Below are 72,089 nucleotides of genomic sequence, written 5' to 3'. Positions count from 1 at the left end.
TCCATTTTCATTTTGTAGTCATGCAGCGGTTGCTGTGATGTATTGGCAGTTTTGATATATTACTTGACCTATTCGTGGTCATGTTTTCTTTGTTGATTTTTTAGGTCATTGAGTTTTTGCTGTTTGCTTTACCATTTGTTTCAAGACTCATCATATGCGGAATATCATTTATTTATCTGGTAACAAGAAGTCTATTGTTACTGGTAATTAGGTGAAAAACAATTCTGTGCTGGTATGTTGACTAGAGATGAATATACTTTGTTATAATATTGGAGATGCTGAACGTAATCCCATATACTTTGTGGCTGACAAATTGCATGAACCCTGACGGGGTATTCCTGTCTATAGTTACGTTTTACATTATCCTAATAATTCACTGGTGAAAATGGACCCTTGAAGAACATACAGCAAAGCCTTATAAAACAAGAAAAAGACGCCTTTGACAATTCAAATCTGGGTTGGAATTGTTTTTCTTAAGTTAGAACTTGCATGTATTCTAGTTCAGACGTTTGTTGTAGAATGCAAGATATATGGTTGATCAGTATTCGAATTTTTGTACAAAGGAGTCGTTTACAGATACTGCAAAACATGTTTTTCATTCTCCGTGATTTTAATCGTAGAATATATATGTTCTTTAAATGTAGAGTTAATTTGCGAAAAAATCGCCAACACCTGAAGGAATGATGAAAATAGCAGCTACGATCTATGCAGGTAGCAAAGGTACTGCAAGTCCACATGCTCCCTAATATGGTGATCTACTTTCAGTTGCTGTTGATCCACAGCTCGTTCTTATACTAAAGTGTTCTCTATAGTGACATCGTTTATGAAACACTCTAGATGTAAGTTTCAATGAGCAAAACAATGAATGATTTTGTCAGGTCGTGCATATCTGGCTACATAAAAGAAGACACACAGGAGATTCTGTTATTTACACTCGCTCTTGAAAAAATGTAATTGAGAGATCGTTTTGAGGGTGGCTCAGTGATAGAGTGGGGTGCGATCAGTGTTACTGGCAGAACACCTTCACCTGTAATTTACGGTTGTCGTGTTATTTCCGCTCAGACATGGACGTCTGGGATATCCTTGGACAGAGCGTACGTCCCAGTCAAGAGACAACCACCACTCTCATCGAACTTGGGGCTGCACTGCAGGAAGAATGGGTTTGCATGGGACTCGTGATTATAAGTATGGTTCGTCGAATCTAGAATAGAGAGGGATTAATCTGATATAATGGACAGTTAGGCACTCTGGCCAATCATTTGACATTTTTTGTCATCTGATGCTCAACGACGCACGCAAATCACGGACAGATGTCCCTGTTACACTGTTAAACTCTGAAATATCATTATAGATGGAAAATAATTGTGACACCTTTTCTTTGATATCCCCTTCACTGTCAAATACGCTTTATCTCCATCAGCTGCATGAATTCAAGCTGCATTTGCTTTGAAAAAAAACCCCGTCCGTCCCACAACTTCTAAGCTATTAATGCGGGTCGTGCACTTTTTAGTTTAGTTAAATGAGACTGGTCACCTGCAGCTGCCATCTGTCTGACTCCACAGGATACTGGTTTCTGTCAGGGCCTAAACTACCATAAAACGGAAAAACAATTGCTTACACATGAAAGAACATTTTTACAGCTAAATAGCTCAGGCTCGCCGACTTGGTTGACACATGTCATCGTATCCCAATTGCGCAGATCGATTCTCATGCTGTTTCACAGACCACAGCCATATAGCTGAAATATTGCCGAGTGCGGTGTAAAACTAAACTAAACTCTCACTCATTTATTGTCTGACTTGAACATAATGATAGATTGATAGATGGCATATTAAGTTGTGAAAGTGATGTTCCTGTTTTGACATCATGTCGTCAGCGAAGATTTGAAAGCTATTTTAGATCCCTATCACATACCCATGTTGGGGCATGCTCCCAACCTCACCGCACAGATTTGCTTACACTTAAAAAAAGCCAGGTTGCGCCCCTGTCTATCATGTACGGATTAAGTTTAACCTTGGCCTAACCAGCATGATACTGGATGGAAGATTGCATTCCGCCATCATCCCGGAATTAGTGTGGTAAAGCCATGTGTGGCATATTGTGAAAGAACGTAATGCCCTTGGAAATTTGATTCCCAGCAAAGGAATTTGTTTCACGCTGGATGTGAGGATCGCCTTCAGAGTGAATATACAAGTGAATTATATTAGTCTATGATCTGCAGTTTCCGGATCGTTCGTGACTGATGGATACGTCAAAGTGATATCAGGCTGGTTGTGAAAAGCTAAAAAAGGTGTCATTAGCATGTAACGGATGCTCCACTGGTACACGCTATCCAGGTTATGCTATGCATGTTGGGCAAGAAAAACAAATCGTGTGTGAGCTACATTTTCTGACTGATATCATATTTACTTAAGACGAGAGACTAAATGTTAAAAACCAGTTAACAGAACGACGCCAATGTCACACAAAACTGAGGTAACTTGAGGTAATAATAATTAAATGGGCAGCCCGTTACAACTTCTTGATCTCCACGAAATGCCGAAGGGTGCTAAAAGTTCATCTTTTAAAAAAGGCTTTGTATAATTTTCAGTTATGCTGGACTTGGACATTCCATTTCTTCAATGACAAGAAATGATACATGTGTTGTTCGAAATCGCAGTATCTTTACTGCTAATTAAGATGAAGAAGATTGAGTTTGGTTTTTGCCAGCATTTGATATGATGATATAGTCTGAATGCCGCAAAGGACTCTCTACATAGAGATCTGTTTCTATTATGGAAATGTATCTGTCTCATTTCTTTACGATTCTCTGACTACTATTTCTGTTATTACAGTCTGTGTAACAAATATTGTTGTATGAGGAACATCCTAAGCGATGCAGGTAATAGATGTTTATTACTTTGATGAAACAAGCATGGCTGCTGCATAATGTGGGCGTAATCAGGGCGAATATAGATTCGAGGGAGTGAGTGAGCTAAGATTTACAGTCACATCGGCAATATTTCAGCCATATCGTGACTAAAACAATTTTTAAATTCACTTATATACATGCAAATTCTAAAACCTGTCACCGAAGGACAGTAAAACCAAGTAGAATATCACGGTATCAAGAACTAAAACTCGCATCTCTCTCAAATTTCAAATTAGGACAATACAGTATAAAAATGGGCTATAGATCGCCCACATCTGAAGGTAGATCACAGTGCCTTTGCTACCTGCATAGACCCTAGTTGAATTTACACCATCCCTTCAGATGTTAGCGATTGTAGACAAATCTAGCCACAAGTTAAAATAACATATATCCTACGATTAAATAATGTGGTAGGTTTCAATTTACCTTGAATGTATGGGACTTACGCATCCTCTCAAGAGGACAACAATTTTACAGTACTTTAACCCCATTTGAGGGAATAGAGATTCGAACCAGCGATTTCCGGCACAATGTAGCATGGATATGTGGCCCACCGTACCAGAGAATATGTGTTACTTTCATCTTCATGCTAGGTGTCCCTCTTAAGAAATTTCACTTACTAAATACATATTTGTATACAAATTGTGTCTCGAAACAATTCGGAAAGAATGTGATAGTTACATTTCAAAGAATGATATATATCATACATATCATACGAAAGGGCTAATAACTTATTAAGTTTCAATATATAATATAAATCTGTTGTTTGTTTTTTTCAACAGAAATAACATCTGATCCTGTAGTTTCTCATTTTTTTCGTCTTCAGGTTTATGAATAGAAACGCCTTAATACTGTGAAAACAGTCACCATTACGGCTTAGAATCATCGAAGTATCCCAGTAGATTGATAAACGTAAAAACAACTTTGCGCTAAAGAACACAATTGTAAAACAGCATTGAAAAAGACTTCAGTTGTCGATGACTTACAAAATTAAGGAAGACATTTAGAAATGTATAAAGGTACTTGTGCAATAGCCTGTCTTACATGGAATCTCACAAGCTTTGTGAAAAACAACATTGTTTTTACGATCAACAATCAGAAATGCTTAAATCGGTATTATTGATAAACACCCTATATTACTTTATGTAGGTCTTTTGCCTACGTATAAATGTATCGGTATTTGTATAATATGAAATAGACATTTAGAAATGCCTAAACATATTCCGACGTTAATATACTGAAAGACAAAAGAAATTCAGTCTAAGATATTTAGTATGAAATAAACATTGCGAATAAATTTCCCGGGCTTAAACGTTTAATTTCTTGCATTGTTCCATTAATATTGCCTCATTTAAGGTTAAAAGTCACTATGGGGGCAGTGGGGTATCCTTGTGGTTAAAGAATTGTCTCGTCACGCCGTAGACCCGTGTTCGATTCCCCACATGAATACAATGTGTGATGCCCATTTCTGGTGTCCCCGCCGTGATATTGCTGGAATATTGCTACAAGACACCATGGTACCGAGAAATCAAAGTTTCACAGTGAAATGAACATGCACGTGCATTTCCTGACTGAAATGGCTATAAAATGGTGCAGATTGTTGGTATCTGTCACTATTCGATAGTTGACTTCAAGATGCCAAGATTAAATGCATGTCAAAGGGACCAAGCTATTGGTGTACTGAATGCAGGCCAAAGCGCGGATGACGTTGCCCGTATTTTAACGTCCATGTTACGACCATTTATCGCCTTAAAAGTCGTCATGCAACCATGTAGACCACTGCAGACCGTCCAAGAAGTGGTAGGCCAAAAGTGACCACGGCCAGACAAGACTGGTTCATCTGTCGTCAGCTTCAGGCAGAACCATTCCTCAGTGCCAATGAGTGGCCGTACCCCATTAGTACGACCGTCGACGACTGAAGGCCAACAACCTGAAATGTCGCCGCCCAGCTCGTCGTCCTATACTGACCCCACGGCACCGTCAGGTTCGTCTTCAATGGGCAACACGACATCTGAACTGGCGTCACAGACAGTGGAACCGTGTAATCTTCTCGGACGAGGGTCGATTCTGTCTATCCCATGCTGACGGACGTGTCAGGATATGGCAAAGAGGAGGTTAACGTTATGTTGATCAGTGCGTGATGGAAAGGAACGCATGGGGCGGCCCGAGTGTAATAGTAAAGGCAGGTATTGGCTACAACCAGAGACTAGGGCCAGTTGTGTTTCAGAATATTGTTCCTGGGAGGGGGAATGGTGTGAATGATCAGCGGTACATTGATGAGGCTCTCCAACCCCATGTTGTGCCATTATTTGCCAGACATCAGAACCACATTTACCAGAAGGATAATGCGAGACCGCATGTTGCAAGGGTAACACAACAACATCTGTAACATCACAACACTGTTGTTCTGCCCTGGCCATCCACGAGTCCCGACTTAAACCAAGTTGAACATTTGTGGGACGAAACTCAAAGACGACTGAACCAAGTTCATCCAAGGCCAACAAATGCTGTTGAACTTCGAGCAGCATGCAGTGCTACAGGCAGTTACCAACAGCGCACTGAACTTAACCAACAATTTGGTGCATTCCACGCACAGGCGTTGTGCCGCAGTGGTAAATGCAAATGGCGGTCATACACGGTACTGACTTTTGTGACCTTGATGCCTGATCATCCAAGTCTCCGTGAATGATAATTACAGCACTATCCCAAACATTTGTGAACCAAATGATCTTTGCAACTGTTAACATGTATGCATGAATCAGTTCTTTTGCCTTTCAGTATATGATAGTCTCTTTTTTCAGGAAACCGCAGTTTGTCAATCAAACCATTTGTTAATGTGTGTAGGGATGACACAGTACTACGAGTGACATTGTTTGATCACATGAGATTGATTGTGATTCTGGTTTTGAAAGCAGTTCGTCCTAATTATGTTTGGACGTTTGTCACCACCGTGCAGAAGGTCGGTGCCCTTACCAAAATAACAAAACTCGATATATTATACCTTCAGCACTTCTGGCATAGAAGCTGAAACATACTGATACAACTGGAATACGGTTAAGAGCATCCTAAACTAAACACATTCACTTATTCTTGTTTTCAAACCTGACATACTGACAAGTTGGAATACCATAGCCTGAAGTTTTCAGCATCTTCATCTCTTATCTGGGACACAGATCAATATTGACAACTTAATGTTGCAATTTGAATTTCAATAAATCCAATTGAGGACAAATTAATTAGTTTTTAGTTTAACACTGCATTCAGTATTCGTCATATACATGACGGCGATCGATTTCGTACGCAGCCATGATGAAGAGCTTAAAACTCATCAGGACACAATTTCGTGACTCTAATCGGATGATTAAAGGTCACATTAACATACAAATATCATTTTCCTCTTCAACGGTTTTCCAGGTGGTGGGATTACCTAGTCGTTAGATCATTTACTCGAAACACAGGTTCGATTTGTCATGTGATGCTTATTTCTGTGGCCTCCGCCATGATATTTCTGGAATATTGCTGAAAGCAGCTCAAACAAAACTCACTTACTCAACGGATTTCGCTTGTGGTTAAAAACGACAATGTCTCTAGATAGCATTCTCCTTAACAAAGGTTTCGTTCACTAACCAATATGTACAGTGTAGATTATTCTCTCGCAAGGGAGGTCCAGTGTCACTCATCTTGGGTCTTTTAAGAAAGCCCGGGCTCGTGTAATTCTTCCTTTTTTCAAGGAAAAGGAATGATGATAATGTTGAATATTTCAACTGTTTTATCTTAGTGTTATGCCATCGGCTGCTGGGATCAATGACGTTGGTGCCACTCAGGGGACTGAAGTATATTAGAATCATTGCCCTACCTGTTAGTGGCATGCGAGCCCATCTGTATCCAAGTGTAAACATCTACTAATGCTTAATTCCTAGATAGTATTTTTTTAATATTGGTAGGCACACACACCCTTGAGACCAAAGTGATGGCGTAAATCCTGATGGAAGCACTTCAAAAACACAAAAGTCCCCATACATGAAACCGATTAGTCTAGCTATGCTTGTTAGTGGACTATAGGCTGTTTTTCATTTGAACAAAAAAAATCACAAAAACTTATTTGTTTTAATATTGTATTTCAACTAAACTGTGAAACCAGCTTACTGCCCTTTGTCGACAGGTATTTATTTATAACTAACGTGTTCTCATCATGATATAGCGGATATTACCGATGCCATGTAGATTTTTAATTCACTCTGTCGCTTTTGATAACATGGAAATGGACATGCATGCTCTGGGTTAAACCAATGGGTAAACATGCGGGAAACAGAACATCTTCAAGAGCATAGAAGTACCCATGCATGAGTGGTCTAGCTTTCCACGTTAGTAGTATATAGCCTGGTTTTAATTTATCACAAACAAAAGCGAAAACTGACATATTTTATTAGTTTTGTTTGTCTTAGAGCAAAGCTGTGAAACCATCATACTGTTCTACTGCCCTTTGTTGACAGGTATTGGAAAATAACTAACTTGTTCTCATTGCGATATGGCTGAAATAATGACGATGTACAATTTTAACTAACTTGTTCTCATAGTGGCATAGCTGAACTGTGGTCGATGCCATGTAGAATGTTTATTCACTCTGTCACTTTAGATAAATGGGTAACTTACAATTATTTCTGAAAAGCGAAAAGGGACATACATGCTCTAGGGTTAACTGGAGAGGAAACATGCAGAAAACAGAAGCTCCTCAAGAGCATAGAAGTTCCCATTCATGATTCGAGTGATCTCACTTTGTACATTGTGGTATATAGCCTGGTTTTAATTAGTTCGAAATAATGATAACAACTGACTTTTAGTTTTGTTGTGGTTTGTGTTTTGATAACAGACCTGTGAAACCATCGTATTGTTTCACTGTCCTTTGTTGGCATGCATTAACAATACCTAACTTGTTTTCATCGCGATATACCTGAACTATTGCCGATGTACAATCTTTACTCTCTCATTTTAATAGAAACAGTCGCTTACGATTATTTCTGAAAACAAAGGAAATGGACGTGCGTGCTCTAGGAATTTCAGTTTGTCAAGCCAGAAACACAACGACAAATAAAAAAACACAGACCCAACATGACTTTGGTGCAAAGAGGTCATTATTTACAAACATTTGTACATCAGCATATGGCAACTGGTTGCATTAATGGCTGTATCATAAGTTATTTTAAGCTAATAAATAGAAAACGAGCAACAAAATACCAAACAATCTCGATCATCCGCCGATACAGATTCCACTGGGCGTTAAAGGCCGTGACTATTGTTGTTTCACCTACGTAAGTGGTGTGCTGAGCATCCGATGAATAATGATGTTAAAAACCATTATAATGATGTCAAATACAACTACAAAACAATGTGGTGATGGAGATATAGGCGATTATACCTGCAGCGTTTTAGAACGTCTTATGGCAGAATTGTAACATATGTTTGCTATGATTGAGTCTGGGCTCTGATTGTATTGTTCATGAGAAGGTAAAATTAGTCCAAATTGTGTCAGTGTAGGTGTTGCGGATATTTGGCAGCACGAGAATATATCGAAATATATGGCATTTCTAAAACAAATGAAACGACTAAAAGCGAATTTGTGCAAAATAGCAATGGGCCTCATCTAACTATTCATTCTATATCTGGTAAAAACAACAACAAATAGTCCTAATATTGAATGTTTAAAGCGGAATCAACTGCCCAGATGCAACTGTGGGAATACAAAGGTAGGAACACAACACTTTGTCGCCTGATCTGTAGAGAATAGGGCCTTTATCACAAATTAAAAATAACAATAAATTAAAAGAATAGTACAGTTAACATAACTTGATAATTGTTGGTTGCATACTCCTGAGTATTTCGAAGGGTATACTGTGACTAAATTATGTGACAGCTCCATACAGAGTTTGAAAATAATGATCTTGGGTTGTTCAAATAAAACCAAAACTGTGGCTAGGAGTGATTGAGTGAGTGAGTTAAGATTTAAAGTCACATCGGCAATATTTCAGCCATATCGTGACTAAAACTAGTTCAAAATTTATAATACATACATATCATATATAAAACCCTGTCAACGAAGGACAGTAAAACCACTAGATTATCACAGATTGAGTTAAAACTAGCTAGCATATATCTTTAAAAGTAGAAAATTATTTCTGGACAATACAAAGTAAAATTGGGCTATAGATCGCCAACAACTGCAGGTAGATCACCATACTAGGGACTCTGTGGCTAGGGGATCCACTGTTCATGGGATAGAAGCCCCCACAAATGCCAGATAAAACTCTTAGATCAGTTGCGTAGATCGATGCTCATGCTATTTTTTTACAAACCATAGCTGGAGTAATGCTGAGTGCATTAAACAACCAGCCAACCAAACAGCCACTTTTGAGGAATACGTCCAAAAGGTCTTCTCTTTGATTTTTCCTCACATTAAGCCAACGTGTTATATTTGAATAACTGCTCAAAGAGGGGCATAACCTCTTCATTCACGCGGAAATGTTATCAATGCTACTGAATCAGTCTAGCGTTTAAACACTACCTTGACTTGATTCTGTGAGGGTGATTGATTGTATACGCTCACAGACACACAAGCTGCTGTCCCTGTTGCTCACGTTAAACGATATTGTCCTCTATGAATGTCCTATTTAGCGTTGAATGCCCCTTATGTTACAGCTTTCTTCCCAAATACATATTGTACTTTTTGTAAACGTGCGCTACTGTAGAAACATATGTGTTTTGAAAGAAGAAATGTTTGTGCTTTACGATGTATCATTTACTTATATAATTCTTTTGTCATTCGTTACTTGACAAATAACAGCTAAGCGTTCGTTATTCTCCGAAAAAGATGTGAAAACAGCTGCGCTCTGGAATCTGGAATACGTAGGATTAGAAAACGTCATCTAGTCATTTACACCTAACTGCATTTACTTTCGAATCAATATTTTAAGAGACAGAGGCGTTATTGTAGAAAGGACAGCTTTTCAATTGCACTTTATGAATGGTCTATAACGGATGTCAGTGTTAAATGTTTTACAAGACATGCTGGTGCCAGGTGTTTGCTATACTCGGAGAAGAAAATGCGGAAAGTTCTGTCCCGGCGTCTGCAATCTTTGCCTCTGGCCTGAAGATGACAGGTAACTGCTGTCAAACCCTGTGAATATCTGGTTCACGTTGCATCGAAAAAAGATATTCTAATATTTTCAATATTGCATGGAGAATTTTCGACCTGACTTCTAGTCCTAAAGTAAGATTGAAGAAGCGACGTAATTCAGTTTCAGACTTGATAACAGAGTAACAGTCTTATCAAATTATCTGCTTCAAAAAACAGTTTCTTTACAGTCCGACTAAGCGATTGATCTAAAGGCGATAGGGACATCCTAGAGAGAGATGATGAAGTTACCTTGGTTAGTGTCTTGTCTTGATGTAAGTCTTTGATGTAGACTTTAGGCTTAAAGCTCAAGGTAAAATAAACAACTAAGACTGTCCATTACTAGACATAGGAAAACGTTTGTACCAAAACTAGGCACATTTATGTTTAATTATAAAAAAACTCTATTGAAGTAGACAAGAGAAACTACATGTCAACTAAGGAGTTCCAGATGGTCTCAACGGGCTCGTGTTTTTAGTTGTTCTTTTAGTCTATCTAGAACATTCATTGTCTTCGGCAGGGCTGTTCTCTGTGTTTTGTGAACAGTGCATTGACCCTATTTGTTAAATGAATCAGAATGTGTACATTTGCTTCATGTGTTAGTGTATATTTGGGTTTTGGGACATATTTTGTATGTATAGCGTTTACGTAAATTACCTAAATATGTATTTTTGTATGCGTTCATGCATTCATGAACAGATAGCATACCAGGTTCAAAAACGTTTATGTACCTGAGTTGATGGTTGTTTCAGGTTGTATGGTTGCTACAGGTACTCGTATCCATATCAAATATATAGATCGTTGCCTGAACATTCTGCGCAATGTCATAATCTTCGTCATTTGATAAATCTAGTCAGTTCATGGACATTAAAAGAGGCGGTTTACAAATATTAAAGACGTGTACTTGACCCGTAAGCAGCATTGCAAATACCCATCCGCAACATTCATGTAAGAAAATTAAACATGTGCAACATACGTGTTCTACATGCAAGCCATAAAAGTCAATAATGCTGACTTTAATTACATTCTTTCAACGATTAACCACCACCAAGGTCTAAGACTTTGTCTTGCGTCCTTTAGAACTTCTCCTGTTGACAGTCTCTGACAGGCCGATGAGCCATCTCTTACACAACGCCGTATAAAATTACCCTTGCAGTATGTAACAAAATTGTATTCGAATGAGTCAAATCCTGCATTTAAGTGTGTTTTAAATCCTCTTTATGAGGATCTGTACAACAAAAAAGCCTTCTCTTGTTCCGCCTCTTGGTTTGAGAATTAACCATTCATTTCTGCTGCCGGCATTGAGCTGGAAAATATATCTCCTTCCCGTCTTCTTGTTCTTCTCCTTGGCAACTGGTGAGGCCTGAAGTTGATCTAACTCTGACAAAGTTTAACAAATCTGTAACTAATGAATTACAATATAAACAAGAATATAATCAATTATAAAATAAATAAAATACATACAAATCCTTATTTACAGATGGATCCAAGGATGGTGGCATGTGCCACTGTCATTGGATCCAGAACAATATCTTCTCGACTACCAAATAACAGCTCTATTTTCACAGCAGAAGCTAACGCCATATTAACAGCTCTTCAATATATTAATAAACACCGTAAATATAAACAATACATAATCTTTTACGATCCTCTTTCGTGCCTTCAGGCTATTAAAAATCCTTCTTGTAAACATCCACTTTTATTAGAAATTATTGAATTGTATAATGAGCTTGCTACTGGCCAATGCGACATCGTCTTTTGTTGGTTACCCAACCACGTTGGCATTTCTGGGAATACAATGGCAGATCTTGCTGCTAAAGCAGCACTCAACAAATCTGTGACACCACTTCTTATTCCATACTCTGATTACAAAGCTGCTATTCTTATATCCGTGATCTGATGCAAAAGAAGTGGGACAGCAAAATAGGTATCAATAAATTATATGCAATAAATACTATCGCGATCGGTTACACCTACTTGAGTTGTCAGTCCAGATTGGAAGAGGTCATCATACGACGATGTCGTATTGGCCACACAAGATACACTTATGAGTACCTATTAAAAGGAGAGGATCCTCCGTTTTGTATCCCTTGTGATGAAATAATCACGGTCAAGCATATCTATTTCAAATCACAAATTATGAAGGATCTTTTTAGTAATATAAGTTCTCAGTTAATTATATCATTTTTAAAAGAATTAGACTTGTTAACTGATTTGTAAATACATATATATTTTATTATTGGTACTTTAGATTAGTAACTGAGATTGTTAGTGGCTGTACCCTCAAAGGGGGTTGAAGTAGCGTAAAATTATTGTCCTCCTGAGAGGGTACATAAGTCCCGAAACATTCAAAGGAATTTAAATTTACCACCTGTTTGAAATGTAGTATTTTTGTCAATTTAATTTTGGCTAAATTTGACTTCAATCGCCAGCGGCTGAAGGGATGATATAAATCCAACTAGGGTCCATGCAGGTAGCAAAAGTACCGTGACTAAAACAAATTATAGATTTATAATGATTAAAAACAAATTATAAACACCCGTCAACGAAGGACAGTAAAACAACTAAAGTATCACAGATATATATTTAAAACTAGTGATTCAATCTAAAACAGTTTAACTGTAGAGGACGATACAATATAAAAACAGGCTAATGATCGCCAACACCTGAAAGTAGAACACCATACCAGGGACCATTGGATTTTCCGCACGATCGCTTCCGATAGACACGCGCGGGGAACGCCATTATTCATAACAGTGAGTAAATAGTCGCTGAAAATATTATCCTTTGTCCATATTCCAGGATGTCATCTTGCGGAAATATAAGCTAACAGTAACAATGTCATCCCTTTCTACTAGGTTCACGTACCAAGTTTTTAAACGTAGTATTTTCGTTCTTTTAAATTTCGACTAAATTATCCTACAATCACCAGCGGCTGAAGGGATGGTGTAAATCCAGCTTGGCTCCATGCAGGTAGCGAAAGTAATGTAAGTCCCCATGGTCCCTGGTTTGGTGATCTTCCTTCAGTTGTTGGCGATCTATAGCCAGTTTTTATATTGTATTGTCCAAAAAGTGCTATTAGTTTTAATTGAATTTTCCACACTAGTTTTAGTTGTAATTGTGATATTCTAGTTGTTTTACTGTCCTTCGTCGACAGGTTTTAATAGTATACATCTATAGCATTTCGGTGTTACATGTGTTCTCGTCACGATATGGCTGAAATATTGCCGATGTGACGTTAAATAATGACTCACTCACTCATTCATTCAACGATTAACTGATTTGAAAGCGACAAAAGATAGGAATGGAATCTATTTCAATCTGAATTGGAATGAAATTTTCTGTACGCCCATTAAACTTTGAACAGCTAGTAAACGAACAGCTTGTAAGTCATTTCTGAAAAGATTGAATTTATGTCCAGAAGTGAATATGCTTCTTCTTTAACTAGGCTTAATCAGGGAAAATAGAGAAATACATAATTTATGTAAATCCGATTTGTTATTTACATTGCAAAGGGATTGACGCTCAAAACAGTGTTGTCAGAATTTGTTTACTTATAGTCCGTTGAGTCAAAATCTCCCCAATGAATTGCACTCTAACTCAAAACAAATAATCGTAAATGACACAAACCAGCTCCAAAGTAAATAGGAAAAACACACCAACTCTGCATAATTTTGTTATAATTTTTGTCAACAAAATATAAAAGTTGTTTAACAAACCAATCATTGTTTTCATTCGATATTCGATATTATTCAAACGAAATTGGAAAGCAGCAATGTCTTTAAATTGTGAGAGCTTTGGAAATATATATGGTGAGGTAAAGGTGTATATGTGTGTAAACAAGAGCTTGTATTGATGTCACATGATGGTCAGACATATTGCACACACATGATACATGTAGTATTTCTATTGCATGGAACGTTAGTCCTATATTCTATTATTTACGGTCGCTCTTGAAAAACAATGTTATTGAACGATCGATTTGAGGGTGGCTAAGTAATAGTGTGTGGGGTGGGATCACTGTTACTGGCAGAACACCTTTACATTTATTCCACGGACGTGTCTACTCCACTGACAATGTCCCGGAGGCACATGTAGTGTCATTTGCGCTCCGACATCGACGTCGTTATGAGCACACAGAGCTCGTATTGTTTCTGAGGTGAGGTGAGGTGAAATTGGGTTTAACGTCGTGCTTGAGAATATTTCGCTCATATGACGACGTGCATGCGTGTGTATGTGTATGTGCGGCTGCTTGTACTAGCCCAGACTGAGGCTCGTTTTATAGTGCTAGCTCACTGAGATACCATGCCGCAGTGAAGCATGAATCCCCACTCAGACACATTATACTGACTCCGATCCGACCAGTCCTTGTTGTACCCATTAATTCCGAGCACCAGGCAGGGACCAACAAGTACCATATTTTAAAGTCTTTTGGTATGACGCGTTTGGGGATCGAACTCGCGACCTTCCGCTCTCCGGGCAGACGCTCTAACCACTACACCACGGAGGCGGTCGTATTGTTTCTGAAGCCCTACAACAGAACATGACCACCTTACCCTAACCAGCACATATGGCTCCTGGGATATCCTTGGACAGCGCGTTCGTCACCGTCCAGAGGCACCCCCAACTCTCAACGAACTTGACGCTAGCCTGTAGGAATAATGGGATGGAATGAACCAAGTTTGCATTGGACGCTTGATTAGAAGTATGGTTCGTCGAATCCAGAAATCCAACTTCTAAGCTGCATTTGCTTTGATAAAAAACCCGTCCGCCCCACAACGTCTAAGCTATTAATATGGGTCATGCCCTTATTAGTTTAATTAAAGAAGAACGGTCACCTGTAGTTGCCATTAGCCTGACTCCACAGGATACAGGTTTCTGCCAGGGCCGAAACTACCATAGTAACGGAAAAGCAATTGCTTGCACATAAAACAACACATTTTTGACAGCTGAAAAAGTATAATGTTGCAAGGAAGGAAGTCTCGACTAACGAAATATGCAGTAAGTTGATAATCCAAGCTCTATACAGTATTTATTGTCTGACTTGAACATTATGATATATTGGTGTATGGTATATTAAGTTGTGAAAATGATGGTCCTCTTTTGACATCATGTCGTGAGCAAAGTTAAGTATCTAAAGGCCATTTAAGATAACTATCACCTCCACATGTGAGGACATGCTCCCAACCCACCGCATAGATTTGCTTACACTTAAAAATAGCCAACTTGCGCCCTTGTCTATCATGTATGGATTAAGTTTAACCTTGGCCTGCCCAGCATGATACTGGATGGAAGGTTGCTTTTCGCCATCATCCCGGCTTAGCGTGGTAAAGCCATGTGTGGTATATTGTGAAAGAACGTAATGCCCTTGGAAATTTGATTCCCAGCAGGTGACTTTGTTATGCGCTGGATATGAGGATCACCTTTCGAGTGAATAAGATAAACAAGTGTAATATATTAGTCTATGATCTGCAGTTTCCGGATCGGTCGTGACTGACGAGGACGTCAAAGTGATATCAGGCTGGTTGTAAAAAGCTGAACAAGGTGTCATTAGCATGCAACGGATGCTCCATTGGTGCACGCTATACAGGTTGTCCAAGAGATGTTGGGCAAGAAAAACAGGTCGTGTGTGAACTACATCTTCTGACTGATATTACATTTACATAAAAGGAAAGAGTTAATGTTAAAAGACAGTTAACAGAGTGGCGGCAATTTTGTCACAGAAAACATAGATAACTCAACAACCCACGTCATCGCGTACGATGATGAATAATTAAACTGATAGCTCGTTACTACCGCTTGATCACCACGCAACGAATGACAAATTCTGCCCAAGTTTCATCTCTGTAACAGCCCCTATATTTCCTTCCTTCAGGAATCTAGATTCTATTCCTTCTATGACAAGGACCGTAAGACATGCAGTTGCACAAGGCAGTATCATTATTTCTAATGAAGAAAAATAGGTTTGATATTTACAAGCATTCAATATTTGATAGTGATTATTAAAGCGCACATAGGACTCTCCTTTTGATAGAGATCTGTTTTGATTATGGAAATGTTTTTGTGTCAATTTTTGAATGATATATTAATGTTAAGTATCATATAAGTATTGACGTTTTAAAAGAAATAGAATTATTAGATGAATGGTGATAAATGGTTTGCAAAAAGATAAATATTTTATTGTTGGTTGCGTGATTGAGCAGCTGAGATTGTGAGTGGCTGTATACTCACAAGGGATTGAAGTATTGTAAAACTATTGTCCTCCTGAGAGGGTACGTAAGGCCCAAAGCAGTCAGTGTAAATTAATCTTACCGAATATTGTAAACATAGTATCTTTGTAATTTTAAATTATGGCTAAATCTAACTAGAATCACCAACGGCTGAAGGTATTATGTAAATAATTATCATGCATCATTTAAGGATCACGGTACATTACACTGTTATTGTTAACATGTTCCGTTTACCAACATATGGTCGAAATGAATCAAAGTAAATAGAATATTATTGTGTCTGAGTTAAGAAAACGAGGAACCGTCCCCTTGAAATGTAATATTGCCAAAGGAAAAAAAAAAGACTAGGAAAGATATGACAAGGAAGAACACGACCAGGCAGTGTGAGCAGAATGGTTTTTCAGCATCATCAAGTAGACATTCTTTCATCGACATAGGACAGCATGGTGCATAAAACACATGACCATTCATTACTTTTGCTAGGAGCTACAAAACGTCAATCACGAAGAATAACCAGTCTCAATATCTGCGATTCCACAGGGGATTACAGGCAAAGAGCCAATAAAATGAATGAAAGCATGCTGTTTAAAAAGTTCCAAACACTAAAATATTCCGCTGAATGTTCTACCACCAGAGTTCAAACATAAAATGTCAGCAGTGATATAGCTGTTGATTCAGATGAAAGTATTGGAATATTGGAAGACCAGGAGCAATTTAAATGGTTAAATATATTTTCACAATTATGTAATCTTTCCGTGGTTATTGTTCACATAAAGAGTTCAAATTGGTATCAATCATAGAAGTTGCTCAGGATGTTTCACAATACGAGTATATATCAAAATATAAGGGTTTTCTTATGGATATGAAATTCCACGAAACGAGTGTATTCATGGAAGATGGTATTCTGTCCCACTTTATTATACGATGTATATTTGATCACAAAGGACTGACTGACTGAGTTTAGTTTAACGCCGCTTTTAGCAATATTCCAGCAATATCACGGCGGGGGACACCAGAAATGGGCTTAACACATTGTGCCCATGTGGGGAATCGAACCCGGGTCTTCGGCGTGACGAGCCAACGCTTTAACCACTAGGCTACCCCACCGCCCCTGATCACAAAGGAAATAGAATAGCCCTGATGTGTATTTATGACGTGCAGACTATTGAAGCAAGACACATCTTTCTTATATACAGATAATCGATAATTAATATTTATAAACACAAATATAACTTGAGTTTGAGTGTTGCCGTTCTTGTTGGGAAACATACAAAAGGCTTGTGAATATTGAAAATTGTCTCCTGGTGAGAACAAAAGTTTGTGGAAACAATTTTTATGCGTTAAATCAGTTGTTTTTATCTGTACTTGTTTGTATTCTGTTTGTACTTCTACGTATTCCAAATGTTTAATGTCTTCATTAAGTTATTTTTCCCATTTTATTGGTTCGCTGAATTCATTTCTCGCAGTTCATGTGTAATTTTAGGTAATTATAAACATACCGTACGTTATCACCTGGGCTGCCATGTGATTAATAGTCTGAAATTATTGTTAATGGGATACAAAACATAAAAATGGGTTTGTGTTGAAAGATTCTAAGACACACAAATGCCGGATTTTTAAACCGTGGCCTCTCAGCACCATATTCTTATTAGTTCGCTTCACTTTAGAGGAATATGTCCAAAACCATCTTTACTGTGTCGTTTTCTCACAAAGAGGGGTAAAAAGCAGTCACTCTCCTTTATTCATGTTGGAATGTTATCAGTTCTAAAGAATCAGTCTGTCGTTTCAACAACGCGTTGACGTGATTCCCTTTCTATTGATTGCATGCACCCCCACATGTATTCCTCTAGGTTTGCATTTCTGCCACATGCATTAATCAATATGGTCCTTCGTCAATTTTTGTTCCCTTCTTGAACACATATTCTACTTCCTGTAAATGCTGAACGTGGAGGATCTGGGTTAGCGTTGGTCTTCAGCAACCCATGCTTGTGGAAAGAAGCGACTAATTGAAAGAGGCGCTGGCTCATTCCCACTTACCCCACTTGCTGGGGAGATTAAAAGATATTAACAGTTACTTGTATATTATATAATTGATGTAATATGTGATATGATGTAGATAACTTGTATATCATGTAATTGATGTAATATGTGATATGAAGTTGATTACTTGTATATTATATAATTGATGTAATATGTGATATGATGTTGATATAAATGTCTATATATAATATAGACAAACACTGAGTCAAAAGTAGTAAATCCCATTTGGTCCCGGATACTATTTTACAGGGAACAAAATAAGGGATTAGAGGGGATTATCACACCCCAGTGATTTCTTCTACTGAAACAATAGGAGTTGGGTAAGTGGGAAGACCTCGTCTCGCTGACTTGGTTAACACATGCCATCCTATCCAAATTGCGTATATCGACGGTCATGTATTTGATCACTAGGGCTAAACAAAAAATACCAGACAATCCTAAAAATACTCCTGCACAAACATTCAACAACGTGTTGATAAATGTGATAGTTTACGACAAATCTTTGTTGCAAAGTAATTTTGGCATATGTAAAGTATACATCTATACATCGTATATGTTTATTGGGTAATTTGAATATTTAACACAAGCCTCTAAAGCTCGTGTCTCCATAACGTCTGCAAGGTAGATAAGAGGTCTTGTGATTAGGAAACAGTGAAGGATTTTAATGTTAGCGTTTAACATGCACATATCTTATTTTGGTCACAAATGTCACAACACCTGGTTCACTCCAAAACTTCTTAAACCACATCACAATGTATAAACGTACATGCCAGTTCAGATACTTATACAAAATTATGCAACATTATATATTCAAGCTTCACAGATTCAAACGGGATTGTGACACGGAATTTTTCATAAGCTAATACGTACACGTAAACAGTGTCCACTGACCTCTATCGTTGTTTACAAGTCATGCATAAGCATATAGGCACGGGAATAACGGTTCACTGTTATTAGTAGGGCTGTGTATTGCCCCAAGTTTCGTATTGCGATATATTGCGATACACTTTTCTGTATTGCGATACGTATTGCAATGTATTGTGAAAAAACAGTTATTGAGATCTGTCCACTTGGTAATATTCTTTTACCTTCAAATTGAATCACAGTATATGTGAGTAACCATTGTGCATTGTATAGCTTCTTTCAAATTGAGAAAAGGAAAATCCAGAACATTCTTCTGTTATATATTTATTTTAAAACAACAGGGATCGACACTCACTAAAGATTTTAACTGGCCCTCCGGGCTAGTGGATTTTGTATTTCACTAGTCCTTTCCAAAACATTACTAGCCCTACGCTTTACTATAAAAACCCCTTTCAACAAGTGTTTCTTTTAATTGTAACTGCTGTCCAAAGGAAAGTTAACGCATATAAATGTATGATTTCTCATTTCATATATATGACAAATTCAACTAAAACTAGCTTAAACCATGTCCTCCATCGACCCACCCATACTATGTATATACTTTAAATTCTTTAAACAGCAAAGGATGTTGAATTTCAAATAATTTAAAGAGTTAAAGAATTTACTGTACACATCTGTATTACTCAAGAAAAACTTAATTGAAGTCACGATCATGTGACATGATCTTAAAGTGCCCATTCTAATCAAAACGATGATTTCTGCACCTTTGTCTTTGAATAAAAGTATATATCAACATTACCTATTTCATGAATGACGTTTGGTACACATTGGCATAAAGAAATGATTTAACAAAACACTCACGATGGGCAAAAATCACTCTGTATCAGGTAAAGTACACTTTCTTTAGACTGAATAGAATAATGAAATAAATGAAACATTAGAAACATCACCTTATAATAAGATAGAAGCCTACGTTTATCAAGGAAAATATCAGCTGGTGAAACATTATTGCTATGTCATACAGCATTTAATTTTTTTAGGTCTAATCCAATTATTCAAATAATACAACTTCAACTTAAATACATTTATTTCCAATAGTAATACATATTTACACACTTAAAATGTCCATATCAACCACGAAGGAGACGTAAACTCCCGCTATTTTAATCCATTTGTAAGATGCCATAATATCCTCTTACCTATTTCTTTTATATTTTCATTTTTACGTAATCAGAATATTATTGTATAAAGATGAATTAAATAATATGTATGGTCGCCTATTTCCCGATAACCGTGGCTTTTCCACCCGGTAACATGACACAACATTGGGAAATGCCTCCGTTTTCGAAGCTCCGTATGAACAGCACTCTAGAAGATTCATTTGATGGCGGGTATTGTTCCAAAGCTCCAAACATCAATAATATCACAGTAACCTTGCCAGGAGTATTTTCGCAGTTGTAAGAAGCGGTTTTGGGGGATAAAGATTGGTTTCTAATTACGCTTTTCCCCCACAGTCTGCTATAAGGTTCGTGATTGGTAAAAATCATGCTCGTAAGCCAATCATATTACAGCAATGGATACCGTCCTCATAAACGAAAACTTTTAGACAAAAGTTTTGGGTACAATATAGCTATTCTGAACGTGTTAAGCAACAAATCGCCATATATACGTACATTATGGAACTTATTGGACGTATCGTGCTAGGTGGCGACCTGTGACAGATATTCTTTATGCAAATATTTTCTCATTAAACATCGTGTCCGAGCATGAAGATCGAGGTGACGAAAGCCGAGATATCGCTTTACTTAATTACATAACATGATCGAACGAAAGGATGGAAATAGTAACTTAGATGTACGTTTGACAACTTTTCTGAAAATTGTTGATTTTAATCATTAGTTTATTCAATTTTAATGATTTCCTCGAAACGTCCATACTTTGCTCTTTGACAATTTTTAAGTGGCCCCGTTGCCAATATTTTGGAAAGACTATATTACCTGAATATACATATATATATATTTCCTCATCGTTAAAATTTAGTGGGTGTACAGGCGGAAGTCTTATGTGCGGTGTTGAATGGGTTAAAATTGAACAAATAAATCTTTGGCGGTATACTGGTACGTCATAAACGTATCGCGATACGTAATTGTTACAATTTCGTATTGTGGTATACCGGTAATACCGTGCAGCCCTAGTTATTAGCTCAAACATAAAACAATAATTGTCTTGTAGGGTTTAAGTCTATATGTAAAACATTTATTTTGAAAATTCTGAAGCAAGGGCCTGATGGTTGAGACAGTGAGAACGGCCTGGTGACACCAGTAATGGGCTTCACGTGTTTTACACGTGTATGGAATCGAGCCTGCACCTTTGGTGTGACGAGACAAAACTTTAGCCAGCAGACCAGACAACCATTTCTTCAATAGGAATTCATGATGTTTGTGCGACAGACATACACGTGTATTTGTCGTGTATGGTTGGAACACTATGTTTTACATATTCCAGAAGTGAGGTCATGCATACGGCATAATTATCTGAAATGTACAATGAATGAATGATGAATGAAGGATAATTGATTTGTATAGAGCCTGGTTTCCAGATTGGACATGACTGCTCAACGGCGCTTGTTGAAGTGAGTGGAAAAAAGATATTCAAAAAAGATTCAGATTAGTTAGAAAAGAGTCTTTTGTTTCACAATTTCTGATTTCCAGTGGTACGGCATTCCACAGTTTTGGAGCTGCAAAAAAAGACCCACTTCGCCCATCTTTGTTTTAGTTTTAGGAACATGAAGTAATTTATCATCGGCTGATCTTAAAGCTCTTGTGGGCTGGTAGTGATGTAACATGTCCTTAATATAGGCTGGGGAGTTTTCATCATTTAGTGCTGAGTATGCGATAGAAAGAGTCTTGAAAGTGATGCGGTGCTCTACGGGTAGCCAGTGGAGTGATTTCAGGACAGGGGTGATGTGGTCAGTTCTCTTGGTACCAGTCAGCATCCTCGCAGCACTGTTCTGCACTTGTTGCAGTAGTTTGATGTTAGTGGCAGTAGTCCCATTGAGGAGGGCATTTCCATAGTCAAGACGTGATGTAACACAGGCTTGGATAACTGTCTTCAGACTGTCATTGTCAAGGTATTTCTTGATCTTGCTAATCTTCAATAGCTGGAAGAAGGCAGATCTGCATGTTGACTTGACATGGTTTTTCATCGTCATGTTTCTGTCAAACTTGACTCACAGATTTCGCACGTCATTGCTTGATATGACTGCCACTAATCTTAAGAGTTACATCTGGGATTTTGTACTGTAATTTTCATGAATTATGTTTTGGAACTGTTGAATCTGAGTGCATTTGCTGTCATCCACTGTTGAATATCTCTGATACAATGTTCAAGCTGTAACTTGGAAGCAACTACTTGGGTAGGTTTTGTTCCTATATACAACTGGTTGTCGTCTGCGTATCCATGGAAGTTGACATTGTGCTGTCGGATGATATTTCCTATAGGCAGTATGTAAATGTTAAAAAGGAGACGACCAAGGACAGAGCCTTGTGGGACACCACAGTGCAGCTCACATTCTTGTGATCTGGATCCATCAATTTTAATTTGAAGGTATCTGTCAGTTAGGTACAATCTGAACCACTGAAGTGCAGAGCCGCCAATACCAACTGTTTGTTCCAATCTCTGAAGCAATATATCATGGTCAACAGTATCGAAAGCTGCAGAGAGGTCTAGCAGAACTAGGAGAACTGTTTCCTGATTGTCCAGTGAATGCATGATGTCATTTTGGACAGACAGTAGTGCAGTCTCGGTACTGTGTTTCCTCTTATAGGCAGACTGAAATTCTTCTCTAAGGCTGTTATGATGAAGATGCTCCCTGAGACGTAGGGATACAATTCTTTCCAAACCTTTAGCCAGAAATGGGAGATTGGATACCGGGCGAAAATTGTTCAGCAGTGTTTCATCTAATGTCACTTTTTGTATGAGAGGAGTAACAAGTGCTCATTTGAAGGATGAAGGAACGGTTCCTGAGTCGAGAGAACAGTTTACGATGTCGGCAATAGGACCAACCAAGGGATCCCTACAGTTCTTCAGCACAGATGTTGGTAACACGTCCAAGGCGCAGGTTTTACTTGCTGCCTTCACAACGAGACTGTCAATCTCTGTGGCTGTTTCAGGTCTGAAGACTTTTAGTGTTTGACCTGGGAACTGTGGATCATACTGTAGAGGCGTTACGCTTGGTTCACCGGCAGATAGAGCAGAACGTATGTCTTCAACTTTCTTCAGAAAGAAGGCAGCAAAGTCGTTTGCTTTTTCTTCATTGACACTCGATGACTGGATGGTAACTTTTCCTCTTGGCTTTATCAAAGATTGAGTTACAGCAAATAGTCTTTTTGTAATAAAGTAATAAAGGTTTTGTAGTACTCCGCTTTCGCGATGTGAATAAGCTGTGTGACCTTATTTCTCTCCATTTATTACACTCTGTCTATTTCCAATTTGCGCCTTCTCCAGAGTTTTTCAGCTCGTCTTCTGGCATGTTTAGCTTTATGAACGTCCGTTGTTATCCATTTGGTGTTAGGTCTGAACTTTCTTTTTCAGTTGTGGTGCTTGTTTGTCCAGCACTGATGTCAGACAGTCATTTAGCGGTTAACTTTACAGTCAACACGTTCATGCTCAGCTAACTTTGCAGTTAAGTCCAAACAAGTAAACATCCTCAGTGAACACTGTTGTTGATATTTCTTTGATTTTCCTGTAGGCGATTTCTTTACTCGTGCTTTTGGGTTTTGTACAAGACAGACTACAGAAGATAGAACTGTGATCTGATATTTGGTGATCAATAACAGATATAGACGAAATTATGACATCCAACGACTTTGTGATCACAAGATCGAGAATATTCCCACTCTTGTGTGTAGAGGAAGTAACATGTTGCTCAAGGCCAACAGAACACAGTACATCCAAAAACTGCGCTGCACTCCTGTTGTTCACATCACTGACATGAATGTTGAAATCACCAGTAAGTATTAGATGGTCATTGGAACTGACCAGAAGTTCTAGCAGTTTTGAAAACTCGTCGTAAAAGAGTGTAAATGAGCAAATACTCTGTTTGCTTTGTGGGGGTCTGTAAATAGCCGCCAGACATAGTGGCCCTTTCTGTGTTTTAATGATCACCCCAAGTGCTTGAAAAGAGCATAATCATACGTTCCACACACATATATCCGTCAGTAATTTGCTTGTGTTGATATCTTTATTGTCGCTGAAACAGTTGTTTGGAAAAAATATTTAATACTGTTAAAAGTATGGACTGGTATGATTTAAAGGCATTCAAGTTTAAAGTAAGGTTGTAGCATCAACAGCCCTCATGATGAACGAGATATATATTGCTACATACGAATAGGTCCGCGTGACATTTGTGCATTGATTCAAACTGTTAAACACATTCCCGACTTCACCCTTGCCCTGAGGCCCCTGGTCAGAAGTAAGCTGATCTAGTGGAACCGTTGACTTTCTTGATGCTTGTCATTGTGTCCCATTAGCGTAGATGGAAGTTCATGTAGTAAGTAGCAAAGGTACTGTAAGTCCCTGTGCTCCCTGGTATGTAGTATGGTTTTCTATCTGCAGTTGCTGGCGATCTATAGTCCGTTTTATATTGTATTGTCTTAAAATAAATGTTGGGTTACCTGCTCGTTTGACATCTATATCTGTAATACTGTAGGTATTTTGTATTTAGTGTCCTTTGTCGACATGCTTTTAATTTTAACTTTTAATTAGTTATTATGAAGTTGCTCCAGTGATGGCTAAAGAGATGCCGACGTGACTGCATCTTTTTACCTCACTCACTCACTCACTCACCGAATTACCTCATTACACATTACCTCAGAAATATATTGCTATAAATACGGTAGGGATCCATCCACCGACTACTCACTGCTCACAATGATTCATGAATGCAGACTTGATCCCGTCACTATATGACTGGAATAATGCCGATGTGACGTAAAGCCCAACTCAACAACAACACACTGATACATAAATCAATATAGAATCAACAAGGCGATGATATTCGTTCATTTCATATTGTTTGCTTCCTTTGCACTCATTTGATGCAGTTTTCGTCACGATATGGCTGAAATATTGCCTATGTGACTTTCAATCTTAACTCAATCTCTCACTCATTTGATGCATATCATCATATTCCATTTATGTAGACCGATATTGATGATCCCATCCTCGACTCTTTGGTCCGGGCTGTTATTTCCAGACCATCGTCACACATCTTGAATATTGTTGGTTGTAGCTCCAACAATATGACAAAACGCACCCAGACGTAAAACGGACAGTTTTACTTCCCATTAACGTTATATATGTAAGGAGTCGGTATTGCAGAAATTAAATTAACTAAATATACAAACAAACAACCTTAAGAGCACAACCTCATCTGATACGTTGATCACAAAGCATGATGATATGAGATTGCGTGACGAGATAAATGAAGCTTTCAGATAGTTCCACTTTAATATAATGATAAATGAGGGCATTGACCTGCAGTTCATCCATCTCCACTGCTCGCCGCAGGTTTTGCACAAAAGAGTTTTATGAAGTTATCTCATCTTTCATATTTGATTTAATTTGAAACTACGGAATACCATAAATTGTGAAATTGAAGACAATTGTGAATGAATTAGTTGGTACCAGATGCAGTATTCATACACAATCAGTTATATTTCTTTTAAATCCATATAATAATTCCAGTTACATTTGTGGTCATGCAGCGGTTATTGTGGTGTACAGGCAGTTTTGATATATTATCAATCCTATTCGTGACCATGTTTTCTTTTTTGCTTTTTGGCGTTGATTCCGTTAAATGTAATGAGTCATCTAGTTTTAAATGTATAGTTTACTATTTGTTTTAAGACTCATCCGATGCGGAATTATATTAATTTATCTTGTAACAAAATATCCGTGGTTATTGGAAATCAGGTGAAAAACTCGTGTGCTTTCCAATTTTAGATGGTTCGACTGGAACGAGCAATTCAGTTGTACCTAACTTACTTCCGTTACACGTTGTGTCTGTACAGTGCTCCTGACAAGTTGCTTGATGCCTGAGGGTTATCCTTATATAAAGTTATATTTTGCGTTAGGCTGATGATTCATGGATGAATGGATGTGTACTCGTGAAGAACTCATAGAGAAAACTGTACATAAAGAAATAAATGATTATATCCGTTATGATTCGAGTTAATATTTAACGTCACATCGGCAATATTTCAGCCATATCGTGACGAGAACATTCGATATTAGAATGAAATATATGTATATTATAAAAAACCTGCCGACGAAGGGCAGTAAAACAACTAGAATATCACAGATATCAACATAAAACTAGCGAACAAAGCTAAAATATTCCAATTAAAGAAGACAATACAATGTAAAAATGGGCTATAGATCGCCAACAACTGAAGGTAGATCACCATACTAGGAACCATGGGGACTTACATTACTTTTGCTACCTGCATGGACCCTAGTTGGATTTACACCATCCCTTCAGCCATTGGCGACAGAAGAAAATCTAGCCATAAATTAAAAGCACACATATTCTACGATTAAAAACCTGGTACACTTAAATTGACTTTGAAAGTTTTGGGACTTACGTACCCCTCAGGAGGACAATAATTTTACGCTACGTCAACCCCTTTGAGGGTACAGCCACTAACAATCTCAGTTACTAATATAAACTACCAACAATAAAATATTTAACTATTTACAAATCAGTCAACAAATCTATTTTTTTTTTAAAATGCAATAACTAAATGAGAACTGACATTATTAAAAGATCCTTCAGAGTTTTGGATTTGAAATAGATATCCCTTGTGATGGAATATTCAATGCAGTCAAGCAAGACATGCTTGACTGTGATCCTTCATCACAAAGGGATACAAAACGGAGGATCTTCGCCTTTTAATAAATATTCATGAGTATATCTGGTATGGCCAATGCGACATCGTCATATAATGACCTCCTCAAATCTGGACTGACAACCCAAGTAGGTGTAACCAATGTAGGGTTTTATTGCATGTAATTTATTAATACCTACTTGGGTGTCCCACTTCTTTTGCATCAGATCACGGATATAAGATCTTATAGCAGCTTTGTAATCAGAGTAAGGAATAAGAAGTGGTGTCACAGATTTGTTGAGTGCTGCCTTGGCAGCAAGATCGGCCATTGTATTCCCAGAAATGCCAACGTGGCTGGGTAACCAACAAAGACGATGTCGCATTGGCCAGTAGCAAGCTCATTATATAATTCAATAATTTCTAATAAAAGTGGATGTTTACAAGAAATATTTTTAATAGCCTGAAGGCAAGAAAGAGAGTCAGAAAAGATGATATATTGTTGATATTTAGTGTGTTTTTAATATATTTTAAGGCTGTTAATATGGCGTTTGCTTCAGCTGTAAAAATAGAGCTGTTATCTGGTAAACGAGAGGAGATTGTTCTGGATCAATGACAGTGGCACATGCCACCGCGCCACCATCCTTGGACCCATCTGTAAATAAGGATTTGTATGTATTATATTTATTTTTAATTGATTATATTCTTGTTTATATTGTAATTCATTAGTTTGAGATTTCTTAAACTTTGTCAGAGTTAGGTCAACTTCAGGCCTCACCAGTTGCCAAGGAGGAGAAGAAAGAAGACGGGAAGAGCTATATTTTCCAGCTCAATGCCGGCTGCAGAAATGAAAGGCTTAATTCTGTGCCCAAGAGGCGGAACAAGAGAAGGTTTTTATTGTATAAATCCTCATAGACGGGATTAAAGACACAGTTAAATGCAGGGTTAGACTCGCTAGAATATAGTTTAGTAATGTATTGTAAGGATAATTTTATCCGACGTTGTGTAAGAGAGAGGCTCATCTGCTTCAACATATAGACTATCAATAGGAGAGGTTCTAAAGGACCCAAGACAAAGTCTTAGGCCTTGGTGGTGGACAGAATCAAGAAGTTTTAAGTTGCTTTTGCAGGCTCCACCATATACGATGGAGCCGTAATCAAGCTTCGAGCGGACCAATGATCGATATAGGTGGAGCAGAGTAGCTTGATCCCCTCCCCACTTTGAGTTGGAAACAACTTTCAACAAATCAAGTGCCTTCAGGCATTTAGCTTTAAGTGATTTAATATGCGGCAAAAAAGGTTAAATGGGAGTCGAAGATTAGACCCAAGAATTTGGCCTCCTTAACAACTTTGATGGGAGTGCCATTTAAAGATAGTTCTGGATCTTTATGCGGCTTATATTTTCTACAAAAGTGTAGACAATTAGTTTTGGACTTGGAAAATTTAAAGCCGTTTTCAAGACACCATTTATTTATTTTATTTAAACACAACTGCAATTGCCGTTCAATAGTATGCATATTTTTACCACGACAAGAAATATTAAAATCATCCACAAAAAAGTGATCCATCAATTGAATCGTTTAAAACCTTGGATAAACTGTTTATCTTGATACTAAACAATGTGACAGACAAAATACTGCCTTGAGGGACACCCTGATCCTGATTATAATGATCAGACAGGGTTGAACCCACTCGGACTTGAAATTGTCTGTCTTTTAAAAACTGTGATATAAAGAGAGGCAAACGGCCTCTCAAACCGAAATCATGTAAATCCTTCAAAATGCCATGCTTCCAGGTCGTATCATAAGCTTTCTCAAGATCAAAGAAAATTGATACAGCATGTTGTTTATTTACTATAGCATTCTTAACAAAGGATTCTAAGCGTACCAAATGATCGATGGTACTACGATTTTTCCTGAAACCACATTGGATATCTGTTATAAGGTGATTGGTTTCAAGATACCAAGTTAATCTATTATTCACCATACGTTCCATGGTTTTACAGACACAGCTAGTTAGAGATATCGGTCTGTAATTAAACGGATCTGTATGATCCTTGCCAGGTTTTGGTATTGGGACTACAATGGCATTACGCCATGAAGGACGAAATTCTCCAGACGTCCAAATTTGGTCAAATATATCTAAAAGTGTCATCAGACATGGTTCAGGTAAGTGTTTCAGTAGCTGGTAATGTATATTGTCATCACCCGCTGCAGTGTCATGAGCTTGCTCAAGAGCAGTATGTAGCTCATGTAATGAAAACACTTCATTATAATCTTCACCGTTATGTGATTCGAAATTAAGCTTTGTCTTTTCCTTTTGTTTCTGATATCTCTGAAACTCAGGGACATAATTTGCCGATGATGAATGTTTGGCAAGGGTTTCGCCAATTTTATTTGCAATGTCAGATTTATCAGTTAGCAAGTTATCACCATCTTTAAGATGGTGCACAGCTGATTTTGAACCTTTGCCTTTTATTCGCTGAACCATGTTCCAAACCTTAGACATTGGCGTGCGTGAATTAATTTTGGAGACATAATTTCTCCAAGATTGTCGTTTGTTTTGTTTGAAGGTACGACGCGCCTTTGCATTAAGTATTTTAAATTTATTTAAGTTGTGGACAGTTGGGTGATGGCGGAAATAACGCTCAGCCTTTTTCCTCGCTTTTCTGGCTTGTCTACAATCTGTATTAAACCATGGTTTTCGTACATGTGGAGTCGTAGAGGACTTTGGTATACACTCATCAGCTATTTGCTTTAAAATGTCAGCAAAAGTTTGAATGGGATCAGTTATATCACTGAAATATTCAGGTCGCAGTTTCGATGTGCATAAAGTTTCATATAAAGACCAGTTAGCCTTCGAAAAGTTCCATCTTGTGTACGATGGAGAATCAGATGGAGTTATTTCTGAAAGCATAGTTGGGAAGTGGTCACTTCCACAAAGGTCATCATGAACTGACCAATCAAATTCATTCAAGAGGTTAGAATCTGCAAGAGACAAATCCAGAGAGGAATAAGTGCCAGTTGCAGGATGCAGATAGGTGCTTGAATCATCATTAAATATGCACAGGTCATTATTGGAAATGAAGTCTTCAATTATTTTACCTTTAGTATTAGTGGTAGTACTGCCCCAGAGTGGGTTGTGACCGTTTAGGTCACCCATGATAACACATGGCTTTGGGAGTTGATCATAGAGTGATTGAAGATCAGTCAGCTGAAGTGTCGATGAAGGTGGAATATACAGAGAGCACAATGTAAATGCTACACCCAGAGTAAGTCGCACTGCAACAGCTTGGAGATTAGTGTTAAGAGTAACAGGGCTGTGAATTACATTCTGTCGAATAAGGATAGTAGAACCTCCAGTGGCTCTATCACCTGGAGGGGAAAAATAATTATAGGCTTCAAACTGACGTAAGTTAAAATTATCTGTCTGTTTCAGATACGTCTCTTGCAGACAGAACGCTGATGGTGTTAAATCCTGGATTAATAGCTGTAATTCATTAAAATTTGTCCGGAGTCCTCTACAGTTCCACTGCACAATATTGGTAGATAGACCTATTTTTTTTAGCGGATTAATTGGGGATCTACCCGCACCGTTTTCGAGGGCGACAAGCTATGTGCCCTAGAATGGACGTTTTCGGACACGTCCATGTCCTCAAGTGATCCGTATTTGTTAAATAACTTGATTTTATCATCTGACCCCTTGGGGGCTCTGCCACTTTGTTTCTTTGAATCTGGCTTCGGTTTGCCTTTGTTCTTAACGATAGGTTGAACGTTTGACGTTGATTTAGACCTTTGAGTTGACTGAGAAGTGTCACGGTCATAAGATGGTTCTGATTGGACTTGGGGCGTACCAGGAAGTGGGTCTGCAGTTTGTGTAGACATTGCAGGTAACAAAATCTGAGGAGAATCTGTTTTGATCCAAGTCAAGTTCGTCTGACAGCTTACAGAGGATTTAGTTATTGTGGGGGTTGTTTCTGAAGATGTTCTGGCTTTGGAAGCATAAGTTTCCTTAATTTCCGGTCTCAAGACGAGCTTTTTGGCATCAGAAAAACTGATATTTTGAGTAAACTTGATCTTATTTATCTCCATCTGCTGTTTCCAAATGGGACAGTCTTTTGAGAATGCTGAATGATCACCTGCACAATTGGTACACTTCTTAAAGTTACTGACACAATCTTCTGTTGTATGTGTCTTCTCACTACAGTGAGCACACACAACAGACAATGTGCAAAAGTACTAACACCATGACCAAACTTTTGGCATTTAAAACATCTCAGTGGGTTTGGTATGTACGTGTCGACAGTAATGTTACAGTACCCTGCCTTTAGTGATCTTGGAGCAGTTGGAGAAGAAAATGAAAACAGATAAGTGTTTGTTGAAATGGTTTCCTGGTTTTACGTGTTGTAAAACGCTTTACATATAAGACCCCTTGATCTTTCATTTCTGAAACAATATCAAGTTCAGACATGTCGGTGAACAATCGATCTCGGTCTCTTACAATTCCTTTGCTGGTATTAAGTGTTCTGTGAGGAGATATCGAAACCGGAATGCCGACGAACGTTGCAGTACTCATCAGGTTATTAGCCTGTCCCCTTTGCTGCATTCAATAAGCAGTGCCCCTGAACGTAAACGTTTGATGTTTTAACATCACCAGCTATGCCTTGTATGCCTTTTGTATAGCAAAAGGATTTAACTTCAGTCTGGTGTTATCTTTGTCTCCATCACTAAGAAGCGTGGCCAGTAATCAATGGACGTGGACAGTCGTTGGTCGCTATCATCTGGATCAGTGTCAAGTGGACGCTTTTTGGTAATCGGGGTTTCGTAAGCCATGGTTAGTTTTAATGGTTCATCATCCGAGCTCCCCACCCACCACGGAGTATCACAAGGACAATGCTAAAAACAAGTGGATCTCCAGCTTGCAGCACCAAGGATACTCGGATGATATACTCAAGCAGAAAAACTAAAAGATTAATCTTTCCACCAGATTGGCCCATGAGCCATCGCCTTCTGGCACCAGCATCTAGGCAAATTTCTACTTTTCAGATGTTTCAAAAAGCAGTGTAGAATAATAAACAAGCACAATACGTTTAACAATATGTATAAAATACCAAGCCAAAAGTGAGTGAGCAATGAAAGTAGAGTGCTCAGGGCTCGGCATGACCAGCCGATTGGTTGAACCGGGCCCATTCAACCACCCGTCTAGGTGAAGTAAGGGGCGAAGTGGTGTGTTGGGCAAAGGAACACTGTTCCTGGAACCAGTGCCCTCAACCACCAGCCTCCCGTCCTCCACCGACACAGGGGCGCAACCCACGGCAAACGGGTTGGTGGACCTAATATCCCCCCGGGTCCACAACGGGGGGTTGAAGGGCGCTTAGCGTGACCCAGCACCCACCACGAGGAGGTGGCCCTTCAAATTATAAATGAAAGTGTAATGTCTTAACAAGTTCAGTAGAATCCAGGTTAAACTTCAGTGAACAAGTTATCTACCATTTGAAAGCTTGTTTCACACGACGGACCATTCTGCAACGTCAGTATAGAAAACTAGTCTCTGAGATTGTACATGCACTTTCAGCGAAATATGCATACTGTCACCTCGGACAGTTGGTTGGTTGTTTAACGCCGTACTTAACAATTTTCGAGCTATATGGCGGTGGTCTGCGAGCCTGACTCACCTGATCCCGTTAGTCGCCCCTTACGACAAGCATGGGTTACTGAAGACCAATTCTAACCCGGATCTTCACGAAAGTCACCTCGGACAGAGCCACAGAGCCACAGAGGGTATGATGTTGGTGCCCTGCCCTCAGTCCTAATATACGAGGTTCTGTCGATCCTCGAGCCAACATGTGGTATCGAGATGGTCTGTTTGTTACGCCATTACGATACACTATACTAACCTCAATGAGGATGCAATTCATTAGGCTGGAGTACAAAAATCCCGAGTCTCTACATCTTTCTAATTATATTAAAGTTTATATTACTTAATTCGTAATTAAATGAACGGTATTTTCGTGCGAAATAACTTAGGTTATCTTATTTTCGTGTCTTATTTGATTAATGGTAATTTTTCTTGATTGATCAACGAGAAAGGTGTGATAAAGGACATATGTAACTTTAAATGCAATGTGATAATACCGCCCTCAATTGTAGGTTACCGCGCAGTGTTCAGTTCAATTCAATGTCATTCAAATTAATAATGCTCAGTATTTCAATTAAAGCGACACAATATTTCAGTCATAATCATACAGACTACTTTACATTCATGGATTACTATTAATTTACTTTACTTCGGCACAAATGGATGAATCAGTCTGTGGTACAGATTATCACATAAATCAATAATTGTAATAGAGAAGCCGATTTCGGAACACGACACGGTATATCATTGATAAAGAGCACCTTTCAGACGGACCTGCCAATTTCATGTTTTCATATGGATGATAGATTATAAACAGCAATAATTTCAATACAAAATTATCATTTTCGGTATTGTCTATAAGGATAATCAGAGGCATTATGAACAAGAAGACATGGTCATCAATATCCCCCGCCACAGTGCTCCGATCCTATTTGGTTCCTCTTTTTAACTCCACCACGACATGTCCTGAAAACACATATCAAATTTGGTTTCCCTATCTATAACAGTTTTTGAGAAAATCTGTCCCCATTGGGAATACAATGAACAAAGTACAGAAACATATGACAAAGGCCATAACTCTGTAACAAATTGAAACACGGTTTCTGTTTTCGACCTCCATCAAGACCTTCATGTCCTGAAAACACATATCAAATTTGGTTTCCATATCTATAACGGGTTTTGAAGAAATCTGTCCCCATCATCTCGGACGGTCGGACGGTGCTCAAACCTATATCCCCCTTACTTCGTGGCGGGGGATAATAAATTATTAGCCTTAGTATTTGGGTTCGTAATATATGCTTAAATCTATTTTTCCAACAACACCATGAAATTACAGAAAAGCCATCAGCGGATAATCGTTACTAGGGAACTTACAGCTACGCTTGACTTGCTTATAGAATAATCTAAATGAAATGTCAAGGATAAATAAGAGTCACGATTCAGTCACAATCATCTATAATGGTATAAACACGTGGAAATAGCAGAAGAGGGGTTTGGACCATGTATAGGACACATGGTTTCTGCATAAGTTTAATCTTGAAAGACCCACGATGCCATCCAAGAAAATAGACGCAAGATGTCGTCTCTTCGCCAAAAATTGTATGCATCTTGCACTACAATACAAATGTGTAATAGCCGTCAAGTGTTGTATAATTGCGAATACTGTTATGGCATTTGCTAAATCCTTTAGAAATGCACGTTCGATGCGTGTCCTTTGATCACTCAAACAAAACGTGAAAATTTAAAAATTAACCATACTTTTATGATGCACAAACTTCCATGTTTATCTATTTGCCCAGATTTTTTTCAACATTATCTCTATAGGAACTATGATCCTTACATTTCAGTTTACATTGTATAACCCCTCCATACACATAACCCCTCCGTTGTTGGTGGTGGTGTTATATGTTTAGCATATTTGAGCCCAACGCATTGACTTGACTTAATAAGAATCACAAGGTATTAGACCCGTGGAGATCCGGGTTAGTATTGGTCTTCAGTAAATCATGCTTGGGATCGAACGGTGTCGGCTGGTTAGGCTCGCTGACTTGGTTGACATATGTCATAGTATCCCCATTGCGTAGATGGTTGCTCATGCTGTTGATCACTGGAGTCTCTGGTCCTGACTCGATGATTTACAGACCGCCGTCATATAGCTGGAATATTGCTGAGTGCGGCGTACAACAAGAAACCAACCTACCACAAGAAGAAGACCAAGTAGAATCGTTTTGATATCAACATAAAGGAGATGTCAGAATTTTTAACATCCGTTTGAAAACACATATTCATATGATTTTAGTGATGGGAAAAAAGATGCTTAAAACCTCAAGTGTACACTTTCATTTCTGAAACATATAAAAATCACTTGAAATATTAGAGCTAAATATGTGTCTGATAAATTTGAAATCCTATCTAAATTACGTCATATTAAAAGCTGCCCGTTGCACGGGCCCATACAACTGACTATTGGAGCCCAAAACTGTTACTAAGAAAATACATCATTAACCAAGTGCAGCACTATTGAGAGTTTTTTGTCTTATGCTCTTATGCTAATGTCATTTGATAAGATGGTATTCAACATTTTCAGGCGTCTCCATATCGCAACGGCCACATTTAGAAGAAACCGTCTTATCAACGATACTCTTGAAGGGATTGGGCACACAATGTCCAAGTCGGAGTCGCGTCCGAATGACCTAACCACGCCTTTTACGACGACGGATATTATGACCAGACATAAAGATGGTCTAAATTTGTACACATGTCGCCGGTAGTGCCAACATCCCACAACTGCTGCCAACACCTTAAAATAGATTTCGATTAAACAGTCTCAAAATCTTCAGGGCTTGGTCGAAATTCTTATACATCACCTGAAATGAACTGTAATCCGGATTTGGCCAATATATCTACGACCTCATCCCCATGTTTTCCAACAAGTGCTGGAATGTACTACGTGTTTAGAAATTTATCCAACCTTAATATGTCATAAACAATGTCACCTCTGGATCCATGTGCACGAGCTTATACAGCTTTATTTGCTGCAATGGAATCTGTAAGGTAATTGCTTCATGGTCGTGTTCATCTACAAATCTTTTGGCTTGCAAAATGGTTGCAAAGTTCAGATAATGAGGGAATCTGAACACCTTAGTGATGGAGCAATAGGGTCTCCAAAAAGCCCCAACAGTAACATTGGTAGGTTCCTTCGATGCATCAGTGTATGTGTGTGTGTGAAATTAAAATAACGTTCAGACATAAAGTCTTCAGGTATTACTTTTGTTAAGTCTTGGTCCATTTTCAGGATGTGTGATAACAGTTACCTCCCCTGACTGCGTAAATAAACATAACAAACTTCATCTTTTGAGAAGTTTCAGCAGGTGCAAGTTTGACAGAAAATTGACAGGAGACAGCGCGTTATCCACTTGCAAAATGCGCTTAGAATACTTGTCCAAAATCACAGCTTCCTGGAGTAGTCTGGATTGAAATATAGAAACATTCCAGAACATTTAGTAGAGACAAATTATTGACATTCGCACGAGAAGTGTTATTAATCATGGGACCTGTGAGCATTGCTGCTGTATTTCCCAACTCCAAACTATAGGCGTTTTGTCAATTGATCTTCTTTTCACAGTGACAGTATGTACTAACTGAAAGGTTGGCTTTAACCTTCTAAATTGGGAATCGATAATGCATGTATATGCAATATGTGTCACAATGTCTTCATGTATCCTAAGAAGAAAACAGATCAGCTAAGGAAAAGATTATATTTCTCGTAAAGGAACCACGGCGGGGTTAATTTTTTTCAGTTTATTTACCTGTCACAAATGTTCCTTTCCAAATTGTGAATTAAAAATGCAACTGTCAAAAAAGCCATTTTCAGTTTTGTTACTAAGTAAATTCCCAAAGATCATTCCCATAAGAGGTCGATAACAGAACATCATTGCGTTTATCAGTACCGACACAATCAAGCTCCATATCTGAGCAGTTTCAAAATTGCCCAATGTAATATTTCACAACTGCTTTGGAAGATGATCAACAGCAACAACTCAAAATAAAGATACTTAATGACATGTTGACAATCCACTTCGAAGTAAGTCAGTAATCCAAGCAACCGTTATAGATTTTGTGTCAGGAACATATTGCAACCGTGGTACAGAAACGTCTGGTTATTTCGCCTCTCAAAGTTAAGTTATTCTGTTGAGTAGCATTAGGAATGTCAAATAATAATCCGTTCGTGACAGTAAAGCAAAAGTGATTCGTTAGGTTGTCAGCTCTTTAACACATTTCATCCCTTCAAAGCTAGGGTTTCACTCTGGAAGTATTATGTTCACATTTTCGAGTTGGCAGTTATTGGGTGAGACATAAATCCATATGCAGTGTCAAGTAATATGCAACTTCTTTAAATGTGTTATTCCATGCATATTATTTATAATTTCTGTCACTTCACGTTGATGAATAGGAAGCAACATGAAAGCTGATGTTTACGCCTGTTTTAATCATGCTTTCTAGGATCCACTGGAAAGTTTGTTGGTTGGTTTGTTGTTTAACGCCGCACTCAACAACATTCCATCTATATGGTGGCGGTCTGTAAATAATTGAGTCTGGACCAGATACTTCAGTGATCAACATCATAAGCATCGTCCTACGCAATGTGGATACGCTCACATTTGTCAACCAAGTCAGCGAGCCTAATCACACGACCCAGTTAGTCGCCTCTTACATTGGTTGCTGAATACAATTCTAACCTGGTCTGTCCTACAATCGCCAGGGGCTGAAGGGATGGTGTAAATCCAACTAGGGTCCATGCAGGTAGCAAAGGCACTGTAAGTCCCCATGGTCCCTAGTATGGTGATCTACCTTCAGTTGTTTGGCGATCTATAGCCCAATTTTACATTGTATTGTCCAGAATTTTTTTTCTACTTTTCAAGATATATGCTAGCTAGTTTTAACTCAATCTGTGATAATCTAGTGGTTTTACTGCCCTTCGTTAACAGGGTTTTATATATTATATGTATGTACTATAAATTTAGAACTAGTTTTAGTCACGATATGGCTGAAATATTGCAGATGTGACTTTAAATTTTAACTCACTCACTCTAACCGGGTCTTCACAGGTATGCACTGGAAGGATTATACTTAACAAGACATAAGAGATGTTTTTGAGTAAAACGATTATTTGGGGATTAAAGTAACAATGTACTCGGCCCATACAGGAAGCAAATGTACTGTAAGTCCCCATGGTCCATAGTATGGTGATCTACCTTCAGATGTTGGCAATCTTGTCATTTCTAGTTAAAATGTTCTTGATTTAATTACTAGTTTTAAATGCTTATCTGTGATACACTAGTAGTTTAACTGTTCTTCGTCAACAGGCTTTTATTTTTCTCATGTTATTGATCTATAATATAACTATTCATTGTTCTCATCACGATGTGGCTGAAATATTGCCGCAGTGACGATAAATATCAACTCACTCACTCACTCAACAATGTATTCGACATCATGCTTGTTATCCTTCTTTTTCATAATGGTGTTATCGTATTTCGTTCAATGCGAGTACATATACATGCATATCCAGGGCAAGATGTAGACGTAAAATAAATTATTGTGCATATAATGCCTTCAGTTTTCGGTAATGTGCAAACACACTCCTGATTTGTTTCTCCCTGAAAGGTTTTAATGCATGTTTCAATTGCTATCCAGAGGCATATCGCAAGCAGGTGGTAATGCATGGTATGACTCCAAGGTGTTTGATACAGGTTACAACATTCCAAGTCTTAATCCAGACCCGGGTTAGAAGTAGTCGGTTCTTCTGGGACCGCTGACTTGCTTGATGCTTGTCATTGTATCCCATTATCGTATATGGATTCTCATGTAGTATGTAGCAAAGGTGCTGTAAGTCCCCATGGTTCATAGTATGGTGATCTACCTTCAGTTGTTGGCAATATATAGCCTGTATTTGTCTTCTGTAATTGACATATTTTAGACTGACATACAAGTTTTATATTGATATCTGTGATATTCTAGCTGTTTTTACTGTACTTAGCTGACAGGTTTTACTAAGTTACCTTTACTTATTGTGAAATTATAACTTGTTTTAGTTACAATGTGGCTGAAATACTGCCGATGTAACTTAAAATCGTAACTCACTCACTCTAAAGGTTTAACGATAAATATGTAGCGGAATGTGCAAACCCAACACGTTTTCCTTGCCTTTGCATGGATTTGCGAGATGTGCCGCAGGTGGGGAAGAAGCTAACGTTTTAGCGAACACCGGGTGTTATAAATGTTGCATATTCATGACATAGTCGGAATCGTAAAAATATATTGCGCTTGTGGAAATATTTCTGTTGCCATAACATAATGCATAAGTAGGAAATTGAAGCAGTTATATTCAGTGACCATTTTACTGTTATCATGATTACAAGCATTACAATGTATGTGTCTCATACTTTGTGCAATCATATGTCATTGTCCGACGGTAAATCTCTATCGACTCTTTAGTATTATTCTGAGCATTCATCGCTGATAGTCCAGGAGCTAATGACACAAACACAAGCTTGTCATGTAAGGTCAAAATGTTTGTCAGTTTCACAAATTAGTCGTAATCTAAACACTGAAATTACTAATGATCGTCTCCTCGGGAACATCAGCTATACGGTACAATGGTGCCATGGTGCACAAATAGTCATCATTGTCAAGTTTATCAGTCTTCAATGCTCTTTGAAAAATGTAGTATTGGTTTTTCTCCATTTAAGGAGGTCATGTTTATCTTCACAGAAGCACGGGACGTTAGAGACACATATTGTGTGCTGTTTGTTGCTTTATCTCTTTTGTGGCATAAAAACAGTTCCAAGAACTGGCGCCGAAAGCTCTTCGCACTGAGAGAATACACATAAAAGTTGATGGCATGCGTTAAATCACACAAGAGAAATGCAATGGTGTCTATTAGGAACTTTACGGCACCTCGCATGCTGTTGAGCGGGGGAGTCCAGTAGGGTGTGAGAATTAGCATAACGCACCTCGGCGTGGTTAGCACTACTAACGTCACAGCCGCTGTTACTAACATGATTGTAATTGGCCGATGGCGGTCAACGGCGGATGAGCCACTCTTGTTACCACGAGTACTCTTTAAGTACTTTTGAGCGCGTGCCGACCTCACAATCCCCATGACGATCAACAGGTTGAACAGCAGCAAGAGGATACAGGGTACCACAGCATATATCATAACATTAATCCAGTACCATATGTGCATCATGAAATGTCTATATTCTTCGTGGATGTCACAAAACACGCCAGTATCCTCCACAATGAAAGTCATGATCCAGAAGAGATGCAGGAACAACACACTCAAGGGCAGCGCCACAAGAACCACTGCTGTTAGAGACTTTTTGAACGTCCAGCTTTGTCCAACTTTGAACGGGAACCACACAGCAGCGAACCTTTCCACAGACATGGCCACGAGTAACCAGTTGGCAAATGTGATGAGGAAGTTTCCGAAGTACCCAAGAATTTTGCAGCCGAAGTTTCCAATATGCACTCCTTTATCGGGTAAAACAAACAACAGAAGTTTATTGACGATTGCGAGATTATCCACAACAGCTAGAAGTGCTATGTATACGGTTAGCGATCTGGCAGGGGACATCTTAATGACTGTAACGATGGTTGCACAGTTACCGGGGAATCCCAAGGCGAGAATAACCCAGAGATAATACGTTTGGATGTCGAATGTAACACTTTCCACCGCTTGCCAAGCCGAATTATTGGAAATATTGCTCGATTCGGTAGTGAGGTTAGCCTCCATGGTTAATCTTGTGTAGGTACTTGATCAAGCACGGATGATTAGAGTAATAATTTCACTGGCCATGTGATTCGATAAGGACGGGATATTCCTCCCTTGAACCTTCTTCATGGTTCAGTGTAATCATGTTTGGTTACTTTGCTTTGTGCCTGACTCGCCCTTTTTGACCCTGGAAAGATAGAGCAAATTATGGTTAGGTAAAAACGTCACTGGTATTCGGTTGAACGTTTGAAGACAACAGGATATTTATATGTTCATCATTAAATTGATGATGTTATAGGACACGCAGAGTAATAGTATCTATGTATTTTGTTATAATATAGCGAATAACTTTCCAGAAGCATTTAACGATTGTGAGGACAGTAAATATAAATAGATTCAGATTATGATTTATCCTTTGAAATGTTATGACGTACAATATACATGTTAATATATAAGTCTCCAACAACTGAAAGATAAACATACCCTAGGGGTATCAAATATATGGAAAAAGAAGTTTATTCCTGAAAAATTGATTTGTTTGTGTACGTGGCTACTATAAGGTGATGTGCACATGCATTAGAAATTGAGAAACACATTTTTTAGGCATAATCACAAAAGTAGATTTCCTTTTATATATTATAATAAATTGCTAATGAGAGACTCAATGCTGGAAGAGAGAATACTTACATGTTCACAACATATGTACACACACAGACATATATAGACGTGTACATGAAGGTATAGTGAGTGAGTTATAATTGTTAGTCACATCGGCAATATTTCAGCCATATCGTGACGAGAACATTTAATTGTTATACATAGTAATTTATGGGAAATTATAAAACCTGTGATCGAAGGACAGTAAAACAGACTAGAATATCACAATATCAAGAAATAACAGTAGCATATATCTCTTAAATAGGATGTCAGATTAGGACAATACAATATAAAGAAGGCTGAGGACCGCCAACAACTGAAGGTAGACCACAACTCTAGGGACCTTGGGGACTTGTATACAGTAAATTTAATATTGAAATGTGAGCCCCGTATACCATCATACTTATTCCAGAGGCTTTGAATGTTGTAACCTACATCCAACAATTGTTTAAAGAATCGCGTTTTTTATACTTGTTAACCGTGCTACCGTTGTCAACCGTTCACCTTCACAGTGCCGTGTTGTATATGTGATCACCTCGCCTAAATGCAAAAATAATTACCCTTTCCACTTTTAAACCCCAGGAGTAGGATAGGTTGTTTTTTGTTCACAAAAAAAACCCCAACACATTCTGAATGAGAGGCGTTATGCAATATTTCAACTAAACTGTACAGTATATCTATCACTGGTCCACACGTTTTCTGATGTTCCTCTTTTAGCGAATGGGACCCGTACGCGTGAAATCCGGATTAGAACAGGTCTTCAGTAACCCATGCTTGTCGTAAGAGGCGACAAATGAGCGAGTGAGTGAGTTATCATTTAACGTCACATCGGCAATATTTCAGCCATATCGTGACGAGTGAGTGAGTGAGTGAGTTATTATTTAACGTCACATCGGCAATATTTCAGCCATATCGTGACGAGAACACTTGACATTGAAATAGAATATATATAGATAGTATAAAAACCGGCCGACAAAGGACAGTAAAGCAACTAGGGTATCACAGATATACATGTAAAACTAGTAATTGAATCTAAAACATTTTAACTATAGGGGACAACACAATATATAAATAGGCTATAGATCACCAACAACTGAAGGTAGATCACCCTACTAGAGGGGACAAATGGGATCGGGTGGTCAGGCTCGCTGACGTGGTTGACTCATGTCATCGTATCCAAGTTACGTTGATCGATGCTCATGCTGTTGATCACTGGATTATCTGGTCCAGACTCAATTATCTACAGACATATAGCTGTAATATTGCTAAGTGCGGCGTTAAACAACAAACCAACCAACACACCAACTATATATTGTAATTATAGTAGTGTGTATATTCTGCGCATCCATATCTGCTTGTTTGTCAATGCTTTTATAAATATTTATGGACAAGTGCTGAACATAATACAGCAAATAAACCATCCGTGTATCTAATGAACAGGCAATATATTTTGTAATTCAATGATAACAAATCAACATACGTAGGAACTATCACGTATATTCACGACCAAAGTCTACATATTATACAGTACAACCAGAAATTATTGAGAATTTAAAGATTGTAATTTTTTTTTTGCACTCATTACTCACGTATTAAATGTGAATATTAGAAGAACATAACTCCAGATTCAAGGACAGGTGAACAGTTATTATTTTGTCAAGTCACCATGGGCAGCAATGCAGGCTTCAATGCGGCGGGGCATACTACTGAACAAAGAAGTTAGAAAGTCCTGGTCCATGCTGTCCCGATATCGGACCACCTCTTCTTTCATTTCAGCAATATTTGTCAGATCTTTCTTATTGACACTTTCCTTCATAAGTCCCCAAACATTTTCTATTGGATTAGGTCAGGGCTATAGCTTGGCCAATCTCATAATGTCATATTTTGGATCCAAAATTAGGCCTGTGAATGCTTTGAACGATGTTTTGGGTCGTTGTCCTGCTGGAAAATCCAAATATTTCCATAGAACACGTGAGCAGATGGAAGTAAATGTCCCTCGAGAATATCTGTGTACCGCTCACTGTTCATATTCCCTTCAAATATACAGATATGCCACCCCACACATTAAATTTCGGACTGTACTTTGGGCGCTGATACAAAGGTTTTTCAGTTTGTTTGGTCCAGAATTTCAGTGTATTAGGAAACAGCCACACAAAACTTTCATCTGAGAAAATCACATTGTCCCAGTTAAAATGTCTATGCTGTAAGCACCAGTTCAACCTTCGCTCCATTTGTTCATGTTTCATGATCGGTGATGGAATTCCTCGACTTTTCTGCCAACCCATTGCATGCAGCTCAGTTCTAATTGTCTCCTTACAGACAGCCACAGTTCCTCTATCAATCATATCCAGCCTTAAGTTTTCTAAACTCCTTCGTTTGTTTTTAGAAACAAGAATACCAAGCCGCCTCCTGTCACCGACAGTCAATTTTCTGGGCTTACCTGCGCCTCCCTGGTGCTCAATGCCATATCCGTTTGCAATATTTTTCAAAACACGATAAACAGTGGACAAAGGGATGCCTGTTCTACTTGAAATCACTTTAGCTGATCTGATGTCCTTGTTATAATTCTCTAAAATCAACTTCCTCTTCTCTAAATCATCCATACTGAGGATCACTGAAAATGTCATCTGCTAGCAAGTAAACAAAGGGGGATAACTCTTCACAAACTAATGACAAAGGATTAACGGAGTTGTCTCTCTTGAATGAAACCAAGCACTTGATAGCTGGCCAAGGTTGTTTATACAAGAAATCCAATTAAACATATTCCTAAAATTCTCAATAATTTCTGGTCATACTATATAAACACCAGTGGCTGAGGTGGGATACGTAATATATGCACTTGTCAGCCATATAAGTGAGTTTCAACCAATCATTTTTTGATTAGCGAACACCTACTGGTGCATATCTGCAGGTCTAACAGAGTGAGTGAATGAGTTTAGTTTTACGTGGCTTTTAGCAACATTCCAGCAATATCACGGCGGGCGACACCAGAAATGGGCTCCAGACATTGTATCCGTGTGGGGAATCGAACCCGGCATTCGGCGTGACGAGTGAACGTCTTAACCACTTGGCTACCCCAACGCCCCAACTACAGCCTCGGAGCACTCCTGCAATGTTTAGGACAAGGTTTTGCTTTAGTAATACATAACATTATCCTATGTGAATATGTTTGACCTGAGAATGGCACCCTGCAAACAATTGTACAAAAAAAAGTAGTTTTGTTAAATTGAAACTTTTTAAAAAACGCGATAAGCTGAAGCGGCAATGTAAAGAAGGAAGCCGTTCCTATTTATTCTCATTTGCACAATGTAACGTACGTCTTATTTGGGTGAGGTGAGTAATTATTCAAGCAATTCCACATATAGTATCGATCTAAGGAATCGAACCCAGGTCTTATGATTAAGTGTTTAAACCATGACACTAACCCAGAACCCACGTATGGATACAAGAAGCGAAAAAGCACCAAATCAATAAAATCTTAAACGTGATTTCATTTAGCATTGTACATTAGAAATTGTCCTGAAAACGAATTATGACAATGACATATATAACCATTAACGGCTCATACCTATTCTGATAGCACAAGCAGCAAAACTTTGAATACGCACTTGAAGTTATATTATATATTCGTCTATACTGATGAATGTTCGTTGTTTTCAACGATGTTGCACAAATGAAAAAGAAACACAGATAGTCCCCTATAGGCCCTAGACTATTATTCATTGCGTGTTATATCCTCCCGAGACAAAGAGATCATACTAGGATTACATCAAGCCAGACTCGTGATGAGGTATGTGTCCATAGGTCGTGTTTTTCTGTAACATACGGGCATATGTGTCTCGGAAGTCCCAATAATATGTAGGTTTATAGGTCTCAACAGTACAAGTTGTTGAGACCCCGTAGCCAAAGAGGAGACATTGTATACATAATGAAATTTATTTTTCGGATCAGGGTAATATAGACGTCTGATCGTTAAGTTATTGGAAATGGATCTCAACTAAAGCGTTCTCCACAGACTGTCACTCTGCACAGTTTATAAAGGGAGTGAATGATTGAGTTAAATTTTAGCCATATACTGACAACGTTATACATTAAAAATAAACAGAAAGACTACACAAAAGCTGTCAACAAAAGGATGTTAAAAACTAGAATAAAACAGAATTATTCATAAAAATAAATTCATACCATAAATTTATACTATATATATGGGCTACAGGTCATCTGCAACCATATTTTGGTCACCACTCGAGGGGTTATGGGGAGTTACGGTACTGATGCTATCTGTATGGTACCGCAGCTGGACTTGCACCACCCCTTTGGCTACTGGCTATTATGCGAGTTAAGCCAGATATGATTAAAACCACGTAGGAAGAACTTTAAATTAGGATGTATTTTACATTAAATAAGACTCAGTTGTGGTGGCGTGTGGTCCTGTGCACAGAGCGCAGGTCACTTTAAATTAGGATGTACTTTAAATTAAATAGGATCCCCATCCAAGGACTGTCCGAGCGCGACTGTGTTTGACAGTTTGACTCCTGGGAGTTTCTAGGACTTCCGTCCTGCCCCACAACGATGCACATGTGATACATGTGGTCTCACCTTAGGCAAGTGAGTTTGTTCAAAATTGCCTCTGTTCACCCAGCAGAAAATGGGTACCCGGTTGGATAAAGTCATGTGACTATAACCTTCTAGCGCCTAACAGGCAGCTTGGGTTATCCGGGGTAATAATCAGGGTGTTAGCGCTTAGAGCATGCTTTGTTGCGTGGAGATTTGCGCATTATAAGACATTATTTATTCTTATTATTAATTCATAATAGGATTCATTATGATAAATACTTAAGTAGGACTCAGTTCATAAAGACTTAAATAGGATTCCGTTCATGAATACTTAAATGGGACTACTCAGTTCATGAATACTTAAACAGGATCCATTTTATAAATACTTAAGTAAGACTCAGTTCATAAAGACTTAAATAGAACTCAGTTCATAGAGACTTAAATAGGCATGTCCAGTGTCCAGTGTTATTCTGAAATATCGATAAAAAATCATATGGTCAATTGGTGAAATACAGAAAGTCAAAGCCAGGGAAAAATCATGGTTGATTATGAGGCAAAACCCATAATATTGAGAGAAATTCATTAAGCCGTTATTTTGATGAATAAGAAATAAATGCGATGCCTCAATGGCATGAGCAATTTGAAACCTGCCACTTCAAACAGGCAGTAATGAAACAGGGCATGGAATTAGAACGTTGCAGAAACAGATAGGATGATTGAGACTCCATGTTACTTGTCAGGCCTCACTTTCTCAAAATAGAGGGAATTCTCAGGGTCTGTTGGATTTCCTTTAGGGGCTCACGTGTGGGACGGGAATGGAGGCCACGCCCTAGGCTGGCCCTTCACGACCGGACTCACGAATAACATTTAGGATAAAGGACCATTGCATTCAAGATCTAACTCTATTTGGGAAGGGTTTGAATCACAGGACACCACCCAAGAATAGTTCTCATAATAGCAAAGGAGCGAGACTTCAGAACAGACAATCGGTGTTTCGAGAATGCTTCGATCCGACCCCGAGCAGCTTCGTTACCTCCCGCCTCAAATGTCCTTTACCATCAAATTAAACCAGAACCCTCCAGCACTTCAGAAACACCGGCATCATCTGCCACAGGAGCACAAGCTGGGAGGGATCAGATCTTTACCAGCTAAAAACCGACTTGGAAAGGCTCCTGAGCATGGAGACTCTGAGAAGACATTCCCTGACTTAAGGAGGCAAGAGGCACTTTCCCTCAAAAGGCACAAACCCTAACACTTCAAACATCACAGCGTTTCAAATGCAAAGAAACATCTTACATGGCAAACTATAAAAGAATGGCGTGATTCCATGAGAAACCATCGGCAGCCACCAACGCGGGTTCGAGTGTGAAAACGTGCCACTTTACCCTGGTGCATCTCGAGCACCGGCTCCGTATAAATAGCTGGATGAACCAGACATCAGAGTGCCATTCCAGCTTTCATGGGAGTGAGATTCGTTGATCCGATCACCGGGAATAGGGTTGTATGATTGGCAGCTCAATCGGGTTTGTTTGAACAACAATGGTCAAAATCAGTATTACCAAATAGGGATACGAATTCCAGTTCGAGCAGAAAACCTGGAACTGATAACATATACAATGGCCAATACCATTGGACTACAATGAAAACTGTTATCAAGGCTGCAGTTTGCTAAAGTTCGATATTCATATCAATGGGCCTCATTAACACATACAATGTATACCTGTGTATCTGATGTATCTCCTCTTGAATCGAAACTGGGTCAATTAAGCGTGCTGCTCAGCTTTTCATCCATTTCAATGTCACATATGTTCTCGTCACGATATGGCTGAAATATTGCCGATGTGACGTTAAATAATAACTCACTCACTCACTCAGCTTTTCAAGGCAACCTTGCCCATCACGCAGTTGGTAGGAAACATTCGATAATCACGAACTTCGAGATAGGAGATTGAAATATATCGGTGCGGGTGCTGCCATAGTAAACCCTTCGAGATAATTCAAAGCAAGCGGGGCCGTGAAGGATATTTGGCAGAGACACACACTATCAATAGCACTTGGAGACATCAGATATTTCGAGGTTATTTACTGAAAACAATGGATGATAAAGACTTAGGCACGTGAGGTTTCAGTCGCCGGTTCCTTATTTCTAAACAGACGCATTTGTCACAACGCGGATGATGAAGACAAATTCACATAATTCCCAGGCCACCCGTCCCCATGCCGCTATTTGGAGGTAGACATATCTGTCAGAGCCATCGTGATAACGACGTGAAACCATGTTGTAGAGTTTCATTGGTCAAAGATTGATATTTCGAGGTAGACACTTTTTTGCAACAGAATGGTTGATACGGATACAGGCAGACGGTGCCAAGGTCGTCCTGTTGGCTATTGGAGATATAATCAGGTTGATGAAGATATACACACATGCTGTCAAGGTCCCCCGGTGCTTTAGTTGGAGATAATGCCCTTCAGTATTATTAGTTAGGGAAACGATCGTTATTCATCGTCACGCTATTGGACCTAAGGGGCAAGTCGACGTTGGGAGTCCTTGGTGGTCGCCCGTTTAGTTGCTGTACTCTTTAATTATTTTCAGGCCAAACGTTTTGAAGAAAACAAAACACTAGTTATAAATCGTGTCTGTGTATTGTGCTTATGTAAACCATGTGCTCTTTACTGGGGAAAATTCGTAAGATGAAACGAATTATCTCGCTGAAATAACCAGGCTAACGCCCACCAAGTCTTGACGAAACAATTGATCTTGTATAGATATTTTAGTAGAGTCACATCCCAATCTATTTCTCTTTTTTTCCCTGCTAACTTGTATGTCGTTTTTTTAAATTTCATGTTTGCACAGTAAACGTAGTTTGAATTGTACGAGAGTTTTGTAGATGACTCAAACCTAACGCATAAACATTCATAAATGGCGTTTTCACGAAAACGAATTCATACACAGGACTCGTATGAAAAGGGTCCAACATAAAATGTGCATACTTCGAACATAGATTTTGTTACTCATAGCAAAATGCAATTACGACTTAAATAATGCAATTTCGCCCTTCCTCAATAAGGCTTCATAATGAACACATATAAAGCGAAAGGTGATGCTCGCGTGGTTCACCTTGTGACTCACTTCAAAGAATCCAATTAATATTACGTTTTCATGCATAAAAATGGGTACAATAGCTTATAACCAGATGCAAATTCGAAGATATGAGCGGAATGTTTTTCAATGTACGCTTGAAGTTTATTCCACCAGGTCCCTGGCACTAAAACAATAGTAAGGGGATCCAGAGTTACCAATGTGAGAGCTTACGTTCGAGCGTGCGTGAATGTTTGTACATGCATCGTATGTTTGCGCATTCGCTCTATCAAGACGCATTCGCTCTATCACGACGGCTGTTGAACTATATTTTCCTTAGATGTATTCTACAGTATTACAGACATGCTTTAAGCCATCCCAGATATAATAACTTCCAACTGTTACAGGGAGGCATAATAAACTGTACTGTAATAGACTCTGTTTATATTACCATAGCAAAGGCATGTCATTAGTTGAAGATGAATACCACTTATTGTTATGTTATGTCAATGTTATAAAGATGCAAGAATTGAATGTTTCCACCATACCTTTATTAGTAACCCGTGTAGGGAAAGTTTTGTAAGACTTATGTCAAGTAAGGATGACAATGTTTTGGTAAGTATTGCTAAGTTTCTGATAAACGCTTGTACAGTTAGAAATGCATAAATTTCAGTCAATATTCTGCGCATAGATTCACATGTTTTCTTTAGAAGGGTATATTATGCATGTACATTGTGCAAAAATGTTGGATAGTTTACAAAGGCGAAAATGTTACTGTTACTGGTTTACCAGCATCAAATAAAATTATTCTGAAATGTGGGCCATTGCCTTATATACTGAATGAATAAATGTCTGTCTGTATGTCTGTCTGTCTGAACATCCATTTGGGAGTTTCACATACTCTTTCCGTGTGAATCTTCAAACCATGATATGTTTTAAGCTCCGTACAGCAGTCTGCCTTTCCAACAGACAGTACAAATTGCATATTTTCAGTGATGGCAGTCTGTTTTGTTTCGGTATTTCGTTATTCCAGAAAACGAACGCTTCGGTGAAGACGAGAAGAAAGCAAACCTTGGCTCATGCTTTTCAATCGTTGCGTAAAGCGCATTGCGTATCCAGGGCCTAGATTTTCGAAGCTCTCTTAGTGCTAAGACAGTCGTCAGTGCCATACATTAACATTAACTTACGACTATCTTAGTGCTAAGAGAGCTTCGAAAATCTAGGCCTAGGTTCACTTGGTGTATGTTGTTTCGAATTTCACCCATTAAAGTGAGTGAGTGAGTGAGGGAGTGAGTGAGTTTGTGAATGAGGTTAGTTATAGACCGCGTTTATCAATATTCCAGCAACAGCAGGTTTACATAGGGCAAATGATACCATGTAAAACAAGGAATTGCAGTTAAACATATTCAGAACCTCCAGTATGTAGATTAAGTGTCATAAAGCAACATCCAGTCGGATGTATTTGGTTATTCATAAGCTGTTTCCACTTTCTCGAAAACCACACATTTTTGTTTCTAAAAGCTTAGTACATTTATTTCCAAACACGATAATATTTGGACACAACAGTGATGTTTTGTACCCAAAATGAAATGAAAGTTTGGTATGAAATTATATTTAAAAAAAAGTTAAAAACGTCAGCTTAACTATAATAATAATAAATTATGCATTTATATAACGCATCTTATCCAGATATAATCTTGCTCAAGAGCGCTCAGTACATTTAATGGTCCCTATTATGGTGATCTACCTTCAGTTGTTGGCGATCTATAGCCTGTTTTTATCTTGTATTGTCCTAACAGTGCTATTAGTTTTAACCTTCCACACTAGTTCTAAATCTAATTGTGACATTCTAATTGTTTCACTGTCCTTCGATGACAGGTTTTATAATATACACATATTCCATTTCAATGTAAAATGTTCTCGTCACGATATGGCTGAAATAATGCCGATGTCACGTTTAATATTAACTCACTCACTCACTATACATTTAATGACACCATAACATCTTAAACTTAATGATATCTTCCAAAAATAACGGCACTTACCTAAGAGTAGACTCCAGAGTACTTCTCTAATCCAGGTCATTAGTTTCAGTGTCATTATGTGAGAAGGTAAGAACTGCCTCCAATTGCCAGATATCATGTAGAATTTAGTTCTCACAGAGACGGCAGTAGCTGGTACTGGCAGCACGTCTCATAACGCTCCCGTAGTCTCAATCTCCACTGTCTGGGACTCCAAAGCGATCGCGTTTTATAGCAAGCGTGCTTTATCTGCCGTGTCAATAAAATCGTTAGATCGCCGCTGTATTAAATGAGCAGGAGGCGACAGACCCCACCTGTTGCAGTAATGGAATGCCAGAACAGAATTATAGGTCTGATATAATCTTTCGGTTTCATCACTGGTTGCTTCCTTAAATAAACGGTTTGAATGTTTTGCAAATTGTGGCAGTACATTATGATGGCAACTGTACAAAATATGAATAGTGTTGATCGTGTATTGCATCAGTGACTTAACTATTAAAACTTTCATCATTAGAATCCATTAATAATTTGTATCAATATACAACGTTCTGCTCAAAGCACACGGGTTAAAAATAAGGTGACGTTTAACGCCGCAGGTGGCGAAGAGTACTTGGATGAGAAATCGCCTTCGAAAGCTACACCCTTGAGAGTTACCTGCCCTTTGGCTCCACCACACATTCAAGCTTATGTAGCAAGTGTTATGGCTCCTTTTGAAAGGCTCAGGATGTGTCTCAGATCACACATCAGTGAATATGTACGCTGTAAAATGAGATGATCATGTGTCCTTTAACCTCATAGGGCTTCACAGCCAACACGGTGGTATCATCCCCAGGGATTTGAGAATGGAAATTCATGCACACACTGATTGACTATGGTAATTGCGCAGCGCTTCGAGTGAGCGTCAAGGCGCGGAACGTGCGCATTATAAATATGCACATTTAATTACTTTATTATGTTATGGCGAAGGATATTTGGAAAACACAATGACATTATATGTCCAGTGATGTGCCTTGTCTGCCACAGCATGAGTGGTAATCATGTTACGCGAATCTTTGTCGTTATCCAAAACGTGTCAAATTCTCAGGGGATTATGACCTCCATTTATTCACAAGAATGGCATCTACTACATATTTGTGTTGGTGTCTCTGTATCTGTCTCACAGTACTGAAACGTGCTACGAAACGTCCACTATACTGTCATACTCTCACACACATACTCATGTACATTCATGATAGATGTGACTTTTCACTCGCTCACACATGCACGCACAAACGCAGATACGCACGCACGCGCACACAAACTGTTCCCATGTGTTCACCTCTGTTCACATATATCTCAGGATAGGTAAAGATGCCATACTATTAAGTTCATTACTTAGTTCATATTTATGTCAGCTCCTTGGCCGAAACAAGCATGGTATATCATGCAATAAAGAAATTAATGTGTCCGAGTTGGCCCACTATGAATAATATACTTACCACTTTCCGTTGCTACAAAATGTAAGATGCTCGAGCCTAAGGTTCATGGAACATATTTCACGTGCATTAAATAGGGGCGACCCGAGAGATCGTTCTGGCAGTTACACATAGAGTGCTGTACCATTTTAATACATATTTCAAAACAATGTTAACACAATGGGTGCTAACATGGTTGAAATGAGCCAAGGCACTCCGACCATGCTGTAACAGATTCTATTCAACCATTCCATAGGCTATACGGGCGGTGGGATAGTGTAGTGGTTAAAGATTCCGCTCGTCACGCTGAGGGCCCGTTTCGATTCCCCACATGGGTACAATGTCTGAAGCCCATTCCTGGTGCGCCCGGCCGTGATATTGCTGGAATATTGCTAAAAGTTGCGTAAAACCATACCCACTCACTCCAAATGTTAAACACATGTACTATGCCGTTGTGCCCTATCATATCCATATGCTATGCCTGTGTATATTATAGTGTGAGTCATCATTGATATGAATAGATGAAGGTCAGTAGGTCAAATGTTCCACATAGAGAGTTGAATTACTATGTACTGTCACAGCGCAAACACTTAAATGAATTTCGTTGAAACATCATTCATAGAAATACCAAAATGTTTCCTGAAATTCTATACCCTTTGTCAGTTCATTGTATTCACCAAACAGTCGGTGTATACCTCAATCAAGGAAGCCAGCCCCAGGTTCCAACCTTAATCCCCGACTCTATCTATAAATGCCAATTAACAGCAATTTTCGTGGTCGGATCTGATCTCATGTTATGAAAACAACTCCAGATCATCAAGACGTATTTGAGTATTGAAAATGCTCCAGTGGTTCCCTTATCGCTAGACAAAAGACAAACTCAAATGGACCCAATCCAATTCTTTTTCCGGTTCAAGGCTGAAAATTTATGTCAATGTTTTTAGAATCTGAAGAAATCCCTCCAATGTACCAGGGTCATCTGATGAATCAGTCCTGACAGGATATCTAGCCATTGATCAAGCTAGTTTGGGGAAGCCAATCATCATGAAATATTATGACTGGCAGTAGTTTTCCTCAATGGAATAGCTTCTAGGAATCTGGTTAAAGTGCACATACTTATGAACAAGGACATATTATAATGGCCAACATGATAATTTTTGTGTTTGTTCATTATTTTTAACACGGACACTCAGCAATATTCGAGCTATATGGCGGTGGTCTGTACAAAATAGAGTCTGGACAATCCCGTGCTAAACGTCATGACCATCGATCAACGCAATAGGAATACGATGACATGCGTGAACCAAATCAGCCAGTGTGACCACGCAATCCCGTTAGTCGCCTCTTACGACAAGCATGGGTTGCTAAAGACCAATTCCAACCAGGATCTTAACGGTTACATGCTAAAAGATGACCGAACGAAATGATTCTCCAAACATTGGTGAGGGCTTCAAAGGGGCAGGGTGACTTTCGGCTCAGGTTTTCCTTCCAAATTGCATGCATGACAAGTCTAACGAAATTGTGACAAATCCTGATGCAAATTCGGCCAGGACAAATGAAACCTCATCACCCATGCAGTCCCTGTTTAAACCGTCACACGCCTCTTTACCAAAATAGGTATGGAGAATTTCGATTCCTCATCCCGACACCATCTTGGCAGGTACTTTGGTAGTCTCAGCAGAATAAGTGTTCGTCTAACAAGTACCCATAATTTGAGGATAATCTTCCTGTCAAAAGCTGAACTGTGTTGGAGAGAGATAATGGTCAGCACTCGGAAAATAGCAGCCAATAGCAGAAACTTTATCCCGAAGACCATGACCCTAGAAAGTTCCAACAAGATGATAAGTGTTATCATTCTCGTTTGAAATCTCATGGGAGATCATGTTAACCAGAGAACGAATCAAGAACACCGCGAATATCTTTCTGGAGTCATTAAGTGCTCTCCGAATTGCTTGGCCCAATGCTGACTTGCAGGGTCAACTCCTAACACTGGGAGAGTGATGTTGTTTTAACTTCGACAAAACCCCGTAAAATCAAACACAATGAGAGGCGCAACAGTAACTCTATCATTACCCTGAAGCAAACTAATCGAAAAAGTCAAGACACCCTTTCCTTTCTACACCCACATATGTCCAAAAATTAGTAGAAACTCTCTGCTTGCTACAAAATACGCTGCTTCGACTTTGATTTCTGCCATATCTTGAACAAAGTCCCCTTTTCCCTAGCAGACTACACGGTGGTATAACTCTTTTTCTCACTCTGAAAAGGTCAGAAACTTCATTATCCATGTGTACAATATCCTCGGGCTTCAATCTAAGTTTCACAACTGATATCCTTGATCGCAATCAAAACACGTAATTATATGTGGGTACAATCGTTTATGTTTTATACTAAATTCGTTTGATCTCAGCAACTTAATAATGTGAAGAAATCGATTGAGAAACAAAAGCTCAAGAACGGTGTGACGTTTAATCGCTCTCATCACTCCAGTCCAGTAACTAATGAAAGTGAGGTTAACTGGGGTTTAAGGGCGCGTTCAACAGTCGGACTTACAATGTGAAGTATGCGTGTGCAAGTAGGTGTTTGTGTGCGTGGGTCGATCCTGAATTTATGATGATATCCTTCCTGAATTTATGATGATATCCTGCCAGTTTTTCATGCCCCTACTGTCCCAGGGCCAACACGTTAATTTTATCCCATCAATTTCTACCATCAGGAAGAGAACCAATAAGTACTTTACTGGCCTAATACAGGCCATCGCACTATCGTTCTGCATATCACTGGAGCGGTCAGTGGGTAATGAAAGGCTGCTTACATTTGAAATATTTTGGTTTCGCTCTCGGTCAGTCATAAAAGTATAGTCGTTCCGTTCAGATAACGTAAGTTGAGATAACTATATCAATTGTTCATATTCAGGATAGGGGCAACATCAACCATATCATCTTTCCCAAAACATGCATACTTATTGTGTCAGTATAAATAGCGAAAGCCTATTTGTGTGACGTTGAAGATCAGATTTCATAACGAGGTATTTCTGTACCTTGCAACTGTTTGGACAGGTATATGCCATGCACATAAAAGCAACATAACCGTGTCATAATCATAGGAAATGTCCACTGGCATATTCCACAACTCCGACTATATAATCTTTACCGGGTTAATGAGAGACATACAGACACGTGCCAGTTATATTCGGACACTTGACGTAACTTCCATAGACGTACATGTTAATTTAGTGTAGCATAAATAATGTTCATGAATTTAATTTTCATATGATCCAAGTCAAATTTTGCACATTTGTGAGGAATCATCGTACCTACAATCACATAATTTCTGTTACATTTTCCGTTGCTTATTGATCGAATGGCAACAATTTAATCAACATATGTACAGTGCCGTGAAGTGCCGTAACATGGCGGCCTATGGGATTGTGCACTGTGGAACTATACGTAAGTTGATAAATGTGATGTCATTAGTTAAATAGTGGTCGGAAAACTGAACTGAAATTATGTGCGCAGAGCAGAGATGATTTCAAATTTGCCTGTCAAATTTTACAAAGGTGTATCCTAAACTCCCCTCATGAAAATTATTTATGCTACACTGAAATAACATGTACGTCTATGGAAACGACGTCAAGTGTCCGAATATAACTGGCACGGGTGTGTACTTCATGTGTTGGCGTAATCTGTTTGCAGTTATACACAAGCACATGTCTACTTGCAATAACGTCCGTAGCAGAATTGATCAGATCTAATTTAATTGCTGTTGCACACATGCACACTCGCTAATCTAAAAATTATGCCTGAATTATTTCCATCTGCGACCTGCTATTCGAAACGTAATCAAGTGAAGATTTCGTGACAGGCCATGTTTTGTATACATTAATTTGATCGACAAAAAATTACTAATATTTTACAATGTACGTTACACGTGTGGGCACGTGAACTGATCCAGATGGTTTCAGTTGTAAATATGTAACGTATATGTCTGTCTGTTTTGTTTTTAAAAGCAAAGACAAAACAAGTGATATAGAGGACTCGTCATAATGTGACAAACGCTCCATACTTATTTGCCCTCGGCCGGCTTGGTAGGATAGTGGTCACGCTCGCTTGTCACGCCGAAGACCCAAGCTCGCCTCCCCACATGAGTACAATGTGTAAAGCCCATTTTTGGTGTCTCCCCGACTTGATATTGTTAGAATATCGCAAAAAGCGGCATCAAATGGACTCACTCATCACATATTTGCCTTGTTCCCTCATTCTGCACGCTTCGATCAATAAGTGGCATCATGATTCAATACCAGAACTGAACTTTGAATGCCTTATCTTTAGTCTTGAAAATGACCTAGCACTATCCTGATAAGGATAAATAAGCCAGGGTTGTGCTATCGTCGTACGTGGATAGATGCACGCTAAGTACAGCATTGATTGGTCTGACCCAGACCAGTCTATTCGCTCTGCGCTGTGACACACTTGCAATGTAGCTTCACCCACAGTCTCTCGTCGGTTTCCCTACCGTTTGTCTTCGAAACCAGTCTTTAATCTTCCCTATTGTTTCCAAATCCGTTTATCTGTCATTCAAACACGTTAATGAGATCATCGCGATTCCAACTGAACCTTTTACTTCGACGTGCTCAGGCGTTGCTGCACGGGTGACAAAATAGATGACGTAGTCTCTGGGAAGGTCATCGTGTAGACGGATCCACTTATCCAGTATTTTGGAACTCATCTGGACTTTTGGCCTCTGCATCGATGCATTGTTGACATGGATATACTGTTTCGAAACGAAATTCAGTCAGTGCTAAATGACGTACATGTAGTATGTGATCAACAAGATAACACACCCACTGCCATTGAAAGGATTGCTTTTGGTCTTGCACAAACAGTGTGGGTGGTCGTTCGTGTGAGGGCACGAGTATACGCTGCTCAAGTTGCCGAGTTCCCTGGGGCGCCATGGATCCACAGAGCAGAGTCGTGGCTTTGAGCAAATACACAAGTAAGTTTCACCAAGATGGTGAACATCGACAAACTTGTCCTGTTGATATGGACACAGATGCAAAATAAGACCAAACTTCAGCTGTGGGACTATTAGATGCCACATTTCTCTGAGATGTGATTAAAAGTCATTATTCGACCCTCCTATGAACTTTAGAAAGGCACCTATTAGCCCAAATCTGTGTTTTTGAGGATGTTTTACTTGCCGCTGCATGTGTTTGTGACGGTGGTTACTGGTGGGTTTGGGTCTTTTTTTTCGGTCAATAATTGAAACTGCTGGTTGTTGTTTAACGCGGTACTATGTAACGTACATTTATTTGGGAAACAAGTGGCATCATGAAAATCGAACTACAAATCTGGCATTCGATGAGATGCCATAAGTGATGATAATCCATACACACAATCATCATATTTTGCAGGAATCGTACACTGGACTCTTGTCTTTCTGTAAACATACATTTTGTGAAAAAAATGCTTTTGTCGCTATATGTGAACAAATTTGTAACCATGAACTGCCTTTATCAACCCCCATTCGCAGATCCTGACATGGCTGTGAAATATTACACAAAACAGTGAATTCTGGCTCCATATACAATGGAAACAAAATCAATATAGCTTGTACTACGTATATTCTTCTTCAGCTATTAATGCTGAAACAGATGGCACAACATTCATGACCTTGTTACAGTCGACATGTGTTCATCCCTGTGTCGAAGCTACAATATTCATACCTTATTCATGTCTGTTTGTGTATGTGTAGTGACATATTCGCTTATACATATGAGATATATCTTGTTCTCACTCAGAGCAACAAAACAAGGAATATGATTTATAGTTTTTAGAACAATAATATACATTTGTATTATCAAGTTAATGAGGCCATTTACAAAACAATAAAGGCTATCTATTTAGTTTACACCAAACCTACAGTTTGACATGACAATAAAATTGATCCATAACATAAATACGGCTCATAATGTTTCATTTATAATGTCACCAGTAAGGACGTTTATGGCATGTTAAAATCCACGATAGTCTTCATTGTCCTACGTATATTCAAATATACGGAATGAGAGTATAAGATTGTACGTCGCGATCATATTTGAATAATAACCGCTGTAACATAATATAGATTAATGTCTGTTATTTGGTGTCAACTTCCAATACGTCAATTCCAGTGAAAGCAAAGAGCGTGGCTTTGAAAGCAAGTGAGAGTGAGTCTCAGCACAACAGAGTAGCCGGCCCTTAAGCCTTTGTTGTTGTTCATTTATGAAATGAAATCTTTGATCAATAAAATGTTGTCCAGGGTTGTGATCATAGTCTTGTGTGGAAATATACATATCTGAACATCTAAAGCTGGACCGTAACTAACCTGCTCTTAGTCAGGTATTGTAACAGACAACGGCATCGTTTTAGAGGACAGTCGGAAGTGATACCTGGTAAAGGGCCAGCGTGAAGAGATAGGTCTGAATAAAAATACATTTGTATAAAATCTGATTCTAATTTCATATAAATTGTGAAAAAAGTTTGTTTCGCTTTTGTTTTATATAGATGTAAAATACAACGAAAATGTTAGTCGAAACGTTTTATAAGACATATGATGAATTGTTAAGAAAGCCCCTATAGTTAGCTAGTACCGTTGTTGATACAAATCTACTGACTGCAGGGCATATGTTCCAGTGACACTATTTATATGGCTACCAAAGGGGGAATTACCAGAGCTGATAATGCCACCAAGACATTAAAGGATTGACCTAGTTGTGGGAATGATCACACAAGTGGCCTGTATTAGGAGACCTGGATACATGTGATTGACAGTCATATCAGATGTTGAAGACATCATCACATTTGACTAATTATCCATTATTATCAATACATAGGCCCGAATAAATTTCCAATGTTCCTATAACTACTTGTTTACTAGAACGTATTGTGATTCATTAGCTTCGGTAGGTACTCCCGATTCCTTGACCTAAATTCTGAGGCAAATGGTTTGGCACTTACGTAGTGAGGATATCTGTCCAAAGTATAGTGCCAACTATCCCATATTGGTCCGGGGTACAGTAGATTTCCAGGAAACGATCATTTGTGTCACGTTTCCTTTCATAGCTAACAGTGATTTATGTTGAGAGTGATTGGTCGGTTAAAACCTGAGAGCAAACCATTTGTTAGCTTGGAGGAACAGGTAATTTCTTGTCACTTAGGATTTGACGTGAAATAAACAGTAAGATGAAAGTCTATTTGTGATTCACTGGTATGATGATCTAACTTTAGTTGACGTCAATCTAAAGCCCATTTATATGATGTGTCGTTGATTCATCATTTATTATTGTAACTGCTACTAATCTCTTTTGATATAGTTATTATATTGTCCATCGATAACATGCTTCTTATTCAAACTACATAATTATTATATGCATTCAAATTTTACGTCACAATATGGCTAAAATGTTGCCAGTGTGACGTTAGATTTTAATTCACTCACTCTACTTGTGATTATAAGTGTCTGCAATTGGTGAATTGTCAATGGTCTTGTAGGACAACAAAACAGTAAGTTAAGTATCACAGTCGGGTAAAACAAACCATTTCAGTTATAAGAATATTCTACCCAACCCATACATCAATGGAACATTTAATACTATTAAAACCCAAGCTATAGACCACCAGCAACTAAAACTAGGCCACGTTACTGGGATCACGGGGACTTACAGAGATTCAGCTTCCTACATGAATCAGCAGGATTCAAGTCATCACTTTATTCACTGGTAGTTGTTGACAATGCTAGCCATATATTAAAATATGTTAAATACGACACATAAAATTCTGGTTGTCTGCAAATTACCGTAATACTGTTTCTAACAGGCTCTTGTTTGTATATATATTTTTACTTTTCTGCGGACAAGTATATCCCATGTGAAAGAGCCCAAACATCTCATCACCATTCCTCACTGACAGTGAACACAATTACATAACCAACCGTCACCAATCTACATTTCATTTCATTTTCCAGGGTATAACTATCATTTGTACAATGCCCTAATATCAGTTAGGGTGTTAAGTGAGTGAGTGAATGAATTAATATTTAACGTCACATCGGCAATGTTGCAGCCATATCGTGACGAGAGCATTTGATACTGAAATGAAATATATGTATATTATAAAAAACCTGCCGACGAAGGACAGTAAAAAGACTAGAGAATCACAGATATAAATATAAAACTAGCGAGCAAAGTTAAAATATTCCAATCAAAGAAGACAATACAATATAAAATAAGGGCTATAGATCGCCAACAACTGAAGGTAGATCACCATACTAGGGCCCTCAGGGTGTTAAGAGAGCAACTGGAATTACTATTGCTATCCTTACATGTGAAGTTCTTTTTGCTGTCTTGGTCTCAATGGTGAAACTCCCAACAGCGATTAAAAAAGGCGATGTGCGTTTCATCCACACACCTGTCCGTAGCATAAATCCTAAACATTAACATTTAACATGATTTTATTCATGGGATAACCGAGTGGTGAAAGTTCAATTCCCTACGTGGGTACAATGTGTGAAGCCCATTTGGGAGGCCCCACCGTGATATTGCTGGAAGTTTGCTAAAAGCGGCGCAAAACTGAACTCACTCACTCAACAATCTAACAAAAACAAACCAAAGCCTGTTTGCACTGAAAGACTCCTGCATACCTTACACATATCGCTGAATTAGCTGGCTTTCAACAAGATATAAAAGCTAGTTGTGATCAATATCCAAACCTTCTTCCGCACTTGTGGAAACCTTAACCGCATCAGTAATATACTTCAGACTCTATTCGACACGACACTCATCGCTAACAATGGACAGGGCCAGTTTAAGACATCAGAGGCCATGTTATAGCTGTTTAGAAAGACAGTGGGTCTCATGAGGTGTCATTTATCTTCGAGAAACTGTCCAGATCAACGTCATATTGTCTCTCTGTGAGACTAAGAGTTGAATAATTGGATGGTTAACATACTCCAACACCAAGACGTAGTGCTTGAATGCTTTTAATATTCTATTGACAAGGACATTCTAAATTCAGGATGTCACTGAGCAACAGCCAAATCTTATTACAACGCGCAGCCTGATGTTGTAGGCGATGTGAAAGTTAAGATGATCCCACGCGTTACCACCTTACATAGTGAAAATTACAAGGACAGTATATTCCTGGCGGACAAAGGATCGCAGTAATTATTTTAATGGACCCCTTTCAGGGTACCCAGGTGTGGTTCCAAATCTTATAACAACGGGCAGCCTGAGGTTGTAGGTGATTGAAATTTAGGATGATCCCAGGCGTTACGACCTTACATTGTGAAAATTACAAGGACAGTATATTACTGGTGGACAAAGGATCGCACTAAATATTTTAATGGACCCCTTTCAGCGTACCATGGTGTGATTCCATTGCAATTGCTTTGTACTTGATAAACTTTGAATGTGTGTTTGATCCTCCTTATGCATTTGTCTTCAGCATCCCGTGCTTGTCGTAAGAGGCGATTAACCCAATCGGGTTGACACATATCATCACGTTCCAATTGCATTGAATGACCCTCATGCGGTTGATCATCGGATTGTCTGATCGCTTCACATAGCTGGAATATTGCTGTGTTTATTGTTTAAAGCTGTTCTCAGCAATATTTTAGCTAGATCACAGTGTTCTATGAATACTCAAATCACATTGATAATGACACAAGACAATAAGATAATTAGCATCATGGCCACCGAAAACGCAATCGATGAATTATTGATGAAATTAAAATGCATATCGTTAGAGATTTGTTCTTTTGAATGAAAATCTCTGATTCAAACCGAAGATCATCCATACATAGATTATATAGGCAGTTCCCCGGTGACTCCTATATAAATCAATCATTAGAAACTTTATCTAATGTTGAAGACAATACTTTTTAATACCTGGTAATACATGGCAGTGTGAAACCTTGTTGAGTTGCATGGCTGTGCCGTTGCCCTGAAGTTAAAGCCTTCTATGTCATTCAATCACTTTGAGAAATTGGGGAACTAAACACTTCTTATTCTTCATGAAATTTGTGGAATATATGACCTATTTGAGATTCGTATGAACTTGAAATGCACTTGTATGTAACTAATGATATAACCATAGGGGTCGCAGTTGAAGATGTTCCTCTATTTTCAATACCCAAGCAAGTTCTACTTCTATTTCACAGCAATATCATGTGTGTCGTGTGTGAAGCAGAATACGTCCTTCATGTTTTGTGTTCAATCTAACGTTCATGTAATCAGAGCCATCGCTTAGAGGACTGGTCCGGCTTTTAAGTCTCTCAAAATATTCTTCTGGCAAACTGGCGTTTCCATGCTCTGTAAAACATGGTTACACTGGCGTGAGAAAATCCTTCGCATGCATAATTGCCTCGACAAAACCAGAAAATATGGTGTACGTGGTATTTAGACAGGGAGAAGTGGTAGCCCACTGAACAGGTCACCTTTGGCGTTTCAACGTAATGCCGTTCTTTAAGGAGCGCAAGGTTTGGGTTTAAATGAAGTGCGAACCTTCATCGTTTCAGCAGGAATGTATGATTTATGGATTTCCGCCCACCAGCCCTAATCGGTGGTACCATGAGGGGACGAGCATTTTGTCCGCAACTGTGATTATACTGTATTTCTACATTCTTAAGGTGTGCACGTCCCTTGATTAGTTTCTTTGTTGTGTACTTGTTGTACGGTGATAAATGGTTGGATTGATAGGCATAAATATCGAAGTATGTTTGCAGTGAAAACGTACAGATGAATTTCACTTTAAACAAGAAAGTAAATCGAAGAAAGGGAAATTAAGATTGCGAATCCTCATAATTTTACCTTGCCAACTGAACATTTAAATATCAGAATTTAATTATACTTAGGATAAAAGTTGTTTAACAAACGATCCTAGTTTCAAATCGTTATTAGTGGTTTGTATTACAAGGGCGTATGCACAATAAATGAAACACCGAGAACAAGTAGGGTTGGTCTAAGTTAACGCTCATCACGTACCACACGTGCATTTGTTTACTGCGCTTACCCCCTTGTAATACAAACCAATAATAGACTATAGTTCGTTCTGTCTTAAGACATACGCAAATTGGGACCAATATACAGATCCTGACTCATTAAGAAGGTGATGTTCTGACGGCAAATGGGCTTCACACATTGTACCCATGTAGGGAATCGAACCCGGGTCTAGGGTGTGACGAGCGAACTCTTTAACCACTAGGCTACCCCACCGCCCCGAAGGAAGATATGAAGCTCTTACTGAAATTATACTGGCGAAATTATACGTTTTACGAAAAGTTATACTATAATACCTGCATCACTTTCCTCCCACGCTGAGGCGGCATGGTGTAATAAACTGAAACGCCAATGATCCAAGTGAATGGAACGCTCGTCACCCATCTTTTGCTGGCAACTGAACTGAACTGTCGCCACTCTCAAAGAATACGTGGGAAATACATATTGTGAGATTGCACCTTTAGCAAACGGAAATGACGACCGATCGGTATATTAGGTGTGATTATCGTACGGAAGTGTTCGTCCTCACAATCTACTATTTAAGCGAGAAAAGCTATGTCTGATACCCAGTTTGGTTTCACAGTGAGAGTATTCTTTAACTGTGGATAACATCAAATCACGACACATGGTCCATTAGGTTAAAGGCAGGACGGTGAAATGACACCGGGCTAATCTCGCGAAGTGTAAGGTCACTGTATCAAAACACTCTTTCCGTTACTGATTTCGTGTTGGCTGATGTTGGGAAAGTACCGGGTTTTGTTCTTAGGAATACAGCCCTTCTGACACTATATCTATTCTGATAGCAGTTTCCATTGTAGGATTCAGACTGTATCCTTAACACGTGTTCATGACTAATAACCATCACAGAGTGATTTCATACTGCCCCAGCGATGGGACACATCACAAAAAAATGTCGATAGATTCTCCTTATGCCTTCAATACCATCACAGAAACGCCTCGTGGGACACATCACAAAAAAATGTCTCTCAATCTCAATTCACACGTTCCGATCAGGCTCGATGAAATATCTGATGAGTATTAACCGCGTTCCCAATCAGGCCTTCCTAATAAAAAAGGAACAATCTCATTTCCATCAAGACCTTGTTCTCTGAGGAAAGTAATTACCATTGATAACGAATGAAGTGTGGGTTAATGTCAAAAGGACATGACTGGATACGTCTGCAATTGCATCTGCCTCGTCCCTGGCTAAGTACCAAGAATGCTAAATCTTCTGTCAGTGGTCTGATGTCCTGAAAAGTATGCATACAGATTTCGATGGGCTATATCACGCTGATGGAGCCATGTTCATCAATTACTTCTTACATAGATATCAGTTTGTAAGGAGTGTGTTTTGGCCGAATCAATACAGAACCAATCGGCATTGGCGACATAAGCACCAGTTTCAAAACGGGTATTCCTGCCTACGCTTCACAACCCCCATATGTTACCTTTGACATATTCTCGCTTACACGTGTGTATGAAAGAGGGGGGAGAGGGAGATTATTATCTCACATGTATATTTTGTGACTAAAAGACTACTACGAGGCGAAGCAATACTCGATTGATTGAAGTCCCTAGTATGGTGATCTACCTCCACTTGCCGGTTTTTATATTGTATTGTCATTCATAGGTAAAATAGTTTAGATTTAATTACTAGTCTTAAATTTATTCCTGTGATAATCTAGTTGTTTTATTGTCCTTCGTCGACAGGTGTTTTATAATGTAATTGTGTTTTTTTTTTGTTTATTTATAACTTTTTAAGTCACAATATGGATGAAATATTGCCGATGTGACTATAAATTTTAACTCACTCACTCACTCGATTGATTTAACTGCAAAGTTGAAAGATTAAGTCAGTTGTAACTATTATTACCTGACATGTGTATTGTGTAACTAAATGGCTGTTAAGATGTGTTGCGATAATCAGTGATTTGAATAATTACGGTTACTATAGCCAAACGGAAGTGTTGAGTAATTGCGATTTTCATATGTGGCTGACTGCAAACTGGAATGTAATATGACTCGTCTGCATCGGTCCTTTACTTCATTCATCAACTTTATTTAAAGGCACAATGTCACTCCACATTTCTCTAAAAACACACATTTCTCTCAATCATACTAACTATCAGCCCTCAGGGAACCTACCATATAATGTATTCCAAAAAATGTAAGATTTAGATTACAATATTACATTAAAAAGTTCGAAAGAATCAATGCAACGTCGCATTAAATCGACTCTCGCGCCCTCCAACGGCCGAACATTATTTCAAGCGAACCCCATAGAGTTCTGTCCCTTGGAGCGCTCTTTACAAATATCCTATAACACCACTTGTGATTGAGGCCAGTTCGGCAAGCACCGACAACACCGCGTGCGACAGTTTTCGATGTATGGAGCAATCGTTTACATTCCTTATATGGCAAGTGTTATCTGTTTGGAAGCTGTTCGCCTCGGAGTTTCAATTATCGATTTCGGGCAAGTCGTAAGGAAAATAAGTCCTTTATTGCATCAATAGGAAGGTAAAATGAGTGCATATGTCCACAATATATAACATATAGGCGGCTGAAATATTGCCGATGTGACGTTAAATTTTAACTCACTCACTATAACATATAGGCCAAAGCATTTTCGAAAATGTGTGACATAGTGCCTTTAAGGGATTATTGTACATGATACTGAACTCATGTTCCCTTGATAAAGTCCAAACGCCAAGTAACCTGTACAAAATGCTTATCGATTCCATTAAACTCAGAATTAGGTTGTTACAACGTGTGGCTGGCTGTAGTTTAGTATCGTATCTTCATAGGTGCACGGTTTGTATGCCACTGATTTGTCTGGCCCAGACTAGCTTATTAACATTGCACTTTGACACACTTGTAATATTGCTTCACCCACAAGTTTTCTGTACATGTTCCAATCTGTAACCTTCCCTATTGTGTGCAAATTCGTCTGCCATTGAGACGTTCCAATCAGACCAAAGCGACCCTCGTTGAGCAATTTGCTAAGACCTGAGTCCAGCACTGGGTGATGGGTGACAAAATATAAGAAGTTGTTTCTGTGAAGATCATGGAGTAGACGAATCCGCTAATCCAGTATTTTAGACTGCAATATTGCTTCGTCGGGTTCAGGACCGTTTGTCTTCTGTACATGTTCCAATCTGTAACCTTCCCCATTGTTTCCAAATGCGTCTGTCATTCAGACATTCTAATTAGACCAAAGCGACCACCGGTGAACATTTTGGTAAGACGTTCATGTCAGGCACTGTTAGATGGGTGACAAAATATATGAAGTTATCGAGTAGACGAATTCACTAATCGAGTTGTTTGGACCTGCTAGACTTTTGGCGTTACAAATTGACGCATTTTGCCCCGGAACATTCATTTGCATGGACACACTGTCCGGCTGTGCTCAGAAAAGAGATTCATCCAGGGGTCAAGGACGTAACGTGATCAACGACATAGCACACCCTCTGGTATGGTATGATTGCTCTTGGTTTTCCAGTCACAATACATGCCGAGGTGGTCGTGTGTGTCAGGGCCCGTGTATGAGCTCAAATAACATGGGATGCACTGGTAACCTAGCTCCTTGGGGCGTTACGATTCCAAAGAGCAGAGTCATGGCTTTGAGCAAATACTGGCTCCCTCATGATTGGTGAACCCCACAGGAACGGTTTAAACATCAACAACCTTTCCAAACCACGTCCTACTGATCTGGACACAGTGGCGAGGTCCCACTACAGCTGCCACATTTATCTAAGTCATTACTTTAAAAACATTATTCGAGAGGCCTATGAACTATTCCAGACGCCCATAACCCATATCACGGACCTGTGTTTGTTATATATAACAAAATTTATACAGTAATAATTTAATATATATGTTTGCATGTGTTTGTGATGTATGCTACTGGCAAGGCAGGGTACGTTCACCTTCACAGTTAAAAATCAAATGACATTGATTTCTTTCATGTTGTTTAACGTTGTAACATGCCACTTTAAGGCTATATATGATGGCGTCAGTGATATTCGGGAAGAGCCAAACCAGTGACATCAAACTGGTATTCGATGAGATGAAATAGATGATAGTGGTTCATAAACACATGCTTATATAAGCGCAATCGTACACAGGGAGAGTGTGCATTGATTGTGGGATGACTTTGCAATTTAGCTCTTGTCAAATACTATAACCGGACGAAACAAATTCAATGCAGCTTGTACTACGGATATGTTATTAAAGCTGACACAATATTCCTGCCCCTGCTACAGTCAGTCTACAATATTTACGCCTTAGTCATGATTTCTGTTAGTTAATGTGCTTTGACATATTCATGAGTTTTTGTATGAGATATTGCTTGTTCCCACGTCAGAGCTACTGAACAAGGAAGATGATGTGTGTTTGTCATATATAACTATAGACATTTTAACTCATAATGCCTACTGTGCCCACATTAAAGTCAGATGCCATTCCCAATACAAAAGCTATCTATGCACTTTACACAAATCATTATGACAATATAAATTAACTTATAACTTTAATATACCACCTGATGTTTGTTATATGATACCATTTGTGTAGATTTTGTCCACGATAATTTGTATTAGACATTCATGCTATATTCAAACTTACGAAGTAAGGTTATCAAATTCTAAGTACCATTTCAACTTAATAATAGGAACTGTAACATAGTGGTGATTTATGAGTGCTATTAGGCGTCCATATTCGTTAAGCTCAATTCCAGTGAAAGGAAAGAGCGTAGCAACAATTTTATAAAGCCAACATACACGTAAGGTAGAGTGACTGTATTCACAACAGAAGAGCAGTCTCCAAGTTGTCAACGAATGGCATCGTGGTATCTGGGGGAAATACCAGAAGCTGTCAGTTCAGACATCTAAAGGAAGACCGTTGTTGAGTGGTCGGGGATAGGTTTCACTTAGTCGGGTATTTTACCTTATATAAGTATATCTGTTAGAAGTCGCTCGGAAACAGTCAAAGTTAAGAGTTGCTTTATCTCCGATTACATTTGTTTCTTACCCTATCTGCTTGCAATGTAGATTTCGAATAAGTATGGAAAGAGATTCTATGGCTCGTGTTTATACACATATCACGTTATCGATTGCCATGATGCCAGTTATTAGATTGTCTGGACCGATTATTGATCTGTCCTGATTAGTTAATGACATTCTAGAATATTGCTGAGAAGCAACATATACACAAACAACCATTCAAAGTTTATCCAGTACAATACCATTACAATGGAGCCACATCTATTTACCCTGAGCTATCAGATGTAACGTCAAGGATCATCTTAAGTTAAGTCTATCAATAGAATATTGAAAATATGGAAGCACCATGTCTTGTCTAACCCTGCATTCGTTCAACGTAATGTCTCACAAAATGACAATTTGATTTGGATCTAGACAGTTTCTCGGAGATGCGCATGAAACCTCATGAGACCCACTGTCTCAAACTAAACAGCTACATTATACGTTTCGGATATCCTTAACTATGCCTGGCCATTGTTAGCGATACGTATTGTGTGCTGATTAGAGACTGATGTCTATTGCTGATATGGTTAAGGTAACACATGTGCGGAAGAAGGTTTGAACGTTACAATCACAACCAGCTTTTGTATCTTGTTGAAGAGCAGCTAATTCAGTGTTATGTACAAGGTATTCAAGCTTCCAATACTTTACATTGACTTCAGTGATATCAAATATCACTATGTTTAAAGTGTATGGTTAGAATTTTGGATCAAGATAAGTGTGGTTATGAAAAATAATTATGTGTCTGAACATCACAGGTGTTGTGTGTTTCCACGAAATGAACTTCATGGTTAGTTTGAAACGATAGCAATAACGGTCCTAAATACTTTCTTTTCATCCTTACTAATATTAGGACATTGTATACATGATGGTTATACCTTGGCCGAAGAATACAATGCAAAATGGACATATGATGGAACGATAGGCATATATATTTCTGCTCATTTTCACTGAGGAATACGTGTAGTTACCAGATGTTTTGGGCTATTTCACATTGGACATACATGTCTGCAGAAAAGTGAAAATGAACATCCAAACAAGAGCGTATTAGAAATATTATCACGGTAATTTGCAGACAACCAGAATTTTATGCTTTCATATTTAACATATTTTATTATATGGCTAGCCTTGTGAACAACTACCAGTGTCTAAAGTGATGGCTTATACCCTGCTGGGGATTCATGCAGGAAGCTGCAACTCTGTAAGTCCCCATGATCCCAGTAATGTGGCCTAGTTTTAGTCGCTAGTGGTCTATAGCTTATGTTTTAATAGTATTAAATGCTCCATTGATGTATGTGTTGAGTACAACTGAAATGGTTTGTTTTACCTGACTGTGGTACTTAACTTACTGTTTTACTGTCCTTTGATGGCAGACATTTAATCATAATTAACCCATCTCATCGCGATATGGCTGCAATATTGCCGATGCGATGTAAAATTTTAACTCTCCTACTCACTCCAATCAAGATCATTGACCGTGCACGGCATGCTGCCATTCAAAATCACAAATAGGAGTTCATTCATATTTCGTGTTAATCAGATAAACAGGTAATATGTTCCTTACAACCGTTTAAACATCTCTTACTCTGGCTGCTCTGAAGGAAAAGTGACAGAACCGATGGCCCACTGGTCAGGCAGGCCATGGGGATAGTTGCACACTACTTTGGACCGTTCTTTGGACCATTTGTCTCTTGAAGTAGGTTAAGGAAAGACTAAAGAAGATGAATCATACTACAATTAGAAGTCCGTCATAAGTTAATTTAATTGGTCCCATGCATTGTAACCGTATATGTGAAATTGAATCATTACTGATACACGCACCCTGATTATACCGATGCACCTATAAGTCAAACAGAAGACATTGTCATGCACCTGAAAAGATCATTGGATTGTCTGGTCCAGACACGATTATCTACGTATCACCGCCATAAAGCTCGAGCATTGCTGAGAGCATAGTTAGACAACCCATCAACCAACCTTAATACATATATGCCACGCAATCATCAGCTCTTCAAAAATTATCTTTAACCTCACGTTTGAGGTATTTTCGACCATTAAATATAGTTATATGTAACTGATAGCATTTACAAAGGGATCAGCTTTCGCATTCTTCAATTCCCTAAAAAGGTCCACATCGATTCGACAGCAACGTGATGAAGAACGCCGACGCAGAATAAGTATTTCCTGATATTTGTGAGTCCCTCAAAATCCTGACAAACTAATATCAGAGAAACTCCTTAAAACATGGTTACACTAGCGCGAGAAATCAATTCGAAGTCTGTGTGCACACACGCTACCGATAAAATCAGAAAAAAGAAGTGTACTTGGTATTTAGAGAGGAAGTAGCAAGACGCCACTCAAGAGGCCCCTTAGGCATGTTCTTTGGGCGTCAAACATAACGTCGTTCGTTATGGAAGGCAACTTCCTTCCTCAGAGCACAAGGTCTTGCTGTAAAGGAAGAGCGAACCTTCGTCGTTTCAACAAGAAAGCGTGATTTATGGATTGAGGCTGATCAAGTATTTGATCAGTCCTTATCTGTGGCATATTGAGGGGATGAGCGTCTTGTCCGCATGGAAGTCAAATGCGATATTGAGTCTTTCACATGTCTTGTCATTGATTTCAAGACGTGTCAGTGAACATAATACACATATCATTTTACTTGTTTGTTTAATGCTGCATTCAAGAACAACCTAGTTATTGTGACTCAGTTGTATCATATGTATTACTGCTTCTTGTGCCTAGAGTGTCATCATATGTTGATTATGTTTGTGTCTATAGTCTTCATGAATGTAAATTATTTTATAAAAATGCACTTTTTACTTTCAAAATAAACACCATAATTCCCCAAAATGCATTATGAGCTTCCAACAGCGTTTTGTAATGCCAATTTAACCAAATTTCTTTGTACATGTATACAATATTTAACAAGTCAATTTTCAATGGCATACCGATTCAGACAAACATTGTGGCAAGCTGAAGGGTTTTATTATTATTTCTTTGAATGTTTGATACAAATACGTCCACAAGAAAGTGTTCTTTCTTTCCCACCCTTAAACGTGTGGCAGTTTATATATTTATCAGAGTTAATCATTTCGCCTCAGTCAACCCTCCAATGCACAGGTGCACCTTATGCTTTTCCGTTTCTTGTCAATTTTAATCAATACAAAGGGTGAGCGAAAATGTTACGCATGCCCTGTTCTTGTAGCATCGGTAACGTACACTTAACAAATACATTCTCTGACGCCGCACAGCTTGTGATCATGCCAAACTGTCGCACGTTTACTTTGCAATCGATACAACTGTCTTGTAGAATAAAACTGTCTTAACTAGATGTTAAGCAGGCTGAGATATGTTCCCCAATTTTTTCGAGGGTGCAAAGTCAATTCAATTGAAATGGCATTGATCATGGTTTAATATCGTTATTCACAATAGAGAATATTTTTTTCTGTGTCGAAATGTACTTAGATTTCCAAACAAAACTGACATCATATAGAACAACAAATAATGTTTTCATAATTTAGACTCGTGAGTATGTATAAGCATTCACAGAAATGCCGAATAACATTACAAAACCGTTCAGGATACTAACAGCTTTATGTACACAAGGGCGAAACAAATCACAAGAGAAATCCACATATTTTACAGCCATCGTTTGTCAACGATGAGAAATGTTCCCGGACAAAATATTTAGGGATGAGAGAGAGAGCGTAAATTAACGCTGCTTTGAACAACATT

At 38.6% G+C, this 72,089-nt stretch overlaps 2 protein-coding genes across 2 annotated transcripts; both read right to left on the bottom strand.

Annotated features, from left to right (window-relative positions):
• Nucleotides 1-21,968: 21,968 nt before the first annotated feature.
• Nucleotides 21,969-22,424, bottom strand: LOC124265237 (the record flags this gene model as incomplete). The annotated part of the gene is made up of 1 exon (XM_046700028.1): nucleotides 21,969-22,424. A coding segment is annotated over exon 1 (456 nt), but the record flags the coding sequence as incomplete, so codon positions are not given.
• A 16,677-nt stretch (nucleotides 22,425-39,101) lies between these two features.
• Nucleotides 39,102-51,014, bottom strand: LOC124265236 (probable G-protein coupled receptor 139). Its single transcript, XM_046700027.1, has 2 exons — nucleotides 50,851-51,014; nucleotides 39,102-40,699 (listed from the first exon to the last, which is right to left on the bottom strand). Exon 2 carries the CDS (start codon nucleotides 40,531-40,533, stop codon nucleotides 39,436-39,438), a length of 1,098 nt encoding a protein of 365 aa, XP_046555983.1. The 5' UTR covers nucleotides 40,534-40,699; nucleotides 50,851-51,014; the 3' UTR covers nucleotides 39,102-39,435.
• Nucleotides 51,015-72,089: the final 21,075 nt, after the last annotated feature.

This window comes from Haliotis rubra, unplaced genomic scaffold (assembly GCF_003918875.1).
Source record: "Haliotis rubra isolate DU_JTF1 unplaced genomic scaffold, ASM391887v1 Scf969, whole genome shotgun sequence".
Classification (NCBI taxonomy): domain Eukaryota; kingdom Metazoa; phylum Mollusca; class Gastropoda; order Lepetellida; family Haliotidae; genus Haliotis; species Haliotis rubra.
Note: the sequence above shows the minus strand (reverse complement) of the source record. Positions and strands in the feature narration are given on the sequence as shown.

Coding starts and splice junctions, on each gene's coding strand:
- LOC124265236 (XM_046700027.1), bottom strand. CDS start 40,533: ATGGAGGCTAACCTCACTACCGAATCGAGCAATATTTCCAATAATTCG.